The sequence below is a fragment of the Triticum aestivum genome, chromosome 6D (genome assembly GCF_018294505.1).
Source record: "Triticum aestivum cultivar Chinese Spring chromosome 6D, IWGSC CS RefSeq v2.1, whole genome shotgun sequence".
Classification (NCBI taxonomy): domain Eukaryota; kingdom Viridiplantae; phylum Streptophyta; class Magnoliopsida; order Poales; family Poaceae; genus Triticum; species Triticum aestivum.
Window position 1 is genome coordinate 150,357,469 of NC_057811.1, and position 72,089 is coordinate 150,429,557.

Consider the following 72,089-nt stretch of genomic DNA (forward strand, 5'->3'; position numbering starts at 1 on the left):
CACACCCCCTGTTATTCTGCGGCGACGGCAGCCTCACACCGCAGCCGAACCAGTGAACCCTCGTACTCCTCTCCGCGTGGGCATCCACTGCTGCGTCTTCTCCGGCTCTGCGTCGTCCCCTTCCTAGGCCTCACCGTCATCCACCGCCTTGGTGCTCTCGGCGCGGCGTGTTCAATGTGGTCAACGACCGACTTCCATCGGAAGAGTACTATACGTGGAGAGGCTGACAGCTGGGTCCACGGCCACAACCCAGTTTTTTTGTGATTTGCCAAGCAAGTCGCTTTGTCAGGACTGTTGGGCTGCAAATCTTTCAAGACGAGGAGAGCTTCATTCGGCTGGCCGAGAAAATGTCCTATCAGTAATGAGAAATGGGCTGTACATTTTTAAAACACATCAAACCGGCAATTAGTTTCAAATTTCTTTTTTTCATTTCGATATTTTAAATTGCATTGATTTTTATGCGTGGACAATTTGTTGGATTTTATATTCATATACATTTATTTTTAAATCAGTTTGAATGTGACTCAAAATTTTGGGATTAAAAATAGTTTGGACCGCACCGAAATATGCAAAATTTTGTATAATTTTTTAACCGTGTCCACAATATGGGCTGTAATGCTAACAAAAAGAATATGGGCTCCAAAAAAACCTTAAGAATTAGCAAATGGGCTGTAAATTATTAGAAATAATGGCAGATGGGTTGTATGCTATTTTCCACGGATTTGAGGCTTCCCTAAAAAAAAGGTTGACGCACAAGCAGTGACTGTTGGATGCCCATCCAACGGCTGTCGTGCTTCTTCAATCTCTGCTCTTCCTGCTCCAGCCGCTCAAACAAGCACCGGCGGGACTGCCTGTTCCCTCCTCCCCGCGGCCGGCTGTGCTGCCGCGCAGGCCTCACCGCCCCACCGTACTCCCATCGCTGGCCTAGTCATCCCTCTACTCACCCACACCTGCTGTTATTCTCCGGCGACGAAAAATGAACCAGTAAACCCTCGTACAGTCGTACTCCCCTCCACGTGGGAAACAACTGTCAAGTCTTCCCTGGCTCCGTGTCGCTCCCTTCCTAGGCCTCGCCTTCGTCCACCGCCCTGGTGCTCTCGGCGCGGCCTGGTCAACATGGTCAACGACCGACATGCATCTGAAGTGGACTGTACGTGGAGAGGCTGACAGCTGGGTCCACGGCCGCACGCAAGGAAATGCCTCCTTATTACGCGAAAAATAATGATTCCTCCACCTGACATCTGGGACCCACCGAAAGGGCCTCTGTATTTCGCGAAAAAAATGTTACCGCCGCTGACAGCTCAGACCCACCAGCTATATCTTCGCACGCAAGGAAGTGCCTCTTTATTACGTACAAAAAAATGAATACTCCCCCTACTAGCTGGGACCCAGTATAGTGGCAGGCTGACTTGTGGGCCTACTAAGTTGACGGGGACGGAGGGCTTTGTCAACTTAGTCAATATGCACGATTCTAGCTCTAGTGACCGTACAATGTCCATCCAACGGTCGTATTGTTTCTTCAACCTCTAGTCTTCTTGCTCCAGCTGGCCAAACCAGCACCGGTCGTGCCTCGTGCTCCTGCCTCCCATGGCCGGCTGCGATGCCGCGGAGGCCTCACCGCCCTCTACTACTCCCACCGCTGGCCAGGCCATCCCTCTACTCACCCACACCCCCTGTTATTCTGCGGCGAAGGCAGCCTCACACCGCAGTGAACCAGTGAACCCTCATACTCCTCTACGCGTGGGCATCCACTGCCGCGTCTTCCCCGGCTCCGCATCGTCCCCTTCCTAGGCCTCGCCATCATCCACCGCCCTGGTGCTCTCGGCGCGGCGTGGTCAATGTGGTCAAGGAATGACTTCCATCGAAAGAGTACTATACGTGGAGAGGCTGACAGCTGGGTCCACGGCGGCCGCAAGGAAGTGCCTCCTTATTATGCGCAAAATAATTATTCCTCCACCAGACAGCAGGGACCCACCGGACGGGCCACCGAATTTCGCAAAAAAAACGTTTCCCCCTGACTGCTGGGACCCACCAGCTACATCTTCGCACGCAAGGAAGTGCCTGACAGTCGGGACCCACCTGGTCGAAGCGTATGTAGCGTTGTCATTCTGGTCGCGAACGTGTACGTACATACTAGTCGATGTGCACGCACGTGTCGTAGTAGAGGCGCGCATGTAGCATGTACACGTATGTACAACGGCCAGTGTGCAAGAAAGAAAATACGGCCACGTACGTACATACAGGCGGGGTCTCGAACGCCTACTCGCGCATACGTACGGCCAAGGCTCGTGTACATGGCTGGGTCGGAACGGAGAAACTACGTCGTCATCGTGTTCATGGGGAGCCAACCGGCTAGGTCGGAATGAAATGCGTCGTCGTGTTCATCGGGAGGGCTTGGACGGAACAGCCGATGGAAACGAGGCCTGGCGTACCGCAGAACGGAGGAAACGGCCTTGAGTTTGACCTGACACGTTCTAAACGGGATCCTGTTCATCGGGAGGGGTCTGGCGTACCGCAAAGCGGAGGAAATGGACCTCCTACGGTTGAAACGGGGGTCCTGTTGATCGGGAGGGGTGTGGCATACCGCAAAACGGAGGAAACGGACTTGTGTTGGAGCGCTACGGTCGAAACGGGGGTCCTGTTCATCGGGAGGGGTGTGGCGTACCGCAAAACGGGACTCCACGGGATACTGTTCATCTCCACCGTCGACCCCCTCCAGCCTCCACGGGCTACTATTCATCCACCGTCGACCTCCTCCAGCCTCCACCTGCGACTGTTCATCCACGGGCTCCTGTTCATCCAGCCTCCACCGCGCGCTACTCCACCGGCTACTATTCAACCAGCCCTCTCCACGGGCTCCTGTTCAACCACCCCTCCACGGGATACTGTTCATCCAGCCCTCCACCGTCTACTGTTCATCCAGCCCTCCACGGGGTGGTCTTGATCATCCAACCCTCCACAGGGTCCTGTTCATCCAGCCCCAACTGGCTTGATCGATCGGGGTCCTGTTCACCCAGAGGCAACACCACGGGGTCCTGTTCATCCACCCCCACCGAGAACTGTTCATCCAAACCCCCCAGCAACGCTCACTGTTCATCCAGAGGCAGCATCGATCGACTTCAGTTAGCAGCAGTAGCGAAGGAATCGCTCGATCGGGTTCAGTTAACAGCCATCGATCGATCGCTCGGGTTCAGTAACGCGTAGCCTGCAGTGCAATCGCTCGGGTTCAGTTAGAGCCCAACGCCTCGCTCGAGTTCAGTTAGAGCCCAATGCCTCGCATCCACGTGCGTGCGTGTACGAGAGAAACGTGCATCGCTCGGCCCCGACCACCCACCGTAACCGGGAACACCCCGATATTTTCCTCGCCCTCGCTTCTACCATGGTTTTTCTGTCATGGACGGCCTAAAGAATGTCATGCAGCTGCGCCTCCGGCCCGCCTAGGACGAAAAGCCCATTTTCTGTCATGATTTTTTGTCATAGAAGTAGGAGCCCACCACATCTATGATGATACCGGGTTTTGTCACAATTATCGTCATAGAAGTGTCATAAGTATGACAGAAAAAAATTTCGTTCGGCCCAAAATGTCACGGATGTGCCTTTTTTGTAGTGATGTGAATGTAGAGCTTATCACATCCGATCATCACGTGGTGTCTCGGCACGACGAACTATAGCAACGGTGCATACTCAGGGAGAACACTTATACCTTGAAATTTAGTGAGAGATCATCTTATAATGCTACGGCCGTACTAAGCAAAATAAGATGCACAAAGGATAAACATCACATGCAATCAATATAAGTGATATGATATGGCCATCATCATCTTGTGCCTTTGATCTCCATCTCCAAAGCACTATCATGATCACCATCATCACCGACTTGACACCTTGATCTCCATCGTAGTATCGTTGTCGTCTCTCCAACTATTGCTTCTACGACTATCGCTACCACTTAGTGATAAAGTAAAGCAATTACATGGCGATTGCATTTCATACAATAAAGCGACAACCATATGGCTCCTGCCAGTTGCCGATAACTATTACAAAACATGATCATCTCATACAACAATTTATATATCATCACGTCTTGACCATATCACATTACAACAAGCCCTGCAAAAACAAGTTAGACGTCCTCTACTTTGTTGTTGCAAGTTTTACGTGGCTGCGGGCTTCTAGCAGGAACCGTTCTTACCTACGCATCAAAACCACAACGATTTTTCGTCAATTGTGTTATCTTAACCTTCAACAAGGATCGGGAATAGTCAAACTCGATTCAACTAAAGTTGGAGAAACACACACCCGCTAGCCACCTGTGTGCGAAGCATGTCGGTAGAACCAGTCTCATGAACGCGGTCATGTAATGTCGGTCCAGGCCGCTGTTGGGGATCGTAGCAGAAATTTAAAATTTTCTACGCATCACCAAGATCAATCTATGGAGTCATCTAGCAACAAGAGAGATGAGTGCATCTACATACCCTTGTAGATCGCGAGCGGAAGCGTTCAAGAGAACGGGGTTGATGGGGTCGTACTCGTCGTGATCCAAATCACCGATGACCGAGCGCCGAACGGACGGCACCTCCGCGTTCAACACACGTACGGTTGGGAAGGCGTCTCCTCCTTCTTGATCCAGCAAGGGCGAGGGAGAGGTTGATGGAGATCCAGCAACACGACGGCGTGGTGGTGGAAGTAGCGGGATCCCGGCAGGGCTTCGCCAAGCGCAAGCGGGGAGGAAGAGGTGTCACGAGAGGGAGGGAGGCGCCAGGGCTTGGGTGCGGCTGCCCTCCCTCCCCCCTTTATATAGGGTCCCTGGGGGGCGCCGGCCCTAGGAGATGCAATCTCCAAGGGGGGGCCAAGGGGGGTGGCTTGCCCCCCAAGCCAAGTGGGGCGCCCCCCCATCCCCAGGGTTTCCAACCCTAGGCGCAGGGGAGGCCAAACGGGGGCGCACCAGCCCCTTCCCTTCCCCACTTCAGCCCATGGGGCCCTCCGGGATAGGTGGCCCCACCCGGTGGACCCCCGGGACCCTTTCGGTGGTCCCGGTACAATACCGGTGACCCTCGAAACTTTCCCGATGGCCGAAACTGGACTTCCTATATATAATTCTTCACCTCCGAACCATTCCGGAACTCCTCGTGATGTCCGGGATCTCATCCGGGACTCCGAACAACTTTCGGGTTACCGCATACTAGTATCTCTACAACCCTAGTGTCACCGAACCTTAAGTGTGTAGACCCTACGGGTTCGGGAGACATGCAGACATGACCGAGACGATTCTCCGGTCAATAACCAACAGCGGGATCTGGATACCCATGTTGGCTCCCACATGTTCCACGATGATCTCATCGGATGAACCACGATGTCGAGGATTCAATCAATCCCGTATACAATTCCCTTTGTCAATCGGTACGTTACTTGCCCGAGATTCGATCGTTGGTATCCCAATACCTTGTTCAATCTCGTTACCGGCAAGTCACTTTACTCGTACCGTAATGCATGATCCCGTGACCAAACACTTGGTCACATTGAGCTCATTATGATGATGCATTACCGAGTGGGCCCAGAGATACCTCTCCGTCATACGGAGTGACAAATCCCAGTCTCGATTCGTGCCAACCCAACAGACACTTTCGGAGATACCCGTAGTGCACCTTTATAGCCACCCAGTTACGTTGTGACGTTTGGCACACCCAAAGCACTCCTATGGTATCCGGGAGTTGCACAATCTCATGGTCTAAGGAAATGATACTTGACATTTGGAAAAGCTCTAGCAAACGAACTACACGATCTTGTGCTATGCTTAGGATTGGGTCTTGTCCATCACATCATTCTCCTAATGATGTGATCCCGTTATCAATGACATCCAATGTCCATAGTCAGGAAACCATGACTATCTGTTGATCAACGAGCTAGTCAACTAGAGGCTCACTAGGGACATGGTGTGGTCTATGTATTCACACATGTATTACAATTTCCGGATAACACAATTACAGCATGAACAATAGACAATTATCATGAACAAGGAAATATAATAATACCATTTTATTATTGCCTCTAGGGCATATTTCCAATAGTCTCCCACTTGCACTAGAGTCAATAATCTAGTTACATTGTGATGAATCGAACACCCATAGAGTTCTGGTGTTGATCATGTTTTGCTCTAGGGAGAGGTTTAGTCAACGGATCTGCTACATTCAGGTCCGTATGTACTTTACAAATATCTATGTCTCCATTTTGAACATTTTCACGAATGGAGTTGAAGCGACGCTTGATATGCCTGGTCTTCCTGTGAAACCTGGGCTCCTTGGCAAGGGCAATAGCTCCAGTGTTGTCACAGAAGCGAGTCATCGGGCCCGACGCATTGGGAATAACTCCTAGGTCGGTAATGAACTCCTTCACCCAAATTGCTTCTTGTGCTGCCTCTGAGGCCGCCATGTATTCCGCTTCACATGTAGATCCCGCCACGACGCTTTGCTTGCAACTGCACCAGCTGATCGCCCCACCATTCAAAATATACACGTATCCGGTTTGTGTCTTAGAGTCATCCAGATCTGTGTCGAAACTAGCATCGACGTAACCCTTTACGACGAGCTCTTCGTCACCTCTATAAACGAGAAACATATCCTTAGTCCTCTTCGGGTACTTCAGGATATTCTTGACCGCTGTCCAGTGTTCCATGCCGGGATTACTTTGGTACCTTCCTACCAAACTTACGGCAAGGTTTACATCAGGTCTGGTACACAGCATGGCATACATAATAGACCCTATGGCCGAGGCATAGGGGACGACACTCATCTTTTCTCTATCTTCTGTCGTGGTCGGGCATTGAGCCGTGCTCAATTGCACACCTTGCAATACAGGCAAGAACCCCTTCTTGGACTGATCCATATTGAACTTCTTCAATATCTTGTCAAGGTACGTACTTTGTGAAAGACCAATGAGGCGTCTTGATCTATCTCTATAGATCTTGATGCCTAATATATAAGCAGCTTCTCCAAGGTCCTTCATTGAAAAACACTTATTCAAGTAGGCCTTTATACTTTCCAAGAATTCTATATCATTTCCCATCAATAGTATGTCATCCACATATAATATGAGAAATGCTACAGAGCTCCCACTCACTTTCTTGTAAACACAAGCTTCTCCATAAGTCTGTGTAAACCCAAACGCTTTGATCATCTCATCAAATCGAATGTTCCAACTCCGAGATGCTTGCACCAGCCCATAGATGGAGCGCTAGAGCTTGCATACCTTGTTAGCATTGTTAGGGTCGACAAAACCTTCCGGCTGCATCATATACAATTCTTCCTTAAGAAAGCCGTTAAGGAATGCCGTTTTGATGTCCATTTGCCATATCTCATAATCATAGAATGCGACAATTGCTAACATGATTCGGACGGACTTCAGCTTCCCTACGGGTGAGAAAGTCTCATCGTAGTCAACCCCTTGAACTTGTCGATAACCCTTAGCGACAAGTCGAGCCTTATAGATGGTCACATTACCATCCGCGTCTGTCTTCTTCTTAAAGATCCATTTATTTTCTATGGCTCGCTGATCATCGGGCAAGTCAGTCAAAGTCCATACTTCGTTTTGATACATGGATCCTATCTCGGATTTCATGGCTTCTAGCCATTTGTCAGAATCTGGGCCCGCCATTGCTTCTTCATAGTTCGAAGGTTCACCATTGTCTAACAACATGATTTCCAAGACAGGGTTGCCGTACCACTCTGGCGCGGAACGTGTCCTTGTGGACCTACGAAGTTCAGTAGGAGCTTGATCTGAAGCTTCATGATCATCATCATTAACTTCCTCCCCAGTCGGTGCAGGCACCACAGGAACATCTTCCCGCGCTGCGCTACTTTCCGGTTCGGAAGGGGTGACTATCACCTCATCAAGTTCCACTTTCCTCCCACTTACTTCTTTCGAGAGAAACTCTTTCTCCAGAAAGGACCCGTTCTTGGCAACAAAGATCTTGCCTTCGGATCTGAGGTAGAAGGTATACCCAATGGTTTCCTTAGGGTATCCTATGAAGACACATTTCTCCGACTTGGGTTCGAGCTTTTCAGGTTGAAGTTTCTTGACATAAGCATCGCATCCCCAAACTTTTAGAAATGACAGCTTAGGTTTCTTCCCAAACCATAATTCATACGGTGTCGTCTCAACGGATTTCGACGGAGCCCTATTTAAAGTGAATGCGGCAGTCTCTAAAGCATAGCCCCAAAATGAGAGCGGTAGATCGGTAAGAGACATCATAGATCGCACCATATCCAATAGAGTGCGATTACGACGTTCGGACACACCATTTCGCTGAGGTGTTCCAGGCGGCGTGAGTTGTGAAACTATTCCACATTTCCTTAAGTGTGTGCCAAATTCGTGACTCAAATATTCCCCTCCACGATCTGATCGTAAGAATTTTATTTTCCTGTCACGTTGATTCTCAACCTCACTCTGAAATTCCTTGAACTTTTCAAAGGTCTCAGACTTGTGTTTCATTAGGTAGACATACCCATATCTACTCAAGTCATCAGTGAGAGTGAGAACATAACGATAGCCACCGCGAGCCTCAACACTCATTGGACCGCACACATCAGTATGTATGATTTCCAATAAGTTGGTTGCTCGCTCCATTGTTCCGGAGAACGGAGTCTTGGTCATCTTACCCATGAGGCATGGTTCGCACGTGTCAAATGATTCGTAATCAAGAGACTCCAAAAGTCCATCTGCATGGAGCTTCTTCATGCGTTTGACACCAATGTGACCAAGACGGCAGTGCCACAAGTATGTGGGACTATCATTATCAACCTTACATCTTTTGGTATTCACACTATGAATATGTGTAACACTACGTTCGAGATTCATTAAGAATAAACCATTAACCAGCGGGGCATGACCATAAAACATATCTCTCATATAAATAGAACAACCATTATTCTCGGATTTAAATGAGTAGCCATCTCGAATTAAACGAGATCCTGATACAATGTTCATGCTCAAAGCTGGCACTAAATAACAATTATTGAGGTTTAAAACTAATCCCGTAGGTAAATGTAGAGGTAGCGTGCCGACGGCGATCACATCGACCTTGGAACCATTCCCGACGCGCATCGTCACCTCGTCCTTTGCCAGTCTCCGTTTATTCCGCAGCTCCTGCTTTGAGTTACAAATATGAGCAACCGCACCGGTATCAAATACCCAGGAGCTACTACGAGTGCTGGTAAGGTACACATCAATAACATGTATATCACATATACCTTTGGTGTTGCCGGCCTTCTTGTCCGCTAAGTACTTGGGGCAGTTCCGCTTCCAGTGACCACTTCCCTTGCAATAAAAGCACTCAGTCTCAGGCTTGGGTCCATTCTTTGGCTTCTTCCCGGCAACTGGCTTACCGGGCGCGGCAACTCCCTTGCCGTCCTTCTTGAAGTTCTTCTTACCCTTGCCTTTCTTGAACTTAGTGGTTTTATTCACCATCAACACTTGATGTTCCTTTTTGATCTCCACCTCCGCTGATTTCAGCATTGAATATACCTCAGGAATGGTCTTTTCCATCCCCTGCATATTGAAGTTCATCACAAAGCTCTTGTAGCTCGGTGGAAGCGACTGAAGGATTCTGTCAATGACCGCGTCATCCGGGAGATTAACTCCCAGCTGAGTCAAGCGGTTGTGTAACCCAGACATTTTGAGTATGTGCTCACTGACAGAACTATTTTCCTCCATCTTACAACTGAAGAACTTGTCGGAGACTTCATATCTCTCGACCCGGGCATGAGCTTGGAAAACCATTTTCAGCTCTTCGAACATCTCATATGCTCCGTGTTGCTCAAAACGCTTTTGGAGCCCCGGTTCTAAGCTGTAAAGCATGCCGCACTGAACGAGGGAGTAATCATCAGCACGCTGCTGCCAAGCGCAGAACGTCTTGGTTCTCTGGGATGGGTGCGTCACCTAGCGGTGCTTCTAGGACATAATCTTTCTTGGCAGCTATGAGGATGATCCTCAGGTTCCGGACCCAGTCCATATAGTTGCTGCCATCATCTTTCAGCTTGGTTTTCTCTAGGAACGCGTTGAAGTTGAGGGCAACATTAGCGTGGGCCATTTGATCTACAAGACATATTGTAAAGATTTTAGACTAAGTTCATGATAATTAAGTTCATCTAATCAAATTATTCAATGAACTCCCACTCAGATAGACATCCCTCTAGTCATCTCAGTGAAACATGATCCGAGTCAACTAGGCCGTGTCCGATCATCACGTGAGACGGACTAGTCAACATCGGTGAACATCTTCATGTTGATCGTATCTTCTATACGACTCATGCTCGACCTTTCGGTCTTCCGTGTTCCGAGGCCATGTCTGTACATGCTAGGCTTGTCAAGTCAACCTAAGTGTATTGCGTCTGTAAATCTGGCTTACACCCGTTGTATTCGAACGTTAGAATCTATCACACCCGATCATCACGTGGTGCTTCGAAACAATGAACCTTCGCAACGGTGCACAGTTAGGGGGAACACTTTCTTGAAATTATTGCGAGGGATCATCTTATTTAAGCTACCGTCGTTCTAAGCAAATAAGATGTAAAACATGATAAACATCACATGCAATCAAATAGTGACATGATATGGCCAATATCATTTTGCTCCTTTTGATCTCCATCTTCGGGGCGCCATGATCATCTTCGTCACCGGCATGACACCATGATCTCCATCATCGTGTCTTCATGAAGTTGTCACGCCAACGATTACTTCTACTTCTATGGCTAACATATTTAGCAATAAAGTAAAGTAATTTACATGGCGTTATTCAATGACACGCAGGTCATACAAAAAATAAAGACAACTCCTATGGCTCCTGCCGGTTGTCATACTCATCCACATGCAAGTCGTGATTCCTATTACAAGAACATGATCAATCTCATACATCACATACATTTCATTCATCACATCCTTTTGGCCATATCACATCACAAGGCATATGCTGCAAAAACAAGTTAGACATCCTCTAATTGTTGTTGCATGTTTTTATGTGGCTTCTATAGGTTTCTAGCAAGAACTTTTCTTACCTACGTAAAACCACAACGTGATATGCCAATTTCTATTTACCCTTCATAAGGACCCTTTTCATCGAATCCGATCCGACTAAAGTGGGAGAGACAGACACCCGCTCGCCACCTTATGCAACTAGTGCATGTCAGTCGATGGAACCTGTCTCACGTAAGCGTACGTGTAAGGTCGGTCCGGGCCGCTTCATCCCACGATGTCGCTGAAACAAGATAAGACTAGTAGTGGCAAGAAAATTGACAACATCTACGCCCACAACAAGTTTGTGTTCTACTCGTGCATAGAAACTACGCATAAACCTGGCTCTGATACCACTATTGGGGATCGTAGCAGAAATTTAAAATTTTCTACGCATCACCAAGATCAATCTATGGAGTCATCTAGCAACGAGAGAGATGAGTGCATCTACATACCCTTGTAGATCGCGAGCGGAAGCGTTCAAGAGAACGGGGTTGATGGAGTCGTACTCATCGTGATCCAAATCACCGATGACCGAGCGCCGAACGGACGGCACCTCCGCGTTCAACACACGTACGGTTGGGAAGACGTCTCCTCCTTCTTGATCCAGCAAGGGCGAGGGAGAGGTTGATGGAGATCCAGCAGCACGACGGCGTGGTGGTGGAAGTATTGGGATCCCGGCAGGGCTTCGCCAAGCGCAAGCGGGGAGGAAGAGGTGTCACGAGAGGGAGGGAGGCACCAGGGCTTGGGTGTGGCTGCCCTCCCTTCCCCCTTTATATAGGGTCCCTGGGGGGCGCCGGCCCTAGGAGATGCAATCTCCAAGGGGGGGGGGGCGGCCAAGGGGGGTGGCTTGCCCCCCAAGCCAAGTGGGGCGCCCCCCCATCCCCAGGGTTTCCAACCCTAGACGCAGGGAAGGCCCAAGGGGGGCGCAGCAGCCCACCAGGGGCTGGTTCCCTTCCCCACTTCAGCCCATGGGGCCCTCCGGGATAGGTGGCCCCACCCGGTGGACCCCCGAAACTTTCCCGGTGGCCGAAACTGGACTTCCTATATATAATTCTTCACCTCCGGACCATTCCGGAACTCCTCGTGACGTCCGGGATCTCATCCGGGACTCCGAACAACTTTCGGGTTACCGCATACTAGTATCTCTACAACCCTAGCGTCACCGAACCTTAAGTGTGTAGACCCTACGGGTTCGGGAGACATGCAGACATGACCGAGACGATTCTCCGGTCAATAACCAACAGCGGGATCTGGATACCCATGTTGGCTCCCACATGTTCCACGATGATCTCATCGGACGAACCACGATGTCGAGGATGCAATCAATCCCGTATACAATTCCCTTTGTCAATCGGTACGTTACTTGCCCGAGATTCGGTCGTCGGTATCCCAATACCTTGCTCAATCTCGTTACCGGCAAGTCACTTTACTCGTACCGTAATGCATGATCCCGTGACCAAACACTTGGTCACATTGAGCTCATTATGATGATGCATTACCGAGTGGGCCCAGAGATACCTCTCCGTCATACGGAGTGACAAATCCCAGTCTCGATTCGTGCCAACCCAACAGACACTTTCGGAGATACCCGTAGTGCACCTTTATAGCCACCCAGTTACGTTGTGACGTTTGGCACACCCAAAGCACTCCTATGGTATCCGGGAGTTGCACAATCTCATGGTCTAAGGAAATGATACTTGACATTTGGAAAAGCTCTAGCAAACAAACTACACGATCTTGTGCTATGCTTAGGATTGGGTCTTGTCCATCACATCATTCTCCTAATGATGTGATCCCGTTATCAATGACATCCAATGTCCATAGTCAGGAAACCATGACTATCTGTTGATCAACGAGCTAGTCAACTAGAGGCTCACTAGGGACATGGTGTGGTCTATGTATTCACACATGTATTACGATTTCCGGATAACACAATTACAGCATGAACAATAGACAATTATCATGAACAAGGAAATATAATAATAACCATTTTATTATTGCCTCTAGGGCATATTTTCAACAGCCGCTTCATCCAACAATACCGCCGAATTAAAGTAAGACGTTGCTGGTAAGCAGTATGACAATTATCGCCCACAACTCATTGTGTTCTACTCGTGCATATAACATCTACGCATAAACCTGGCTCAGATGCCACTGTTGGGGAACGCAGTATTTCAAAAATGTTGCCTACGATCACGCAAGATCTATCTAGGAGATGCATATAGCAACGAGCGGGGAGAGTGTGTCCATGTACCCTCGTAGACCAAAAGCGGAAGCGTTTAGTAACGCGGTTGATGTAGTTGAACGTCTTCGCGATCCAACCGATCCAAGTACCGAACGTAAGGCACCTCCGCGATCAGCACACGTTCAACTCGGTGACGTCCCTCGAACTCTTGAACCAGTTGAGGCCGAGGGAGAGTTCCGTCAGCATGACGGCGTGGTGACGGTATTGATGAAGTTATCGGCGCAGGGCTTCGCCTAAGCACTAAGACAATATGACCGAGGTGTGTAACTGTGGAGGGGGGCACCGCACACGACTAAGAGAATACTTGGTGTGCCTTTGGGGTGCCCCCCTCCCACGTATATAAAGGGGGGAGGAGGAGGAGGCCGGCCCTAGAGGGGGCGCGCCAAGGGGGAGTCCTACTTGGACTCCTAGTCCAAGTAGGATTCGCCCCCCCCCCCCTCCTTCCTTCCACCGGAGAGGCAAAAGGGGAAGGGGAGAGAGAGAGAAGGAAAGGGGGGCGCCCCCCTCCCTAGTCCAATTCGGACTCCCTATAGGGAGGGGCGCGGCTGCCCCTTGTGGGCTGCCTCCCCTCTTCCCTATGGCACATGTAGGCCCAATCTTCCCCCGGGGGGTTCCGATAACCTCCCGGTACTCCGAATAAATGCCCGAACCACTCGGAACCATTCCGATGTCCGAATGCAACCTTCCAATATATGAATATTTACTTCTCAACCATTTCGAGACTCCTCGTCATGTCCGTGATCTCATCCGGGACTCCGAACAAACTTCGGTTCATCAAAACACGAAACTCATAATACAAATCATCATCGAACGTTAAGTGTGCGGACCCTACGGGTTCGAGAACTATGTAGACATGACCGAGACACATCTCCGGTCAATAACCAATAGCGGAACCTGGATGCTCATATTGGTTCCTACATAATCTATGAATATCTTTATTGGTCAAACTGCACAACAACATACGTAGTTCCCTTTGTCATCGGTATGTTACTTGCCCGAGATTCGATCATCGGTATCCTCATACCTAGTTCAATCTCGTTACCGGCAAGTCTCTTTACTCATTCCGTAATGTATCATCCCGCAACTAACTCATTAGTCACATTGCTTGCAAGGCTTATAGTGATGATCATTACCGAGAGGGCCCAGAGATACCTCTCCGATACACGGAGTGACAAATCCTAATCTCGATCTATGCCAACTCAACAAACACCATCGGAGACACCTGTAGAGCATCTTTATAATCACCCAGTTATGTTTTGACGTTTGATAGCACACAAGGTGTTCCTCCGGTATTCGGGAGTTGCATAATCTCATAGTCTAAGGAACATGTATAAGTCGTGAAGAAAGCAATAGCAGAAAACTAAACGATCATTATGTCGTTCATCAAATGACAACACATGTCTATGGCTAGGAAACTTAACCATCTTTGATTAACGAGCTAGTCAAGTAGAGGCATACTAGGGACACTCTGTTTGTCTATGTATTCACACATGTACTAAGTTTCTGGTTAATACAATTCTAGCATGAATAATAAACATTTATCATGATATAAGGAAATATAAATAACAACTTTATTATTGCCTCTAGGGCATATTTCCTTCACTTTTTAAGATGGTGAAAGATCGAAATGGAGACACTAAGATGTGAGGGATTTTACATTCTTCTTCCGCTTGATAGTGCTTATTTTAATCTTTTCAAACTAAATAGTCATTTTTTAATGTTTCAGGAAGATTAGAAGCTGCACCTGAAGCTACTAAGTTATTTTGGCACTACTCCATATTTATAATATATGAAGTAGTTTTATAATTTTCTCCAATCGGTGTGTCTTGCACTCTTCAGTTATTTTATGTAACTATTATATGTGATATTCTACTTTGAGTGATGTATTCTTGTTGCAAGATAGTATGAAATTGGTTTACACTTAATTAACTCATACTGGACCCTCACACATAGTTATTGAGTGAACCCATTGGCCAAATTTTATGGCTCCGCCCCTGGCAGCAATGAAGATATTTCTCAGATCACGAACCCTATCCGCATTATTGCTACCATCAACTTTCAACTTAGTTTTCTCTTGGAACATATCAGAAAACAGGGAAGCTACATCGCGAGCTATTGAACTACAACATAATTTGCAAAGACATTTTGACTATGTTCATGATAAATCTTAGTTCAATTAATCAAATTACTAATGAACTCCCACTTAAATCAACATCCCTCAAGTTGTCTAAGTGATACATGATCCAAATCAACTAACCCATGTTCGATCATCACGTGAGATGGGTAGTCATCAATGGTGAACATCTTCATGTTGATCATATCTATATATGACTCATGTTCGACCTTTCGGTCTCCAGTGTTCCGAGACCATATCTGTACATGCTAGGCTCGTCAAGTTTAACCCAAGTATTCCACGTGTGTAAATCTGGCTTACACCCGTTGTATGTGAACATAGAGTCTATCACACCCGATCATCACGAGGTGCTTCGAAATGACGAATTTTAGCAACGGTGCATACTCGGGGAGAACACTTTTATCTTGAAATTTAGTGAAGGGATCATCTTATAATGCTACTGTCGTTCTAAGCAAAATAAGATGCATAAAGGATAAACATCACATGCAATCAACATATATGACATGATATGGCCATCATCATCTTGTGCTTTTGATCTCCATCTTCAAAGCATCGTCATGATCTCCATCGTCACCGGCTCGACACCTTGATCTCCATCGTTGCATCGGGGTTGTCTCGCCAACTATTGCTTCTACAACTATTGCTAACGCATAGCGATAAAGTAAGCAATTACATGGCGCTTGCATTTCATACAATAATTAAGAGACAACCCTAAGGCTCCTGTCGGTTGTCGATATTACAAAACATGATCATCTCATACAACAACGTATATCACATCACGTCTTGACCATATCACATTACAACATACCCTGCAAAAACAAGTTAGACGTCCTCTACTTTGTTGTTGCAAGTTTTACGTGGTTGCTACGGACAACTAGCAAGAACCGTTCTTACCTACGCAAAACCACAACGGTGGTTATCAAGTTTGCTATTTTAACCTTCTTCAAGGACCGGCCGTAGTCAAATTCGATTCAACTAAAGTAGGAGAAACAAACACCCGTCAGCCACCTTTATGCAAAACAAGTTGCATGTCAGTCGGTGGAACCGGTCTCATGTACGTGGACATGTAAGGTTGGTCCGGGCTGCTTCATCCCACAATGCCGCCGAATCAAAATAAGACGTTTGTGGTAAGCAGTATGACCATCACCACCCACAACTCATTTGTGTTCTACTCATGCATATCATCTACGCATAGACCTGGCTCATGATGCCACTGTTGGGGAACGTTGCATGGAAAGCAAAAAAAATTCTACGCACATGCAAGATCTATCCATGGAGATGCATTGCAACGAGAGGGGAGAGTGTGTCTACATACCCTCGTAGACCGTAAGCGGAAGCACTTAGTAATGTGGTTGATGTAGTCGAACTTCTTCATGATCCAACCGATCTAGTACTGAATGTATGGCACCTCCGCGTTTAGCACACGTTCAGCTCAGTGACGTCCTCGCCTTCTTGATCCACCAAGACGGGCGAAGTAGTAGATGAGTTCCGGCAGCACAACGGCATGGTGATGGTGGTGGTGATGCTATCTCCGAAGGGCTTCGCCTAAGCACTCCGAAAATATGACCGAGGGATGAAACTATGGAGAGGGGCACCGCACACGGCTAAGAGATTGTCGTGGTCTTGTGTGGCACCCCTCCCTCATATATATAGGTTGCGGCCTGGCGGGGGAGAGGGAGGCAGCCAGGAGGCGCCCCAAGGGAGGCTGAAGCCCCCTTGGGCTCCTGCCCTGGCCACGCCCCCTTACCATATTTGCCCAAGGGGGAAAGGAAGGGGGGGAGAGGAAGGCAGGGGGAGGTCGAATCCCCCTCCTTCCTTTTCTCCCCATGGCCGACTGCCATAGGAGGGGGGCGCCAGCCCCTTGTGGGATGGTGTGCTCCTCTTACTTGGCCCATATGGCCCATATACCTCCCGGGGGTTCCCGGAACCCCTTCCGGTGATTCGATGATTACCCGGTACCTCCCAAAACTCTTCCGGTGTCCAAACATCATTGTCCTATATATATCAATCTTTACCTCCGGACCATTCCGGAGCTCCTCATCATGTCCGTGATCTCATCCGGGACTCCGAACAACATTCGTTCACCAAATCACATAACTCATATAACACTATATCATCAACGAACGTTAAGCGTGCAGACCCTCCAGTGTCGTCCCTGCCCCATCAAATCCGGCTAGATCCGGCCACCACCGCACCACCTTGCAGCCCGGATTTGGCGGCTCCTTCTTCCAATCACCCGCACCACGCACCGCCATGCTATCGAATCACCCATTTCCATTTGGCAATCGCTGCCGCGCTGCCCCGCCAACTAAATCTATCCACCACCGCCGTTGCGACACGACGTACCATTGGATCTGCCGCGTTGTACCGATGATGACACCGAAACACGTGAGGAGCAAGGCCGACTACCGCGGCGTTCGGCCAAGGGAATCCTGCTGATTCAGCGTTGAGTTTTAGTGCGATAGCCGACGGTATTGGCTCTACATATTCGAGATGGCGGAGATCGCCGCGCACGCCTACGACATTGCCTGTTGGAGGCTCTGTCGGCCGCATCACAAGATCAACTTACCAAAGATCAAGTCCCAATCGGATGCATAGCTCATCGGTCCGCAGGTGAACATTGTGTTCCGCCCAACGAAGAGGAAAACCCACATTGTCCTTAAGGAGCGAGACACACAGGAGAGTGATCAGGCGTCATGGCGAGGCTCAGAGTAGAAAATCCACACCTCGTGCAGTATGAGGCGGAGTGGTTCTATAAGTGGCACCATGAGTGTGAGAAGGCGAATGTCAAGAAGGAGGAAGAGGCAGAGCAAGGAGGAAGAGGCAGTGCCTTCACGGGTGATAAAAAGTGGAGTCCGACGACGAGGGTTCCGACTTTGACTGGGAGGGCCTTGCACGTGAGAGTGATGAGGTGTAGTTGTCTAGTGTCTATAGTGTAAGTACTCTACTATGTTTAAGTTCAGATGTTTGCATTTTTAGATCGTTGGATGTTTAAAACCGTGAATATTGGAAGTTTATAGCGATGGAGTATGCAATGTGATCAAGTACTTTGGATGTTTGTTTTTTGTTTTGTTTTAGCATGCTTGAGTGCCCTAAAATAAGGCAACGGTGGGAGAGAACAATTTTAAGTGCCCTAAAAATGACCTTTTGGTGTGCTAAAATAAAGGAGCTGTTAGAGATGCTCTTAGGCCTTATACAATGCAAGGTGTTTACTGTTTAGTGAGGTGCTTGATAAAATAAATCGAGTTCTTCTTAAGCATTGGTGCTTATTTCTACATAAAAGATCTCTAATTAAGCACCCGCCATCTAAAAATAAGCATCGATCCTCATAGGAAAAACTATTTTATTTCTCTAAGCATCTCCCCTAAGCACTTTACATTGTACACTACCTTAAAAAGCCCAAATACGCGGGTCAGACACCGTCGTGGCCACCGATCCCTGTGGGTTGTGGTCTCCCTCCGTCTCCGATCGCTCGACCACCTCCACAGGACCTCCCATTGCGTGACCTACAGGGGGAATAGAGAGGAAACACAAGCCCTCCTTCCCGCACTAGCTTTGGGGCGGCCCAAATGCTCCGCGGTGCTCCATTGTTTTTATCTCCTTTTTTTGTTTCTCTAAAAAATGTCGGATTTGAAATAAAGTTTTGAATTAATAAATGTTCATGAATTTAAAAAATGTTCCTGAATTATAAAAAACATTCATGAATTTGATTTTTTTCCAATTACAAAAAATGTTCGTGAATTTGAAAAATGCTCCAATTTTTAAAGAAATTATTAATGAATTTGGAAAAAATGCTCACAAATTTTCGAAGATGTTCGAAATTCAAAAAATGTTCAGGAATTTTATTTTTCCCCAAATTAATTAAACTGTTCAGAAATTTTAAAAAGAAATCAGCTGATTGAATAAAATGTTCGAAAATTTAAAATAGAGATATGAAATTTAAAAAATGATAAGGAATTCAAAAAATAATTCACAAGTCCAAAATAAATGTTCTTGAATTCCAAAAAATATTCATGAATTTAAAAATGTTCTCAAAATTCAGGAATTCTTCATGAATTTCAAAATTTCTTCTTGAGTTTATTTATTACCGATTTTTTTAAAAGTCATAAGTTTAAAACAAGAAAAATAAAAAAGTAATGAAAATAAGAAAAGTAGAAAAGAAAAATATAAAAACGGAAAAAAGAAAGGGAAAAACCAAAGGGTGTGTCTAGGACACATTTAGATGTGACGTAGGTATGTCACAGCTAACCTGATGTCCACCATGTTTGTGGTTTATTTTTTTTGTCCCAGCTTTTTTTATTCCTTATTGCTGCGTTATCTATGAGAGCTTGGATGTGACATTCTTAGAAAACATCTAGATCTGAATTAGATAACTGAAAACGAAAACCGGTTCTGGTAAACCCTGAATGGGCTGGTCCATATAGCACAAGGGTATCTCTCTCCCCGGAATTCTCAAAGGAAAAAAAAATCTGTATCCCGGCGGTACGCGGGGAATAGGATCCGCCGCTCCTCCTCCACTCCTTCCTCTCCTGAGCCCGCGCACGGCCGGCGCCAGCCACCTCGAGGCTTCCCCTCCATCTCCATGGACGCGTCCTGCCTCCCAACGGAGGCGGCGACGGGTGCCGACCGCGATTCGGACCCTCCAAACTCGGGACAGGTACTTGTACTGGCCTTGCTTCTGTTTCGGTGACAGCCTAAACGAGTTTCCAGGCCGCAGTTAATCACGTGCTTTGTCTACGCCTAGGGTTCCAAACTCGTGCCCAGTTTTTTAGTCCAATGCAGCATGAATCTCAAGTGTCCGCAGCAGTTTTAGGTTGTGAACCGATGGTGTGGCTACACGTGTCACTAATATACTCCCTCGGTGCCAAAATAAGTGTCTCAACTTTGTACTAGTTCTAGTAAAATTTGTACTAAGTTCAAGACACTTATTTTGGGACGGAGGGAGTAGCAAATACGTCCAAGACGTCACAATTGGAATTCTGAACATGCTAATTTTGGCAACACTACGATTGGAATTTTAAACAATGCTGTTTCTGCAACATTGTAGGATGGAACGAAGAGGTCTCTACTCTAGCACTCTTTGTACTAGTTATTAAGCGGATTTAGTTGAATTTATATTCCGTAGGCTTTAATTCGCTAGCTTTGGCCTTTGTGATCTGACATGGGGCCTGGTAAATTCTGTACCGAGAACTCGCCAATTTGAAGGCACACCTTCAGTTATGTGCACAATGCAATTACCAGCGTGCTTTCTTCAAATTCTGTCACTTTTTTCTTTTATCAAACAATGCATTGGTGATGTCTGATCAATGTGAAATACTCCAGGTAAGAACAGAAGAGGAACTATACGTGGAATCCTTTCTAAAGGTTTCACTTCTGCTAGCCAACCAGGAGTTGATCAAGGTTCAACTTCATGGCTATAAGATGCTTCAGGTCCTTCCTGACACTTTACTTCATCATAGTGCTTCATGTACATACTCTCAGATGACTGGGTCCTTAATTCTTTTATTTCCTTTGCATTGGTCTTTTTTTTCTGCAGCATCTCCTGAAATACAGGAGTGAAAAACTTAGCAGCGCTAATCTTCTAAAGTTGATGTTACAGCTGGTTAAATCCGATCATGATTTAGTTTTAGAGAGTACTGACAGTAGAAGCAGCATGCCAGATAAAAGACCCCAGAATAGTGATTGGAGTGCGGCACCCACGGTATACCATTATGATTAGTTTTTTGTATGTCCCTTTATGATGTGTCCAGACATTTAAATGTGTGACAATTGTTTTTACCAGGTGGTACACATATTTTATTTCAAGAGAGATGCACTCTGACTATAATATACAACCTCTATAACTTAATGTAAGACATTATGTTAGAGGGAATACTTTTTTTCTGTTCTTGAATGTGCTTTGTTGATGGTACAGGGAATCAATGAAACAATTTCTTCTCACCAAGGAATGGACTGTCCTATCCTTGCAGAGCATAATTTATTATGCGAGGCATTTATTATTGCAACGTCTTGTCTAGGGTATGATTTGCTTCCACTAAATTGGATTGCCTGGTATCCAACTGTATGTAACGCCCCCTTCTCCATAAATAAATGACATTATAGAAGCCTGAGGTCCTTATTTTCAAAATGGATTTCCAATATGAACAATTTTTTTTCAATTGTCAACATGAGACATTGCTCAGTAGGCCAGGAGCGGTATATTCAATGTTAGAGATGTGCATAGTTGCCAGTTTGCCACATATTAGCTGTGTCATATGACCGCTGTATTGGGCGTTTTGTGCATATGTACCACGCATGCATGTGTATATATACTTGGTCTCATGGGAATACAGGTTGCTATTCTTCATAGCATTAAATACACCAAATTTCATAGTTGAGACTTAACTGGAGTATTGACAGAAGGATTCTATTAATTTAGTTATGAATTTATGATCATGTTATTACTACAGTTTATGAATTAATCTGTACCTTGCAAACCATGCAAGTAAAAAATATCACTTATTTAAGAGCAGAGGGAGCAGTTACAAAGCGACTACTTACCTTTGAACTATTTTACAGGATTCAGCAATACATGGGTATGCTTCTATGTCTACTTAATTCTCTCAACAGAATATGGATCCAGATGGAGTGGAATTGTAAATATGTGCGTACCATGTCTGGATTGAGCAATTTATTTTCTGATGGTCAATTTTTGAAGATGTCTTATCACGTTGTGAAATTCTGTGAGGAAAAGCTTATGAATGGAATAAACGAGTATGGTGCTTGTGATGTGTTCTCCACAGCTCTTTTGGAATTAATCATTCCTCTATTCTTGTGGGTAAATGTTCCTCTAAATTTGCAGTTGTGCCCGAACAATGATTGTAAATACACAGCAAATTTAGGTTGCATACAGCCGTGTGTTTACAATCTATTTCTTTCATATTTTTTCAGCTGCTCCGTTGTATACATGTACTTTGGACGGCGGAAATTGGTGTTGACTTGTTGCCTGCAGAAGTTGAAAAGGCTAAAACCTTGAGCTGTATGGAGCTTGATCATTTGCTTGAAATTTCTGATGGGCTGTATACTATTGACAGTGAGGAATCGTTCCGTGAGAATGAGACAAGGGCACTGTTAGAGGGAACTCGACAGAGGGTGTAAGTACATTGCTATAGCGGTTCAGATATACTGTTTTTTTTTTTGATCGATACTGGAGTACTTAGAAATGACCAAAGTCAAATGTTTGCAGTGAGAGTTTTCTTGAGTGGCATGAACTTAAATTCTACATCAAATGTTTATTATGATAATCATGTTGTTTACTGCTTATATCATTGCCATAGGTACAATTTTATAGGTCTGTGTACAACCATTAAGGGGGCATTCCCTAAGTTGTTGGAAAGTCTATCTGTTGGTAATGCGTTCACGGAAGCTTTAGGGTGTATGGAATTGAGACATTTAGGGAAGCTTATCCGTCTTGTAGTTATTCCTCTGGTCAAGCATTGTCCCCGTGAAATCTTGGAGGAGTGGACAGTCAACTTATTAGAGCCCATACTATTGGAGTGCGAGGATAGACTTCATGGTACTTGGTTTTATCTTCTTTATAAAAGACAAGCACACAACCTTTTTAACTATGGTAATCTTGTTGGAGAAGATGAACAAATAAATAAAATGGGATATAAGCTACTGCTAGAGTTTACTCGAAAGATGTCAGATTTGCTTGAGGCCTTAGCATTTATGGAAAAACTGTTGTGCCTCTACATGAAGATGTTAAACCTATCTGCAACAAGGACACTGTCTCTTCTCAAGATTTGGACTCTATGGCACCATCTTCTTTCTGCAGGTACAGTTTTAGTCAAATTCTGTTAAATAATACAATTCTATGTCTATTTATTAGAAGTCATAAATAGAACATGAAAGAAAAACATGTAAAAAGGTAGTCAGTTTAACAGGTTTCTTCTACATCATAATTTCTTTGAGAAGTTGAGGATGAGCTTCTTTGGATACTTTGTGGATGATAAAGCAGCAATCAAGGCTCTTCACTTTTGCCGTTATCTGATTCAGCTTGCAGTTTCCACAAATGATGTGCGGCTTGAGCGTTTGATTGTAGATGATCTGCTCCCGTGTTTGATATGGCGTCTAGACAATGAGCTCCAATGTGCAACCCAAAGTCTAAGACATGAATCAGGGTCAAGTACAGATGGTAGTGTGGACAAAGAGCTGCATGCTCTTTGTGAAGACTTGTATGTTTATCTGGTAAAGGTAAGCTATTAATGCAAGGGAGTCACTACGATGTATGATTTATGCACTTCAAATACACTTCATGTTTGCAATTTATAGAATGTAATGGGTACATGCTTTTTGCCGCTGATATGGAACAAAGCGAGCTGCAGCTTGTTTACCTCCATTATCTGCCGGCCCTTAAAAATTTGCTTGTATTGCTTCAGCCATGACAATGGGTTTTATTTTCTACTCCCTCGGTCCCGTAATATAAGATCTTATCACATCCAATACATGAGTACAATGGATGTAATAACATCTTATATTATGGGACGGAGGGATTATCAAACTGTGGGGACTCGAGCTTAGCATACTTGGGATTGTGAGGAAAGATCTTACAAGGTTAGGGTTGGAAGGGAAGGTGGTGGAGGATGGTAATTGGTGGTTGTGGACAGTATGGTTCTATGATGGAGGAATTGTGCAGGAAAGTGGAGATAACTGGATTGGTTTGGGAGGTGATGGGCGCAATATTGGGTAGATGGGTCTGCGACTTGGTGGCGGTTAGCGGAGATGTGTAGGATCGAAAGTAGGTCTAGAGGGGGGTGATTAGACTACTTGACCAAATAAAAATCTAGCCTTTTCCCAATTTTAAGTCTTGGTAGATTTTAACAACTTAGCACAAGTCAAGCAATCAACCTATACATGCAATTCTAAGAGTATAGCAGCGGAATGTAAATCATTGCGTATGAAGGTAAAGGGAGGGGTTTGGAGTGGCAAACGCAATATAGACACGGAGATTTTTGGCGTGGTTCCGATAGGTGGTGCTATCGTACATCCACGTTGGTGGAGACTTCAACCTACGAAGGGTAACGGTTGCGCGAGTCCACGGAGGGCTCCACCCACGAAGGGTCCACGAAGAAGCAACCTTGTCTATCCCACCATGGCCATCGCCCACGAATGACTTGCCTCACTTGGGTAGATCTTCACGAAGTAGGCGATCTCCTTGCCCTTACAAACTCCTTGGTTCAACTCCACAATCTTGACGGAGGCTCCCAAGTGACACCTAACCAATCTAGGAGACACCACTCTCCAAAAGGTAATAGATGGTGTGTTGATGATGAACTCCTTGCTCTTGTGCTTCAAATGATAGTCTCCCCAACACTCAACTCTCTCTCACAGATTTGGCTATGGTGGAAAGATGATTTGAGTGGAAAGCAACTTGGGGAAGGCTAGAGATCAAGATTCTTGTGGTTGGATTGGAATGTCTTGGTCTCAACACATGAGTAGGTGGTTCTCTCTCAGAAAATGAATGCTGGAAGTGTAGGCACGTTCTGATGGCTCTCTCACTAATGGAGAGGAGGGTGGAGGGGTATATATAGCCTCCACACAAAATCTAACCGTTACACACAAAAGAGCCAACTCGGTCAGACCGAATATGTGAACTCGGTGAGACCGATTCAGTTCAAAATGTGAACGTTAGAGTTTTCGGTGGGACTGACATGATCAACTCGGTGGGACCGATGAGCTAGGGTTAGGGCAAAACTTGATCTCGGTTTGACCGATTACTTCAACTCGGTGAGACCGATTTCAGTAACAAGCAAACAGAGAGTTGGTCAGGCAAACTCGGTGGGATCGATCGCTCCTTTCGGTGAGACCGAAACGTTACGAAAGGGAAACAGAGAGTTTGCATTGTGAACTCGGTGACGTTACGAAGGGAAACAGAGAGTTTACAATCCCATCTCGGTGAGACCGAGATCCCTATCGGTTAGACCGAATTAATTAGGGTTTGTGGCAGTGGCTATGTCAAGTGAACTCGGTGGCGCCGGATGCATCAAATCGGTGGGGCCGAGTTTGACTTTAGGTTTAGGACATATTTGGATATGAGAAAATGGTTGAGGGTTTTGGAGCATATCACTAAGCATTTTGAGCAAGTAGACCATTAAGCAACACCTCATCCTCTTTTAATAGTATTGGCTTTCCTATGGACTCAATGTGATCTTGGATCACTAAAATAGAAATGAAGAGTCTTGAGCTTTTGCTAATATTTGTCTTTAGCATTTTGAGGGGTCCACATCTCTTAGTCCATGCCATGCCAATCATTGAACTTTCTGAAATGATTATCTTGAAAGAATATTAGTTCAATGAGCTATATGTTGTTAAGTATTATCAAAACCACCCAGGGATTAGTTGCACTTTCAAGGTGGTGTGCTGGAGGCCAGGTGTTGGATAGTGGGCATAATTGATGCAATGGTGGAGTTATATATGGTTGGAGTTGACGGCCGAGGATGGGAGAGGCAAGTGGATATCTGGCGGGCTCCAGGGACGATGGTATGTGTGCTGGTGGTCACGCTCTCTAGAGTAGAGAGGCGGGTGCAGATGTCACGGAGTAGCTGCTGCACTGTTACCGTGTTCTTGACTTCCTGTTACCAATTTAACGTGGTCTTGTTGGCAGGAGGGCGGTGTATGTTGCAGCTCGGTATTAATAGTCACATGTCTATGATAAGGTTGATGCTGTGCCCAGAAGGTGTCTCCGGACGATGAATCATCAGCCAACTGGTGTTGCGATGCCGGTTTGGTGCTTTGGAGGGAAGGGTAACGGGGTAGGATAGAGAAGATGGATCATGGTTATGAATTGTTAATTGATAGCTCGCTCAACCAACTGTGGTGGCTTCATTTTGTAGAGGATGGTGGCAGCAATTACCTGAAAGACATGGTTGAAGGCCAATTAGGACTTCTTCCGTAGTGGCCATTTACTGCTGATGGGGTTTACTTCCAATTTCATATAGCCTTGGTTGACACATGCACCCGAAGGATTGACTTACGTATTCAAACCCAACTTAAACTCTGATTTCTTGTTGCTGCTCCTGCATTCATATGCTTTGTGCCTGCTGTGGGCTCCATGTTGCCTATATGGATTCCCCGCATAACATACTCGTTCATTCATGTATCTGTGATAGGATTCTGACGGAGAAGATAAAGAAAGCCGCCGCGCTGAAAACAATTATACATCCTGGTTGGAAAATGAAATGGAAAATCTTCGAGTAAAGGCGGGCTCTGCTGCTAAGGAACTTCTCGAGGGATCTGACTGGAATTGGGAAGTATGTTTCTTTTCTATTTTTATAGATTCTGAACATCTTTGAAGGTTCATTACTTCATTTTCTTTTGGTAGACATTTCTTGGTTACAACATCCTCTTTCATGTTACAACCAGTTTGAAGATGAATTTCAGAGATACCTTCCTGCTTATATGGAAATGTTGGAACAAGTGGATTCCATGGATGTCTCTGATGAGGTAATTTGTTTGTTGCACCTGGTATTGCTTTGGACAATATTATCTTATGATCAAATATAATGATTATCTTCTGATGGGGCTTCTGCAGTTTTTCGATAAAAAAACAGTTTCGTAGGCAGGTGGAAGTTGTGTTTCTGATCTTGTGCATTTTTATGTGTGCAAGGTGGACAACCTTGGCAGGGTCAGTGTTTTACCTAAAAATATAAACTAATATGGGCATCTGCTGCAATGCTTTGCACTATGGTTAACTATGGGAGGCTAAGACAACAACCGTAACAATTGCATAATTGTTGTTAATAAACGAGATCCCTGACCTTGCTTCAATAGATCTAGAAATTATTTGATAGTTGAAACTTGAAAGGAAATCAAACATGAGACAATAGGGTTTTTGTTAGAAATTATTTTTCATGTATTGCATAAAACAGGATTGTAGAGGAAAATGTTTTCTTCGTAACATGTTTATGTCTTTAAAAAAAATACAAGACATTACTTCTGGTTGATGGTACTCTGCAAGGCTTGTTGTCAATGCCTTCTCTGATATCAAGGGACCAATACAACTTCTCTGATTATAAACACCTGCAGCGTGATTATTTGAAAGAAGAAGCTCTCTTACAGAAATTGAGGCCAGAGTTCAGATCTAAGTATGGCATCAACAGCTGTGAGCACCCTTATATGTTGACCATCTCATCTTTGCGGCAAGTAAGCAGTTTGATATACTCTTCATTTTGATATAAGCATTTTACGATGAATTTCTCATGTATATATGTTTGCGAATATTTTGTCTAACAGATTTTTTTTTGTCTGCCCTTGTAGCAACAATTTTATTCAATGAATGGCCTTATATACCAAAGGGAAAAAACCAAATTTCTTAGCAAACTAATCATACTCAAGCCCTACATCAAGGTATTAATCCAATGCGCTGCATTTTGTGTTAGTATAGTTGAAGCACCACAGCTCACGTATTAATGGTTTGCAGGTCTCCGATTGTTCTTCTGATATTATTCGTCGTCTCCGCGATAAATCTGAGATACAATATGAGCTTCCTGAATGGGCTCTGTTACCATCCGTTGATGTGAGTATTTTGTTTGCCTGTAGAATTAGTAAATAAAAGTAGTCTATTTGACGATTGATCTGAGCATTTGTTTTTTATCTTTGTAGTTTCTGCACACTGTATTACTTCTTTGGGAACCTGTATATCATCCTCTGATACGCCAGGTGACTTGTGGAACTTTTAAAGCCTTGTACTTTCTTTGAGAGTATATTTTTACCTTTCCTTTTCTGAACTATTTATTCGGGTGCAACTAAACAAATTTTGTTGCTCTTTAGAGCCACATGGCCACACTTTTGTGGATAGTTGATCATTATAACAAGGGGAGTAATAGAGAATACGTGCAGGTATGTTCTTGCATCAATTTTCTGACTTCTTAGCACTTTGGCATGACTAGGAGTCCCTTTCATTTTGGTTTGTCTTTGCAGCAAGTAGTACCAGCTACACATGATTTTAAGTTGCATTTGCAGCCTTATGCATACGCATTTTTTGAGACTAAGCTTAAAGATAACAAGGTACATGACTGATACATGAGGTTATTGGCTTCATTGTTAACAGCCTCTTTTATTTCTGTTTCCTCTGTGATACCGACCTTCACAAAATGTCAAGTTGATAACTTGTCTATTGCATGTCTATACATGCTAATGAATCATTCTTGAATCTAATTATGAAAATGATACCTTATGGTGATATACGTTAAAGTGTATATGTGGATTGCCTAGCCCTTTCCATCAGTTCGGACTTTTGGTTGCGTTGGCTAGTTCATGAAGCTTAACATGGTATCAGAGCTAAGGTCTTGAGTTCAAAGTCCTGGCTTTCGCATTTTATCCAAAAAAATTGCTGCTACCCCCTCTATGTCCACATATAGGTCTCTCGAGCTATACCTCTGAGTCTATTCATGTGCTAACTTCTCGGGTCACACGTGAGAGGGGGGTGTTAAAGTGTATATGTGGATTGCCTAGCTCTTTCCATTAGTTCGGACTTTTGGTTGCATTGGCTAGTGCATGAAGCTTAGCAATATACATATTGAAGTTCTCAGTTGATCATTTTCAATCAAGTTCTTTTGGATACTTCACAAGGTGTACTCTGCTCTTTGCCTCCGACTCCACAATTTCTAATGTGTTACTTGGCCGGGTCTTCTCTTTTTGCTCGATTTTGTAAAGTTCACTCCAGTGTTACAAGAATAAGTTTGTTCAGAAGGCATCACATTTCCTTATTTGTGTACTCCCTCCATTCCTAAATATTTGTCTTTCTAGAGATTTTAACAAGTGACTACATATGGAGCAAAATGAGTGAATTTACACTCTAAAATATGTCTATATACATCCGTATGTGGTAGTCCATTTGAAATCTCTAAAAAGACAAATATTTAGGAACAGAGGGAGTATCTGTTATGTTTGTATTGCATGTAGATTAATGTGACCTATATGGAATAATACAGACCAAGGTTATAGAACTTGCTCAAATCCTGGACCTAGGCTGACAATAGGGGAAAAGTTGGGTAATGGAAACCATAAAACAATTAAGTAGTGTGGTCACTTGAAAAAATTGCAAATTTGGATCTAAGCTCTTCTTGGGTATGACAGACAACCAATGTTTTTTTCCGAGAAAACGCAAAAGGATCTTTGCTTTTCATTGCATTGAAAAGACGAGAGAGAGTACATGCCTCCTAGGAGGTTATAGTTACAGAATCCTAGCGCCTGATCAGTGGACGTCCCAGGAGGCGGGCAAGACAACCCTCAGCCCCTTTGCCCCAGCTTGTGCCCAACATTTGGCCTCGTCTTTAATCCTATCGACCAGCGCATCTATCGAGGGTCTTGCATTGTCGAAGACGCATTCGTTCCTTTGTTTCCAGATCATCCAGGGGACGAGCAGTGTGATTGGTTGTAGAGCTTTGCGTAGTGTAGGAGGGGTCTGTGCCTTCGCACGCAGCCGCCCGTCCAGCATGGTAGGTTCGTTGGCTGGTGGTTGGGCAGGTATACGCGCCCAGTCCAGGGTGATGCGCCAAGTCTGCTTAGTGAATGGACATGCCAGGAGCAGGTGTTGGATGGTCTCCGGGTCTTGGTCGCAAAGGAGACACCGGGGGTGGTGTTGCAGGCCACGGCGGGCCAGCCGCGACGCCGTCCAACAACGTCTTGGTTGGCAAGCCAGTGGAAGAATTTGACGCGGGGTGGCGCCCAACTCTTCCAGATCAGCTTCCAAGAATGACGGCGGGTAGATCCCTGGAATGTGGCGGCGTAGCAAGACTGGGCCGAGTATGTGGCGCTGGCCGTCCATCTCCAGAGCAGCCGGTCGGGTTCGTCTGAGAGGGGGCGATGTTGTAAAGCTTGCCAGAGCATCAAGTACTGGCCAATCTCGTGTATCCTGAGGGTCCCCTGGATGTCGCGGGCCCAAGTGTTTCCGCCCAGGCCTTCTGCCACTGTTCTCGTCTTGTGTCGCCGCTTGGGGATGCATTGGTATAGCATGGGGGCAATCTCACGGACGGATTGGCCGTTTATCCATCGGTCATCCCAGAAAAGTGTTGTCCGGCCATCTCCGAGCACCATAGTAGTAGATGCGAAGAACAACGCACGCTCCTCCTTGGAGAACTGGAGGTCAAGGCCCTTCCATGCGCGGTCTGTGTCCGTGCGGGCGAGCCACATCCATCGTAGCCGTAATGCGAGGCCAGCGCGCTCCAAGCAGCGGATCCCAAGCCCGCCATATTCCACAGGGCGGCAGGCGTGTCGCCAATTGACGTGACAGTGCCCTTCGTTGGCGACGGCGCGGCCGGCCCAAAGAAAGCCACGTTGGATTTTCTCCAGTTGTTTCAGGGTCTTCTTGGGTGGGGTGAACGCGAGTAGCTGGTGAACTGGGATGGCGCTCAACACCGACTTGACCAGTGCGAGCCTCCCGGCTTTGTTCATGAGCCAAGCTTTGCATGTCGGTAGTCGGGCGGCCACCGAGTCGACGAGGGGCTGTAGCTGTGCAGCAGAGGGTCGACGAAGCGTTAAAGGGATGCCAAGGTAGGTGATGGGGAGCTCAACCACCGGGCATCCCAGTTGGGTGATCATCTCGGCCGTCGCGGGTTTACCATGGAGGATGGTAGCTGAGCTCTTAGCATAATTCACCCGGAGCCCACTGGCTCTGCCAAACAGGGTTAAGATACCCTTGATGGCCGCCACGTCGTCCTGCGTGGCATGGCAGAATATCATCACATCGTCGGCGTAGTGAGATCGCCGGAATAGCTCGTCGGGGGTGTAGCGGCCGTAGTATGCTGAAGTCGTGGGCGCGTCTAATGAGGCGGCTGAGAGTGTCAACCGCGAGCACAAAAAGCTGCGGAGACACGGGATCTCCCTGGCGCAGACCGCATCGGAGCCAGATTGGTGGGCCGGGTTCGCTGTTGATCATGACACGGGTGTTGGCCGTTGTGAGGAGGATGGCCATCCACTCCCTGGATCGAGGCCAAAGCCGTTCTGACCAAGAACCTCGAAGAGGAACGGCCACGATATGGTGGCCACGATATGGAATCAAAGGCCCGCGTGAGGTCTAGTTTAAGCATGATCCGCAGGGCCTTGAGTTGATGCAACAGTTTCAGTGATTGCCTGACCAGAACAAAATTGTCGTGGAGACTCCTGGCAGGGATGAACGCATTGATTGCGACTGTCCAAGCCGCCAAGTCTGGGGCCTAGCCGGAGCGATAGCACCTTCGCGAATATTTTGGCCACGAGATGTATCAAACAAATCGGGCAATAGTCGCGCAGCCCGCTGGCGTCGGTACGCTTGGGAAGCAGGGTCAGAAGGGCTTGGTTGAGCTTGCTGAAACCTCGGCTCCGCAGCTCATATAACTGCTGGAAGACGTCCAGGAAATCTTGTCGAATAGTGCCCCAACAGGCTCTCACGAACTCTGCCGTAAACCCGTCTGGCCCGGGAGCCTTGCGGGCCTTCAAGAGTTTGATGGCGTTCCATATTTCCTCTGGGCTGAACGGCTCGTTAAGGCCTGCCAGGTCGCAAGGCTCAATGAGGTGATCAAGGTCCAGCGAGCAGTCGCGTGTGGCAGGACAGCCGAAGAGTTCGTCGATGTGGGTGAACGCTGCCCGCGCCATCTCCTCCTGCCAGTGGTTACGTGGCCGTTGGCGGTGAGGGCGTGGATGTGGTTCTTCTGCCGGCGATAGGAGCATTGCCTGTGGAAAAAGGCTGTGTTGGCATCGCCATCTTTGAGCGTGGTGATGCGGGCACGCTGCCTGGCTATGGTGCGCTCTAGGGAGGCCAATCCGAGGTATGCGATCTTGAGCTGCTTACGCAGCCAATCCTCCGGAGGCGATAGCACGCGATCTTCTTGAGCCTTGTTGAATCGTGAGATGAGCTCGTGAGAGATTGTCATCTTATCCCGTATGCAGCCAGTGGACTTAGCGCTCCAGCTAGTGAGCATGCGCGCAGTTGCCTGAAGGCGCATCATCAAGCGACGGAAAGGGTCCGGGTCATGCACCGAGCCCCATGCCGTGGCCACCGTGTCGTGAAACCCAGGTAAGCGCAACCAAAAGTCCTCAAAATGGAAGCGGCGCCGCGCCGTGCACGTTGGCGAACAGTCGAGCCATAGTGGACTGTGGTCTGACACGACGGATGCAAGGCAGCGCAGGTGGCAGTCTGTGTGGCGTCTTCCCAATCCGAGGTGCATAGCATGCGGTCCAGGTGTACCAGCGTGGGTGGCGATTGTTCATTCGACCACGTGAAGCGCCGTCCGTTGAGGTATATTTCCTTCAGCATGAGGTCTTTGATGAGGCGGTGGAATCGGCCCATCATGCGGCGATTCAAGTTGCCCCTGCTCTTGTCCTCGTCGCGGAGGATTAGATTGAAGTCGCCACACACCATCCATGGCCCTGGCCAGTCCGCGCGCACGTCTCTAAGCTCTTGCATGAATGCGATCTTGTCCGCATCCTCCTGGGGGCCATAGACAATCGACATCCACTAGGGCGTGCCCGTGGCCGCAGTCACCTTGGTCGTGAGGACGTTCATGGTGAACAAGGGGTCCGTGATAGTCACAACCCTGCTCTTCCACGCAAGCAGTATGCCGCCCCGCGTGCCTTGTGCCGGGAGGTACGTGTAGTCATCAAACTCAGAGCCCAAAGTGTCAAGAACAACAGAGGAGCAGATCAACTCCATTTTTGTTTCTTGAAGGCAAACAATGGAGGCAGAGGTGGTTCCAATCAGCGAGCGGATCTCCGTGCGTCGGGCGCACGCATTAAGGCCGCTCACATTCCATACAACAAGCCTAAGTTTGTGATCCATGCACACAAAGTCGATGGCTCATGGCACGCGTACCACAACGTTGCTTGTCGGGGCGGTTGTTGAGGTAGCCATGCGCGCAAGGATCTCGCGATCAACCAGTGCGGCGATGGTCGTGAGCACTGAGAGAGGGATGGGTGCTGCAAATAGGCCATCGTACGCCTTCATCTCGGCTGAGGTGATCCTCTAGCTTGTCCCAACGATCCCAAGGGTGCGCATGATCTGAACTTGCGATCTTCGTTCGGCGGTGGGCGGTGCCGCCGGTGGGGAGGCCGCTGTCGAGGCTGAGCGGCCGCGTCGCGGGGTGAAGTTGAGCGGGCGCCGCGGTCTTCTCCCAAGGGTAGGCAGGGCTGCGGTGATGTGCTTCGTGGCGGCAGCTAGGAACTCACCCAGAGTCCAAGTGCGTGGCGGTGCAGCGCGGCCGCGGGATCGGCATAGCGTGATCGGCGGGGAGGCGAACCGCCCTGAAGCAGAATTGCACGGGCCGTGCTGCATGCCAGTCAGCGTTGGCAAATCCTTTGGGGGCCCGGTCGTCGTGGGCTGATTGATCGTGGGCTGGGCCGGTGGCCTTTGTAGTATTCTCATCGGGGTGTGGGGCTCGACCTGTCTGGTGGCGGGGTTGGCGCCACAGGTGGGTTGCACTTCCACGCCACAAGTGGGTTGCACATCCCCGCCCTCCTCGGCACACGCGTGGGACCTAGGGGGCTGGTCGGGTGCGTCTGTCCCCGCAGTAGGTGTTGGCATCAGCGAGACATCGCTTTGTCCCGACAGGATAGCTGGTCCATCTGGTTGGGCGTCTGGCACCTCGCTCAGAACAGCTAGGCCCCTATAGCTCATCGGATCGGACGAGCCAGGCGTGGGGCTCGCACGATCTGCCTCGGTTACGGCAGTCTCGGCCTGATTTGAATCCGGGGATGCTTCCGGAGTGGTTGCAACCAATGACGAGTCGCCAGTTGGCGCTGGCACCAAAGCTCCCACTGTCAAGGATGGGCCACCCGCTGCTCCAGATGTTTCCACCCTGTGGGTCTCTGCGGTGTCTGCATCTCTGCGCGCTTGGTCCATTGGCAAAGCCCTTTTTTGCTTTCCTCTGCCCCTTCCTTTTCTGTCAGCATGACGAGGGTTGATGGGCCCCTGCTGACCCGGCCACGGGGCCATGCTGCGATGCGCGTGCTGTACGGGCGGCGGTGCATCCACACCGGCAGGAGTAGGCCAAGATGGAGCCACGGACACCCCATCCGCGCGGACAAAGCGGTTGCCGGCGCGCCAGAGGGAGGAATCCATGGCCATGCCATCCGCGCGGCGCCTCTGTGCGGCGGCGCTTGCGGCCATGATGACGCGCCCCGGCCGAGGCCAGGAGCGCCGTCACGGCAACCATCATCCCTCGAGCCAGCTCCTCCCTGCCCGGCACCAGGCTGGGCGCCGAGAGACGGTGCTCCGCTCGGCTCGACGTGCGCCAGCGCGATGGCGATAGGGTATGTGAGCGTCCTAATGATCGGAGCATCGGAGCTCAAGCGAGCGGGGATCTGCTCAACAATTTCCAGGATGGCAGTGCGGCGAATGCTGTCTGGGCAGTGTGTGCGCCCTGCCAGCCGGAACGTGGCCAAGTCTGCTCTGGAGCGGGTGTTCGGGTGGAGGCGCTCGATCCAGCAGCTCCCCCCCAGGATGTGCTCGGCGGTGGGGAGGTGCGAAGCCTGGGTGGGTATTCCACGGAGCTCCAGCTCGACGCGAAATTCGAACTCGTCGGAGCTGGCGTGGGTGAGCTTGCTCTAGGGCCGGAGGGAGAGAGAAAAGCGTGGCGAGTTGATGAAGTGGTCTCCGTCCAGCCGACGCTTGATGGAATGGGAGCTGATTAGGATTAGGAAGTCCTCTGGGTGGTGGACATGGACGGTGAAGTCGCCGTCGGCGAGGTCGAAGGTGTTGAGCAGTACATCGGAGACCTCGGCGACAGCCACGCGTGGCCTGTTCCCGGTGATGGAGGCAACCATAGCGCGGCCCAAGACCTCCTCGGCCTCCTCCATCTCAACCGAATGCGCCATGATCACCCGAACTGGCTCCTGCACGCACGTTGCCGGCACGGCGGCTAGCTGGGCTATAGGCAGCAAGGGAGGCGGAGGCGGAGGGGTGGCTGTCGGATGTGGGGTTCCAGCAAACCCTTAAGGTTCGAACACTGGGGTGCGCGCGAAGTCTTTCCCTCCTACCGATCTACGCCTTAGCTCGCTAAGATCTCGCGGACGAACTCAACGAACTCACAACACAAAGAGACACGAGATTTATACTGGTTCGGGCCACCGTTGTGGTGTAATACCCTACTCTAGTGTGATGGTGGTGGATTGCCTCTTGGGCTGATGATGAACAGTACAGAGGGAAGAACAGCCTCCTGAGGTTGAGGTGTTCTTGTGCTTGGTGACTTAGCGGGTGAGAGCTGGGTGAATTGCTCGATGCCCCTATTGTGGTGGCTAGCTCTACTTATATAGGCCCTTGTCCTCTTCCCAAATATTGAGCGGGAAGGGAGCCAACAACGGCGGGCAAATTTAAAGGGGGACAGCTAGTACAAGCTATCCTGACAAAAGTGGTCTTCGCCTGCGAAAAGCTCTGGTGGTGACGCCGTCTTGGGCTCCACGATGACCTCCGTCTTGCCGTCCTTCTGGTCTTGGTCTCGTTGCACCGATATAGCAACCTTTGCCTGATGCCTCGGTACTCCTCGCCTGCGCCTGCTTCCTTAGCACCAAAGAGGAAACAAGGACGCTGCGCGCGCTGGCGCCCGCCTGGCGCCGATCGTCACGGCTCACGTCACGAGAGCCTCGTGAGGTTTGCCCCGCCTTGATATCTCCGCTCCTCGTGAGCCTGCCTGACTAGGCCACTCCTGAGGAGGTCTTGCGTCGTCCGCCTCGCGAGGCTTGGCCCCTCGCGAGTCTTGGATGCCTTGTTGATGAAGATGGGCCGTACGGCCCGCTGGCTTAGCCACGCCGTGGGCCGCAGGCAGGCAAGTCTGGGGACCCCCGTTCCCAGGACGCCGACAGTGGCCTGGGCTGGGGCGCGCTCCCGAGCGGCCAGACCGGCGGGCCAGCTAGGACTGCGGCTGGCTTTCCGGCGTCAGCTCGTCTGTAAGCGGCCCGTTTCGACCTTCGGTCCTCCCCTCGTCGTCTAGTTGCTACCTTCGTCGAAGGTTCGGCCCTCCCCCGACAATGGTCCATCGCTCGTCTCGCGCCCGGCAGCAGGACCGACCTCTTCTCGCGCCCGGCAGCAGGACCGGCCTCGTCTCGCGCCCGGCAGCAGGACTATGCTTGTCTTGCGCCCGGCAGCAGGACCGAGCTCGTCTCGCGCCCGGTGCCCCGGACGGGTCGATGAAGGCCAGTTTTGGCCGACCTATTGGGTTTCGGCGTTGGGGGCAGCTTAGGGGTGCGAAAGGTGGCCCTTTCCGCCCGTATCTTTGGTTGGGGTTGCGGTGGGTCTCGAGCGAGGGGGTGTCAAGGTCTGGGATGCCGGGGTGGCGGCCCTGGTGGTGGTTCCGCGGTGCTCATGGGCATAGCCCGTGGTTAGGTGCTGCCCGGTGGCCATGGTTGTGTGGGCGGCGTGGTCGCTGGGGTGTGGCATCCGGTGGTGGTGAGTGTTGGCCAGGGTGAAAACCTTATCTATCCGCGGATGGACCGGTGGTGGCGAAGCTCGTTCCCTTCTTGAAGGCGTCGTCGCGGCTCTCATTGCCCGTCGTGTTGCTCCAGGGGAAACTCTGATCCTCGGGTCGGGCGGTGGCGGCGCTCTGGTGTCGTAACCTTCCTGAAGGCGCCGCGTTGGAGCACACGGTTCGTCATAGGCGGCTTCATCTTTTCGCGGTGGCATGCTCACAGTTGAGGACTCCGGTTGCTCTTGTAGTACTAGGGGTAGTGTTGCTGCGCTCAGCGCCTTTGTATCCTGCCTTGGGTGCGTGCGTGTGTTGTGCTGGCGTGTGTTTGTATCTGAGTTGTGATCGGTCGGTGCTTTATATATAAAGCGGGGCGAAAGCCTTTTTCGGTAAAATAGGTCCATGGTAAGGCGAGGAACATGAGAAACATCCGGAACATAAAAAGAAGAAGTGGAAAGAGTGCCTCGACTCGCAACAGGAAGAGGAGTACCATCAACAACAAACAACAACAACAACAACAACAACAACAACAACAACAAAGCCTTTAGTCCCAAAAAAGTTAAGGTAGGCTAGAGGTGAAACCCATAAGATCTCGTGACCAACTCATGGCGCTGGCACATGGATAGCAAGCTTCCACGCCCTCCTGTCCATAGCTAGTTCTTTGGTGATACTCCAATCCTTCAGGTCTCTCTTAGCGGACTCCTCCCATGTCAAATTTGGTCTACCCCGACCTCTCTTGACATGCTCCGCACGCTTTACCCTATGCATTGGAGCTTCTAGATGCCTGCGCTGGATATGCCCAAACCATCTCAGACGATGTTGGACAAGCTTCTCTTCAGTTGGTGCTACCCCAACTCTATCTCGTATATCATCATTTCGGACTCGATCCTTCCTCGTGTGGCCACACATCCATCTCAACATACGCATCTCCGCCACGCCTGACTGTTGAACATGTCGCCTTTTAGTCGGCCAACACTCAGCGCCATACAACATTGCGGGTCGAACCGTCGTCCTGTAGAACTTGCCTTTTAGCTTTTGTGTCACTCTCTTGTCACAGAGAATGCCAGAAGCTTGGTGCCACTTCATCCATCCGGCTTTGATTCGATGGTTCACATCTTCATCAATACCCCCATCCTCCTGGAGCATTGACCCCAAATATCGAAAGGTGTCCTTCTGAGGTACTACCTGCCATCAAGGCTAACCTCCTCCTCCTCACACCTAGTAGTACTGAAACCGCACATCATGTACTCGGTTTTAGTTCTACTAAGCCTAAACCCTTTCGATTCCAAGGTTTGTCTCCGTAACTCTAACTTCCTATTTACCCCTGTCCGACTATCGTCAACTAGCACCACATCATCTGCAAAGAGCATACACCATGGGATATCTCCTTATATATCCCTTGTGACCTCATCCATCACCAAGGCAAAAAGATAAGGGCTCAAAGCTGACCCCTGATGCAGTCCTATCTTAATCGGGAAGCCATCAGTGTTGACATCACTTGTTCAAACACTCGTCACAACATTATCGTACATGTCCTTGATGAGGGTAATGTACTTTGTTGGGACTTTGTGTTTCTCCAAGGCCCACCACATGACATTCCGCGATATCTTATCATAGGCCTTTTCCAAGTCAATAAAAACCATATGCAAGTCCTTGTGCTCCCTGTATCTGTCCATAAGTTGTCGTACCAAGAAAATGGCTTCCATGGTCGACCTCCCAGGCATGAAACCAAACTGATTTTTGGTTACGCTTGTCATTCTTCTTAAGCGATGCTCAATGACTCTCTCCCATAGCTTCATTGTATGGCTCATCAGCTTAATTCCATGGTAATTAGTACAACTCTGGACACCCCCCTTGTTCTTGAAGATTGGTACTAATATACTCTGTCTCCATTCTTCTGGCATCTTGTTTGCACGAAAAATGAGGTTGAAAAGCTTGGTTAGTCATACTATCGCTATGTCCCCGAGGCCTCTCCACACCTCAATGGGGATACAATCATGGCCCATCGCCTTGCCTCCTTTCATCCTTTTTAAAGCCTCCTTGACCTCAGACTTCTGGATTCGCCGCACAAAACGCATGCTGGTCTCATCAAAGGAGTCGTCCAGTTCAATGGTAGAACTCTCATTCTCCCAATTGAACAGCTTGTCGAAGTACTCCCGCGATCTATGCTTAATCTCCTCGTCCTTCACCAAGAGTTAGTCTGCTCCGTCGTTGATGGATTTACTTGGCCAATATCCCTCGTCTTCCTCTCTCGGATCTTGGCCATCTTATAGATGTCCCTTTCGCCTTCCTTCGTGCCTAACCGTTGGTAGAGGTCCTCATATGCCCGACCCCTTGCTTCACTTACAGCTCGCTTTGTGGCCTTCTTCGCCATCTTGTACTTCTCTATGTTGTCTGCACTCCTATCTAGGTATAGGCGTCTGAAGCAATCTTTCTTCTCTTTAATCGCCTTCTGGACATCATCATTCCACCACCAGGTATCCTTATCTTCGCCTCCTTCGAGGCCACCTTACGAATGCAAGTCGCCATCTTCATCCACACATTGTCCGCATCCCCTCCTTCCTCCCAAGGGCCCTCCTTAATGACCCTCTCCTTGAACGCCTGAGCTACCGCCCCCTTGAGCTTCCACCACTTCGTTCTAGCGACTTTGGCATGCTTATCCCGCTGGACACGAATCTGAAAGCGAGAGATCTACGAGAGACAAGAGAGAAGAATCGGAAGACATACGAAATGAAGCTCCAGAATCCAGAACCCATGGGGATGTACCTGACTGTGTAGATGGTGGTCACTCGACACTAGAAGTACCAGTCATAGAGCCCGTAGTACCTGTTGAAAAACCTGAAGCAACAAGTAGACGCTTAAGCTTCACAATATCCTGCTCAGTCAAGGAGACAATAGACGACGTTGAGGAAGAAGCACGAGTCCTAGAAGAAGAATTGCGCTCCCTATTACGCGTATCACGCTTCTTGAAGCACTCAGACTCGGGGTGACCATCCCTGGTGCAGTAGCCGCAATGAGTAAGAGAACGAGAGCGGCCCTCACTACCATAAGAAGTGGGCAGTAGCGGCGGAGCAATGGAGCGAGAGAACATTGGTGGAGCAGCAGCTCGAGCAGTGAGCATAGAGGGAACCTGAAGCAAACCAGCACCACAGAGGCGCGTCTCAGCACGAAGCTCAGAAAGCACCTCAGAAATAGGAACACGACCACGAGCAAACAACTGAGCACGTCGAGGTTCAAACTCCCCACGGGGCCGCGACAAGAACTCGTAGACGCGCTGAAACTCTAGTCTGACCTCACAGTCTAGCAACACGGGCAAGTGCCACAAACAATAGTGCGAAGGGAGTCAAGCTGGTGCCAGATAGCAGGACTTTGAGTGTAGAACTCATCAATAGTGGAGTCAAACTGCTGAAGAGCATGCTCCTGACAGACCACACACAAGTAGAGAGCATCACCAGAGGGTTGATAGCACTAGCGAAGATGAGTCCACATCTCAAAGATAGTGCCGAGGCCCATAAACTCAGAAGCAAACTGAGGTAGAACACATCATCACACCACTGAGTGTAAGCAGCCAGATCATCATGATAAACGGAAAGAGCATTCGAATAATCCAAGACCTACTGGTCATAAGCAGCAGTCGCATCATCAACAACGACGGGGTAGGAGCCATAGGAGGAACTGGGCGCGGAGGACAGGGGACCTTGCCGGAAGGAACACCCCAGAGACGAATGCCATGCATGTGAATACACATGAAGGCAACGAACTCAACATATTTAGTCCCATCAAATATCACCTGGCAGCGCGGGATGGCGACATGGCCCGATGACATCAAAGACATGGTGTTCCTTTATTGTCTCCCTTTCTCTTTTTTGACTCTTTTTTAGTATCCAATCTGCAAAGGGCACCGAAGAGGTCCAATACACTCAATTGAACACCCGATGGGTCCTGGACAAGAGCGGTCAGGAGCAGTCGAACGAGAGGCAGACCAAATCTATCCAGGCGGAAGGCCAGCCGAATCGAGGGCCAAATCGATCCAAAGGGGCGGACCTGATGCCTCTTGATCTGATCAGCGATCGGGAAGGAGCTATTGCAGACGTTCAGCGGGAGTAACAGAATCCAGCGACCGGCGGCGGGAATTGGCGGCTGGAGTTGGTCCAGCGGCTAGTGGTGGTTGGACGGGCAGCTGATCGATTTGAAGCTCGGGACGGACGGGTGCTATTCAAGGAATTATCCAAAGATTGGTCATGGAGATGTCATGATACAAGGTTAATCAAGACTAAGTCAAAGAGCGAGTCAAGGTGATCAACACACAAAGCGTAGAAGATGTACCGAGAAGCATCATGTGATCCCATGGTATGGTAAGCATTGTCCATTACACTTTGTGCACTAACCCATGGTCTACGTGAGTTCTTTGTGGGGTTAGGTTGCGGTGTGCAAGTTTAAGTGGGTCATCACGAAGAGATCACATGCTTGAAGCTTGCCGTCCATTTTGGTGACAATGGACTTGTGAAGATGCGCTAAAGAGTGGCTCACCTATAGTGGAGTATGGGGTAGCAATCTACTAGTCTTCATCAAGACAACGCAATCAAGAATGGTGGTCCAACTTGAGGAGGACAAGATTGTCATCATCTAGCTCAAGTGGATTATGTGCATGGCAAATGTTTGACCTAGATAGGTTTTCTATTTTACCAGTCTCATGGTGCTAGTTGGGAGATCGGGCTATAGGATCGATTGCCGTACTATCAAGGGGGGCTCTCAAGTGAGTAGCTTGATCGTATCATTCGTAGAGAGCTCAAACCATTGCATCCTTGCATCATCTTTCTTGGTTCTTGTTTAGTGTTTCTCTTTGTGAGTTTTAGAGCTTATGGTCATCTTCATGACAAGCTCGAGTTCATCGAAAACGGAGTTCATATGCATCTTCTATGATGTTTTCGATGTTGTAGTTTTTGCTGGTTATTCATTCATAGAGGTTTCACATCTCTATATCATTGGCATTTTCTATTGCCTCTTCTTACTGAAAACCAATCGGTGTTTGGATAGTACTTGTAGTCATCTATCCAACAAGCTTGAGTTTGCTGTATTCGGAGCTCATTTGTAGAAGTTATGGCAGTTCAGGTTTTATTGCATCCATCTGTTTTGCTTGGGCTTCTTTGTAGCACTCCCGCAGTAGTGCCGCTTATAAGTGGTACTTCCGCTGTCCAGTACCGCGACTACTACCGCTGCTTCTGGGGACTTGACTTTTCGTGTCGGGTTGCGCGAAGTAGAATGGTAGTGCGAGCAGTAGTACCGCCCGCCCACTACAGCTCTACTTCCGCTTATCCAGTTGCTTCTGGATCTATCGCGCTCAACGGTAGTAGGGCGGAACTGGGTGTGCGGTACTACAGTTTATAAGCGGTAGTACCGCTCACACTGGGCGGTGGTACCGCTGTTGCCGTACTGCCGCACTCCACTTGCTTGCCCTATCTCCATAGGCCCCTGAGCTGCAAACCCAGCGGTAGTACCGCTAGGGCGAGCAGTAGTATCGGTCCGGCGGCCCTACCGCCTCGTGGCTCCTCGCCATTGCACTGCTCTGTGGGTACTACCGTCCGAGCAGTAGTACTGCTCTCCGGAGCGGTAGTACCGCTTATGTGCGGGCTGTGGGCATAACGGTTGGATTTGGGAGGGCCTATTTATGGGGGTCTTCTTCCCCAATGGTTCTTATCCTTTAAGCTCGTGTTTGCCCCCCATTGTTGACCTTCTTCGAGCTTGCTATCTCTCAATCGCTCCAATGATTCTTGCTAGTTCTTGAGGGACAAGAGAGAGGAGATCTAGATCCACATTTTCACCAATCACTTTCTCCTCTATGTGAGGGAAACCCCTTGGATCTAGATCTTGGAGTTCTTTGTGTTCTCTTTCTTGTTCTTCCTCTCATATTCCTCCATAGCTTTCATTGCTTTGGTGGGACTTGAGAGTGAGGGACTTGGACACTCCGTGTGCCCTTGCCATTGCATTTGGTGCATCGGTTGAGTTCTCCACGGTGATACGTGGAAGTGAAAAGTTGAGAAGCTTATTACTCTCGGGTGCTTGGTACCCTAGAGCTTGTCCTCTTGGGTGCTTGGGCGCCCTAGACGGTTCGTGGTGTCTCGGAGCTCAATCATTGTGGTGTAAAGCTCTGGGCAAGCGTCGGAGTCTCCAATTAGGTTGTGGAGATTGCCCCGAGCAATTTCTACGGGTTCCGGTGACCGCCCCAAGGGTTGCCAAAGTGTACGGGTTCGGTGACCGCCCTCAAGGGTCCCTTAGTGGAATCACGGCATCTTGCATTGTGCGAGGGCGTGAGGAGATTACGGTGGCCCTACTGGCTTCTCGGGGAGCATTGTGCCTCCACACCGCTCCAAACGAAGATTAGCATCCGCAAGGGTGTGAACTTCGGGATACATCGTCGTCTCCGCGTGCCTCGGTTATCTCTTACCCGAGCCCTTTACTTATGCACTTTACTTTGTGATAGCCTTAGTGTTTCATGATATATATCTTGCTATCACCTAGTTGTTTATCTTGCTTAGCATAAGTTGTCGGTGCACATAGGTGAGCCTAGTTGTTTTAGGTTTTGTGCTTGACAAATTAAACACTAGTTTTACTCTGCATTTGTTCAAGCCTAAACCGTAATTATTTTAAAGCGCCTATTCACCCCCCTCCCCCTCTAGGCGACATCCACGATCTTTCACCTGGTAACCGGGGCCGGTGGAGATAGACTAGCCGCCGGGAAGGAGGAATAGCAGCGTCGGCAACCAAGAGAGAATCGGCGGTGGCGCGATAGACAGGATTCAAGCACGAGTTGCGCATGCTAAAAAAGACCTAGCTCTATACCATGTTATGATGCCACTTAGTATTACTGGAGGCCACAGCCAACATATATACATGTACAAGTGGGATGCCAAAAGGCTAGAATGTAGAAGGCCAAAAGCAATCATCAATATAACTCTTAACAAATCCTATGGTGCTGTAAAGGTTGTAACTCAACCAAAATTTTACCAACGGCAATGTGTTTGATAAGTCTTAGCATATACTAGAAGTCAAGAGGCATCGTACCGAAATGAATAAGCTACTGATGATGCCACTAAAAGATAGTCGGAGTTAGCAAAACACATCATCTGACCTTAATCCTTGATAATGTATTAAAATAATAGAATGAACAAATATAATTATTTTAAGTTACCTTTTAATATTGCACACTTGAAGGGGAGCCTTGGCGCAGTGGTAAAGCTGCTGCCTTGTGACCATGAGGTCACGGGTTCAAGTCCTGGAAACAGCCTCTTGCAGAAATGTAGGGAAAGGCTGCGTACAATAGACCCAAAGTGGTCGGACCCTTCCCCAGACCCTGCGCAAGCGGGAGCTACATGCACTGGGGCTGCCCTGCCCTTTTTTAATATTGCACACTTATTTTCATGAATCGTTCTTGACTTTCTTTATTTCTTCTTTTTTCACACAGCAAATAACATTCTTCAAAAAACTGTCATCATTGCGGTGATTATGCAAATAGCTTTCCAGAATAAATAAAAAACCACGGCATGCCAGCTAGATAGGAAAGATAGTTAAAAAGTTCAGAATAACTCATGTTGTTTAGACGAATAAATTTTGAGCTGACTGGAAATTGAGACTTAGGGTGCACTAGCCGCGGCTAGGATCGAGAACAGTGGATAATTGGCTGCCGCCTGGCAGTGGAACGTTTGTAGCGTGGGCTACTCAAATAAGGCGGATGTTTGGTGTTTAGAGCACACATGCATCGGCCGTCCTCCGTCCGCGTCTGCAGTCGACTCGGTCGCCCCGTGGCCTCATGAACTCGTGGGGGGAGAGGAGAAGTCAAGGTGAACGAACAGGGTGTGCATGGATCGATCAATCACTATATGTATGTTTGCTCCTGTGCCTGATCTCTAATAGCCTCCAACTAGTGCCTAATGGGCCTACCCTGCCTGTAAAGGGCCTACGCAACAGGCTTGGCTGTGAAATTTTTTCAAGCCTGATGCACTGCTATTAGTTTAGCATGATGCACATGCTGACGTAGGTGCTAATTACTGCTAAAAATCATTCTGACCCTGGTGCTCGTGCATCCGGGATGCTGCATGTAGTTCCACCACTGGGCATAAATACATCTTATTTTTTTAGATGAAACAAATAATTTATTTTCTTGAGAAGTCAATTTTACTAGTGGTGATGAAAGTATTCAAACAAAAAAATCAGTGGATAATGATATGCACTCGGAGGAAACAATTATATTACTTCAGAAAAAATGTACTTTACAACTGAGTTGTACACCTGTATAATTTTTATTACAGATTTTCTAGGAGAAAACCTAGAAAGTTGTTTCTCTTAAGGGAACTGTAATAAAACTGATACTGCCTTCATTCCTATGTAAAGGGAACTGAAAGAACAACACAAATATTGCCAGTCTACCACGCGTCAAGTGCCTGCGGTACAATTTAAATGATAGTTAAACTGATAGGATCAGGGAGCAGTAGACAACTGACGAAACAGAGTCACAGTAAGTTGGTTCTTCCTGGCCGCAATACGTTAGAATTTGGAGAGGAAAATCACAAAGCTTGTTCTCCAAAGTTGCTGCTGGTCGCCGTCTCAGTCCCCGTCGACGGCTCTGTCTGGCCTTGCCTCCTTGGAGGGAGGGAGGGGGAGGGAGGGAGGAGCCGTTGCCATGGGTGGAAAAGGGTTTCACAAGGGTGTGGAGAGCCAGCATCTAGAGCGAATATGCTGAAAATGTGGTTGCCTCTATCCTTGTCATCCTTCCATCCAAGCAGCTGGTATATGTCAAAAATGGGCCTATACCTATCCCAATATCCTATCACATAGGTTCCTCCCACCTATACTGATACCATATAATGAGTTCTCATTTGCCTGGAGACTTTACGTGGATCATTATGTTGCTAATAATTTGTAAGCTGCATCATACTGAGATTTCAGAGCTAGAAAAAATCTGCGCATTTCCTTAGCAAGATAAATCAGCAAAGATATCTTGGCTACCAAGTACCGACTTTGTGTGAGCTAGCTTAGGTTTTTGTGCAGGATAAGAATCTATATCATCTCACATCTTTAGTGCTGCAGTTTTTACATGTAGAAAACACGCATAGTTACAGTTAATGTATCTTTCTCACAAATCTACTTAATACAACTGTGCCAACGACCAAGTACAATTTGTACAATGTTTACTCTGCTTTTGATTATATTTATGTCTACTGAGTTTTGAATGTATATTAAAAATTTCAGCAAAAAGGTCATCTCAAAGTGTTGATTACTGAGCTCGAAACAGAAGGTTTTTTCGACACTGATAATGCTTCTATCGATTGGGTACTTCTGATAACCATGATTTCTCTATTACCATTTGTGAGTTGGCATGCACTAATAGTTTATTTGCTGTAGGAGAAGGAGCGCTTTTCAGAACTTGGGAATCAATTCTGTGGCAAAGTTTTTGCTGGGCATTCTCTTCCGAAACATTTTGTGATCAGAGGAATCATGGTATAACCTTGTATGACCATTATCCTCTCACATTTCAGGTTATTAATCCTAAATTCTACTTGCAACTGATGTCAGGATTATCGGTCAATCTTGTCGTTGAAGGATAGATCTCAGCCAGATGCTTTCAGATTCGTAAGATATTTCGTGTTTCACGATTCAATAAAGTAGTGTATATCTTTTAGTGAATAGTATAACTTATTGTGTACTTCCATTAGGTTGTTGGTCGAGTATGTGACCGGTGGATTGAACGCTGTGAAGCGGTATTGACTTCTATACATCTACAACTATACCGATGTCTCAACTCGCATAAGATGAGTGGTGGAAAGTGGAAAAGCATTGTGAAGTGCATTATTAAAAAACATTCGTGTCATTATCTCTTTATTTATTTAGTATTTGTCTTGTATGTTTCTCCAGTTTTGGACGGAGACACGATACCATGAGCACGCCTGCTATAACATTGCCAGACGACCCCTGGAACAGGTTAGTGTCCTTTGTATTTATGAATATCCTTTTTTTTTTGCTGCAGCACTTACACTGCCAAGATATGATAGTGGTTCCTCCTAGTTGAAATTAGTAATATGGCAACTATTTTGATCCATAGACTACCTGTTGATTCTCCGGGAGGAACTCACCTCAGACTGCTCACCCTCCTGTGTCTTGTCCCTCGCGTTAGTGTGTGGCGGCTCACTGGAACGAGAGAGCTGGGGCTCCTCTTCTAGGTCAGCCCCATATGGGCCTGGGCCACTTGGGCCTGACATTCAACACTCCCCCTCAAGAGGGGTGATAGATATCTATCATTCCCATCTTGTCACATGCTAGATTGCATTCTTTAGTTCCCAATCCTTTAGCCAAACAGTCTGCAATCTGTTGCCCAGAACTCACATGCTCAATCTTGATGATCCCAGCGTCAAGCTTTTCTTTGATGAAGAATCTGTCTATTTCCACATGCTTGGTTCTATCATGCTGCACTGGATTGTGTGCTATGTTGATTGCTGATTTGTTATCACACCACACATTCATACAACTTGTCTTCAATATCTTCAATTGTGCCAATAGATTTCTGGTCCACAACATCTCACTCAGTCCCTTGGACATGGCTCTGTATTCAGCCTCTGCAGTTGATTTGGAAACAACAGGTTGTTTCTTGCTTCTCCAAGATACTAGATTTCCTGCCACAAAGACACAATAGCCTGAAGTTGATCTCCTGTCATCCAGACAGCTAGCCCAATCAGCATCACAATAACCATCTACAACAAGGTGCCCAGCTCTGATACCATGTTGATTCTCAGGGAGGAACTCACCTCAGACTGCTCAACCTCCTGTGTCTTGTCCCTCGCGTTAGTGTGTGGCGGCTCACTGGAACGAGAGAGCTGGGGCTCCTCTTCTAGGTCAGCGCCATATGGGCCTGGGCCACTTGGGCCTGACATTCAACACTACCGATATTGAATAATAAAATTTACTGTCGGGGCTTGCCCTGCAGTTTTCAGTTCAACAAGAAAATGGACTACCTCTATTGCCTTGTGAGACATTCCGTGACAACCCCAAAAATGTCTACCCCGCTACAAATCTGATGTCAGATTTTCTAACATGGCAAATCGAACGTTTTTTATGGAAAATTACGTGTCGCAAGCCTGGCAATTCCCTTAAGCAAGCATGGCAAACCCTGGCATGTTCAGTTTTCTTTTGCCAGGATTTGCATGCTTGCGACACGTAATTTGCCATAAAAATCGTTCGATTTGCCATGCTTAAAAATTTGACGTAGATTTTTAGCATTTCTGAAATGTCTTAGTGTGCTAATTTTGTAATTTCTGTCCTGATAACATTTTTACAAGATAGCAATGGTGTGGAACTAGACACTAATATGGCAATGTCTAGCTGAAATACGGATAGCTATGTTATCCACGCTGAATAGTAAGTCCCAATGACTTTTTTTTCGGGGCAAAAGAAACCACATTGAGAAGTTCCTTCCCCACAAATCTTTTAGGGGCAGTTGTCAAAAAGACACTTATCATCGTTGAAGCTGAGAAGGGGAGCCTTGGCACAGCGGTGTAGTTGTTGCTTGGAAACAGCCTCTTGCAGAAATGTAGGGAAAGGCTGTGTACTGAAGAGTGAAGACCCAAAGTGGCCAGACCCATCCCCGGACCCTGCACAAGCGGGAGCTACGTTCACCGGGCTGTCCTTTTTATCATCGTTGAAGCTGAATGAGCTAGCTCAAATTAATAAGCTCCTTGAAGAAAAAGGCTAGATAATTTGTCTTTAGTTTTTCAATTTTCACACCTCCAACAGGTCATAGATATTTTCTTCCTTCAAGTTAAGGAGGGAACTCCTGGGATTCACATTCTGATGTTATCTTTTGCCATTCTGCCCCTTCCTTATTTTGCATATCTAGAAAGTAATCCCAGCAGACGCCTTTTGAGTTCATACAGCTTTGACTAGGCTAAAAGAGAGATTCCCATTATTCTGGAGTATATGAAGATAAGGGTGCAAAATTTGGATTCAGGCATGATAATTGTCTTTCTCGACCTAATTCTGTTATTCAGTTCTCCATCCATTGAGTAGGACGGGAAAAAAATGCTGTTTTAACCTTTACATGGTCTGTCTCAGACCCAACTGTAAATAGGGGATGACGGGGCACCACCAGCATGAGTTAGTGTGAGCCCAAACACTTAGGCCAACTATCTCCCATATATCTCCCTCTTCTTTTCCACTTCCTATTTTTTACTTGAAACAAGTTCTGTCTGAATTTGGACTCTATACTGATCAATATGTGCGCACATTCATTTTGCTGTTCTGACTACTGTACTCAAATCTCTGGGATACGGACATGTGTGTGTGCGTGCGCGCGCGCGTGCGTGCCTTGCCCTTTGGCCTTGGCAGTGTAGTAATATACCAGTTGTGCATCTTATACGAGAGTGACTTGGTTCTCTAGCTAGCTGTATGTACTTAGTGCTAGGCATAGTACTATGTTTTATGCATACATGAAATGTTTATTTCTAGCTTGAAGACTATTTGCTTCTTTTCCTAGCGTACCTTAAGAGGACACTTGATTTGAGCAAGTGAACAAAAGCACAAAAAAGAACAGATAAGTAGAGGTGCATCTCCTTGTAAACTAACATCCAAAGCTAACCTTCTATCATGTGTTAATGTTATCATCTAAGAGACATTTGTGTGTAACAAAATAATGGTTAGCTAGTTGATTGCACTGAACAAGTTACCCGCTACGCAATTTCCCTGTTTCAGATGTACTTCAGTATATCCTGTTTTTGTGAAAGCCGAGCCTTGGTTGTTGATCATGAAGCTGTCCCATGCATCTTATTGCAGGAAATTTGATTAGTAGCTGTGAATTCCAGAACCGTGGGGCCAGATATTGTGTAGATATAGCACATAGCTTTCGCTGTCCATTGGTATTACAAGAAAAGAATAGAAGCATGATTCTCCATCGCAGAAACATAAAATCAACCACTTAGACAAACAAATGATTATGGGGACTGAGTGCAGAAGTATAGCATTGCTGAGGGTTGTCAATGTTACAACTAGATGGAACCCTGCACATTGGTGCAAAAATTGTAGTCGCTATCTGTTGTACACCTCTGAAAATGGGTGCATAAAAGAGAGACAAACATAATGAAAATATGTGCTAGTTATGTATGTAACACGTAAGTTAGTTATTTTTCTAATGAATACAAAGAATTGGCTACAAAAAAACTTGTCAGTAAGTAAGGGGAGAGGAATAGAAGCAGTACAACAGGATCTGATCGTGAGGATGTACATGCGGCGTCTAATCAGGGTTGTCAATGATGTGGCTGAATGAGATTGTAGGAAAAAATAGGTCGGGAGGTAGCTATTAGTTATAGAGGGTAGAAGTGTATAGATGTTATAATTAACTTTCTGGTGTTCCAGCCTTTCTATCCTCTGGAATCTTTTATCTTTTATATCTAATTACCTAGCCCCCACTACCTATTTCTCTCAACATGCAAGCATGCCACCTCATCATTCAACATGCATGGAAGAAAGACTCACCTCAACATGCAACCATGCATAAGAAAAACCACCTCAACAAGTAAACATGCATGAAGATTTCCGTTCTTTTATAATATTTATATTTAAATAAATATTTTGCAATCATGCCTAATCATTGTGTTAGGAAAATGAGGCAAGTTAATCTAGGGTATTTGTTTGGTTGAACTATTTGTTCTGTTGATGTCTATAGGTATTGTAGCTCATATGCAAATAAACTATCCGACTGCAGTATCGCGTTTGAAATTAAGTTGCATGGTTTGGCACTGACATTGCACCTTTTGCTGGCTGTTTATTCATCTCATATCTGTGCAGGTCTTTGGAATTGGAAGAAAGTCAGAGCCCTTAGAAGATACTGTGGTGATCTAATCCCTTGTTGACAGCTACATCGTTCATGTTGGCTGAACTTTAGGGCAATAAATTGGTTAGGTACTCTCCAACATTGACCTTTACTCTTTTTTCGTCATTCTCTGCCTTGGATTTGTATGTGCCACAAAATATAGAAGATAGAGTTTGCAGTATACCATTGGTGTCAATTTGACTCCTGCCTTGTCTTTTTATTGCAATTTTGAGAAGCTTATCAACAACAGCCAATAATTTAGAATAATTTCCTTGTTTTCAGTGACCTACAATTAATGGTGTTCATAAAAGCGCTATTATTAGCAGATAATAACGACTTTTAAATACTTGTATGCTAAAACACAATGCATTATTGACGGTGCAACAAAATTTTGAGAATATCCTTGCACTAAATTTGTATATGTTGGTGCAGTCAAAAGATGATTTCAGATCTGCAAGTCAAGCTTCAGGAAAATGTGAAGCTGTAGCTGGTCTCAAGAAATTTATTAATGCAAGGCACTCATGGATGAACAAGATACCATGGTGGATTATTGAGACAAGTGGCTACCAATCAAAGCCCAAAGATACAGGTCGAAGTTTCGTGGATTGTTTGCGAGATAGAGTTGAGCACGAGCTCTCTTTTATTCATAAACAGGTGTATATTCTCGATTGAATACTACTCCCTCCGATCCAAAATAAGTGTCGCAGTTTTGAACTAAGGTTGAACTAACCTTGGTTCAAAGCCGCGATACTTAATTTGGATTGGAGGGAGTAACTTCTAAATACAATTTGTGTAATTGTGCTTAACTCTCTGCTATTGTAGGATCAGCAGAAGTCTATAGGATTTAGTCAAAAATATGTTGTAGGATCAGCAGATCTGACGTTAAGTGATGTAGCTTGCACTTGTTCAGTTCTGCTCACTCAAATCCTGCTGTCTTGATCTGTATATGGCTTAATGTAAAACAGTCTGCTGTATTTTCTTAGCATTCCTTTTTTTTTTCTGCTTATGCATCACATGTGATGGCAAACGACCTCTTCATCTTTGTTCTTGACACGATTGTTGCTGATATGTTTATCTTGCTGCTCCAACTGTGTTCTGCCATTTTGATGTTCACATAGTTTCAGAGCATTCTAAAAGAAAATTTGTTTTTCATTAACGTTAGAGAATTTGAAACCTATGCCTTGTTTTTGTGCCTTATCACCCTTACTCTCTCCGTGGAAAATACACCGGAGCTCCTGAGTGCTCCAAACAGTTTTTTCTTCTATACATTGGAATTTTTTGTCTTTTTACCGAGAATACAGCTGATGTCATCTTTTTCACGAAACTTCACACAGGAGTAGATTGGACACCTAAGTTTGATATTCCCAAATCCCAGTTTTTTTAATTTAATGTTCATATTCCCTCCCTCCATTCACTATTATAAGATGTTCTAACTTTTTTCTGAATCGGATGTATATAGACGCATTTTATCGAAAAAGGTTTTCGCCCCGCTTTATATATAAAGTAGTGATCAACCACAGCGCAAGTATAAACGCATCCCATCACAACACATGCACACACCCAAGGTGGGATACATAGGCACGCATCCCATCACAACACATGCACACACCCAAGGTGGGATACATAGGCGCTAAGCGCAGCAACACCACCTCTAGCACTAGAAGAGCAATCGGGGTCCTCCACCGTGAACACGCCACCGCGAAGAGATGAAGCTGCATATGACGAACCGTGTGCTCCAAGGCGGCGCCTTCAAGAAGGTTACGACACCAACGCGCCGCCACCGCCTGACCCGATGATCAGAGTTTCCCTTGGAGCGACACGATGGCTGATGAGAGCCGCGACGAAGCCTTGAAGAAGGGAACGGGCTAGGCTACAGCTGGTCTGTCCGAGGATAGAGTAGGTTTTCACCTCGGCCAACACTCACCGCCACCGAACGTCTCACCCCTAGTGACCATGCCACTCACATGGCCATGGCCATCGGGCAGCACCGAGCCATGGGTTTTGCCCATGAGCACCGCGGAGCCACCACCAAGGCCGCCGCCCCGGCCTCCAAGACCTTGGTACCACCTCACCCGAGACCCGTCGCTACCCCAACCAACGAAACGACCCGGAAGGACCCGCCTTTCGCACCCCTGGGCGCCCCCAGCGACGAGACCCAATAGGCCGGCCAAAAGTGGCCACCAACGACCCGTCCAACGGCACCGAGCGCGAGACGAGGTTGGTCCTGCTGCTGGGCGCGAGACAGGGTCGGTCCTGCTGTCGAGCGCGAGACGAGCGATGGATCACAGCTGGGGGAGGGCCTGCCCTTCGACGAAGGCAATGACCGGACGACGAGGAAGAGGGATCGAAGGTCAAAACAGACCGCCTACAAATGAGCCGACGCCGAAAAACCAGCTGCAGCCAACCCGCCGAGCTGACGTGATACCGGTGCGGTGAATGGAGGCCGCCATATCCAGAGGGCCGAGCCACCTTGTCGCCACCATCCACAGCCGGAGCAGCAGCCACGCCGGGTCGGTGCCCAACCCACGCTGCCCGCCGGAAACAAAGCGCCAGATCCGGCCGGCTCGCTCCACCACCACTGCCATCAAGTCGCCGGCGTCGAGCACCCACCACAGGCGCCGGCGGACCCTGGTTAGCCCCCGTAGCGGCCGGCCACACCACCCAGCCCCGCCTGCACCGCAGCCGCCGAGCGAGAGGACAGAGCCACGCCGCCCACAACCCCGCACCGTGAGAGATGACGCCCGCGAGATCTGGCCGAAGACTAGCAGCTGCCACATTCGCGCGCACCACCCACCATCGCGGCGCCCACCACGGTGGCAGCGCGCCGCCGCGCCCGTCAGCCGCACCGCGCCCAAGCCAGAGGAAGCCGCCCCGCGCCGGCCCTGTCTTGCGAGAGATTGAGGTTTCCCTGCCGCCATCGGCTCTGGGCGGGTTTTGCTCGGCCGAGTCCAGGGCGACGACGAGGGAGGAGGGGGAGGAGGGCTGGGGTTCCTGGCGGCGGCGGGCTAGGTTTTCCTCCCGGCCGCCGTGCGGGGGGCGATGGATCGCAGCTGGGGGAGGGCCTTTCCATCGACGAAGGCAACGACTTGACGACGAGGAAGAGGGTTCGAAGGTCGAAACAGACCGCCTACAAACGAGCCGATGCCGGAAAACCAGCCGCAGCCAGCCCACCGAGCTGCCGTGATGCCGGCGTGGCGAATTGAGGCCGCCATATCCAGAGGGCCGAGCCACCTCGCCGCCGTCACCCACAGCCGGAGCAGCAGCCACGTCGGGTCGGTGCCCCAACCCGTGCCCTCCGCCGGAAACAAAGCGTCGGATCCGCCCGGCACGCTCCACCACCACTTCCACCAAGTCGCCGACGTTGAGCGCCCACCACAGGCGCGGGCGGATCCTGGCAAGCCCCTGCAGCGGCCGGCCGCACCACTTAGCCCCGTGTGCACCGCAGCCGCCGGGTGAGAGGACGGAGCCACGCCGCCCACGGGCCGCACCGCGAGAGATGACGCCCGCGAGATCTGGACGAAGACTAGCCACCGCCACCTTCGCGCGCACCACCCGCCACTGCGGCGCCCACCACGGCGGCAGCACGCCGCCGCGCCGCGGTGACCGCCGCCCGCACCGCGCCCAAGCCAGAGGAAGCCGCCCCGCGCCGGCCCTGTCCTGCGAGAGATCAAGGTTGCCCCGCCGCCACCGGCTCCAGGCGGGTTTTTCCCGGCCGAGTCCAGGGCGACGACGAGGGAGGAGGGGAAGGATGGATGGGGTTCCTGGCGGTGGCGGGCTAGGGTTTCCTCCTGGCTGCCGCGCGGGGCGACACGGGAGGAGGAGGGGGGACAATCTAAATTTGATCGGGTTTGTTTGGCACATGCTATAGACGCATTTTAGTGTGTTTGTTATTCATTTTAGTCCGTATGTAGTTCATATTGAAATATCAAAACATATAATGATAATAAATGGAGGGAGTACTAAATACGAAGGTGGCGATGCACTCTTTTACTATTGTCTTGAATTGTTTTTTCTTTTGCCTTGTTAACCTCTCTATATGTAAAGGCTTATATTCTGGTTGGTTCTTAGAAAGCTCTTGAGGATAACCACCCTAATTGGTCACGGTGCTAGAGAGCCGAAGTGGCTCTCCAATACCGTCATGATTTATCCAAGCACTAGATGACCCGTTGTACCAAATGGCGCAGAGTCTCATTTGAAACCATGAGTGTGTTGAAATTATTTGTATTTTTTTTAGCAATTTAGGTGTGAGGAAACACTTAGGTACCAACGCAAACCCTTTTAATCAAAAAATGAGAAGGATTTCTCTTTACAAATATATACTTTAGCGTGCAGTAAAATCTTATTTTAGTAACTCAGGTGTGAGCAAACGTTTAGGGTACTAACCATTTTGAAAATCTCATAGTATTCAGTAACAAAAAATCAGCATGTACATAATATATTCTCCATGGAAGAAAAAGGTACATGTCAATGACGGTACATAAGACTAAAAATGAGAGTACTTGTTGCTAGCGAGTAAAAGGACTATGCAGAGAACATTTCTCTCTGTCAAACTACTTCAATGAATCATAGCAAATTTAATACATTTTTGGAAGAAAATTTTGATCTAAGTCCATGGGGGCACTGGGGAATGGGGAATGAAATCGTTGGGGCACTGGAAAAAACATTGATTTTAGCAAAAAAAAACATTATCCAAGTGAGAAACATTCAGTCCAAAATTACATCAAGATTGAACCTCATACGATTTTCAGGACATGTCATTCATGCTTCTCTTATATGACTTTATAATTTCTTTGCTTTGAAAGTAAACTTATACTGAATGAATTATACCCAAAAAGGCCTTCGCTCCGCTTTATATATAAAGTAACGACCATCAACAACCAGATACAAACACACGCATCTACTACTATTACTCCACCCCTCGGCTGCTATCTAGCATGCATCTTAAGGTATTAAGTTCATATCAAACAGAGTAATGCTTGGAGCATGATGACATAATGTAGACAACGTAAGATCAAATAATATGTTCGAACCTCGTCGTTTTATCCTTAGTAGAAACAATACAAAATGTGTGCCTTGCTACTCCTGTTGTCACAGAGTGAGGACACCACAGAACTGAACCTACTACCATGCACCTCCCCACTAAAGATAAATCAATCTAGTTGGCCAAACTAAACGAATAGATCAAAGATAAATATAAAGCTATAGAAATAACACATAAAAAGTTTAGAAAAGACTCAGTTACTTTCAATGAATAATCTGATCATACACCCACAATTCATCGGATCCCAACAAACGCACTGCAAAAAGATTACATCGAATCGATCTCCGAAGAGAACATTGTATTGAAGATCAAAAGGAGAGACAATGTTGTAGGGTGGAGACCCTAAGTGGAGATCTTTCACCAATTGGAGGGAAATCCACGAAGAACGCGAAGAACACGAAGAACAAGAGGGTAAATCACAAGAGGAACACTCAAGAACAAGTCCAATCACACATCCACTAGACTCACAAACACATGAGATTCACAAGGTACAAAAACAATCAAAGGGAAACAAGATACATGGTAAAATTCATCCCAAATCCTATGAAGGAGATGAGGTCTTGATGATCTAGATAGATCCTTCCCACAAGGGGGTCTTGAATCCCTAAGGATCTTCTCCAATGGAGGCCTTGAACTCCAATGGAGTCTTCTCCCTCAAGAGGAATCCCACAAGGGGAGGTACATGAGCTAAGCTCCAATGTGTAGTTCTAATCTTAGCTACCCCTAAAATGGAGGAGAAGGAGGGATATATATTGGTCCAAGGCAAGGAAGGGGTAAGTGAGGGCGAAAGGGTAAAGTTACATGGGCCTTGCTCAAATTCGGCCCGCAGATGCACTACCGGATAGTCCGGTACGGGGGCCCGGACAGTCCGGTGGAAACAGAAACTTTTGGGCGTCCAGGTATTGTACTACCGGACTTTCTGCTTGGGGGACCGGACTGTCCGGTAGTGCAATTTCTGCACAGACCAAAACTACTCTCTTGATGGACCAGACAGTTCGGTTGGGCGACCGGACAGTCCGGTAGTGCAAATTTTGCACCATCTTCTTCCGTCGTCGCTTCCAAGCTTCCCTCGCGGACGGTGTAGGCGTACGCTTGCGCTTGCACTCCTCTTCGTCATCCGTGGTTCTCCGATAATACCTATGAATGCACACGAGAGGAGTGTCAAGTAGTATACCATCCTCGATGGGGTCAAGTGAATACGTGTAAAGGAGATGATTCACCTTTGTGTATGTGAAGGGATGTCACATGTGTCACTCGCCAAACAGACTCTTGACATGGTGATGTCTGTAGGATGCTCCGCATCAGACAACCATCTAGCTACTGCTATGAACCAGTAGGGCCTATGAGAACTACTCATGCATCATAATGGAGGCAGCAAGGTTGATGTAAAAGCCCTCCATGATCGATTCCCCCTCCAGATGAGTACCCGCGGAGGCCTCTAGATGAGATCGCAAAAGAACAGAGGCTTGCGGCGGCGGAATTATTGTCTCAGGTCTCGCTCTGGTGGTTTCTAGATTTTAGGGAATTTATTGGCTTGCAATTAGGTCAAATGGAGCTACGAGGGGCCCACAAGCTCAGGTGGGGCGCCCCCTGGGGGCGTGCCGTGTGAGCGTGTGGCTCTCTCGTATATCTTCTTACCTCCCCCAGAAGCTTCTAAGGTCTCCTGGTCCAGAAAAATAACCATAAAGTTTCATCATGTTTGGACTTCATTTGGTATGGTTTTTCTGCGAAACAAGAAAATAGGCAAAAATAAGAACTGGCACTGGGCACTGTGATAGGTTAGTTCCCCAAAAAGATATAAAATTGCATATAAAGCATACAAGATTGATAATAAAATAGCATGAAACAATCCAAAATTATAGATATATTGGAGATGTATGATACCCCCACACATTACCATCTCAATATTGATACGTCTCCGACGTATCTATATTTTTTTATTGTTCCATGCTATTATATTATCTGTTTTAGATGTTTAATGGGCTTTACTATACACTTTTATATTATTTTTGGGACTAACCTACTAACCCAAGGCCCAGTGCAAATTGCTGTTTTTTTTTGCCTATTTCAGTGTTTCACAGAAAAGGAATATCAAACGGAGTCCAAACAAAATGAAACCTTCGGGAGAGTTATTTTTGGAACAAACGTGATCCAGAGGACTTGAAGTGGACGTCAAGAAATCAACAAGGAGGCCACGAGGCAGGGAGGCGCGCCTGCCCCCCTTGGCACGCCCCCACCCTCGTGGGCCCCTCGCAGCTCCATCGACCTACTTCTTCCTCCTATATATATCCATATACCTCAAACCAATCAGGAGCACCACGAAACCCTATTTCCACTGCCGCAACCTTCTGTACCCGTGAGATCCCATCTGGGGCCTTTTCCGGTGCTCCGCCGGAGGGGGAATCGATCACGGAGGGCTTCTACATCAACACCATACACTACAAAAAAAGACACATCCGTGACATTTTGGGCTGAACGAAATTTTTTCTGTCATACTTATGACACTTCTATGATGATAATTGTGACAAAACCCGGTATCATCATAGATGTGGTGGGCTCCTACTTCCATGACAAAAAATCATGACAGAAAATGGGCTTTTCATCCTGGGCGGGCCGGAGACGGAGCTGCATGACATTCTTTGAGCCGTCCATGACGGAAAAAACCGTGGTAGAAGCGAGGGCGAGGAAAATATCGGGGTGTTCCCGGTTAGGGTGGGTGGTCGGGGCCGAGCGATGCGCGTTTCTCTCGTACACGCACGCGCGTGGGTGTGAGGCGTTGGGCTCTAACTGAACCCGAGCGAGGCGTTGGGCTCTAACTGAACCCGAGCGATTGCACTGCAGGCTATGCGTTACTGAACCCGAGCGATCGATCGATGGCTGTTAACTGAACCCGATCGAGCGATTCCTTCGCTACTGCTGCTAACTGAAGCCGATCGATGCTACCTCTGGATGAACAGTGAGTGTTGCTGGGGGGGGTTTGGATGAACAGTTCCCGATGGGGGTGGATGAACATGACCCCGTGGTGTTGCCTCTGGATGAACAGGACCCCGATCGATCGAGCCGGTTGGGGCTGGATGAAAAGGACCCCGTGGAGGGCTGAATGAACAGGACCACCCCGTGGAGGGCAGGATGAACAGTAGCCCGTGGAGGGGTGGATGAACAGTAGCCCGTGGAGGGGTAGTTGAACAGGAGCCCGTGGAGAGGGCTGGTTGAACAGTAGCCGGTGGAGTAGCGCGCGGTGGAGGCTGGATGAACAGGAGCCCGTGGATGAACAGTCACATGTGGAGGCTGGAGGAGGTCGACGGTGGATGAACAGTAGCCCATGGAGGCTGGAGGGGGTCGACGGTGGAGATGAATGGTATCCCGTGGAGTCCCGTTTTGCGGTACGCCACACCCCTCGCGATGAACAGAACCCCCGTTTCGACCGTAGCGCTCCAACACAAGTCCGTTTCCTCCGTTTTGCAGTACGCCACACCCCTCCCGATCAATAGGACCCCCGTTTCGACTGTAGGAGGTCCGTTTCCTCCGTTTTGCGGTACGCCAGACCCCTCCCGATGAACAGGATCCCGTTTCGATCGTGGCCGGTCGAACACAAGGCTGTTTCCTCCGTTCTGCGGTACGCCAGGCCTCGTTTCCATCGGCTGTTCCGTCCAAGCCGGTTGGCCCCCACGCGTTCCGTTGCCTCCCGATGAACACGACGCATTCTGTTGCCTCCCCATGAACACGACGACGACGCAGTTTCTCCGTTCCGACCCAGCCATGTACACGAGCCCCGGCCGTACGTATGCGCGAGTAGGCGTTCAAGACCCTGCCCGTATATACGTACGTGGCCGTATTTTCTTTCTTGCACACTGGCCGCTATATGTACGTGTACATGCTACGTGCGCGCCCCTACTACGACACGTGTGCGCCTCTACATCGACCAGTATGTACATACACGTTTGCGACTAGAATAACAATGCTACGTACGCTTCGACCAGGTGGGTCCCGACTGTCAGGCACTTCCTTGCGTGCGAAGATGTAGCTAGTGGGTCCCAGCAATCAGGGGGGCGAATCATTTTTTTTGCTCGGACGCACTTCCTTGCGTGCGAAGATGTAGCTGGTGGGTCCCAGCAGTCAGGGGAAAACGTTTTTTTCATGAAATACGGTGGCCCGTCCGGTGGGTCCCCGCTGTCAGGTGGAGGAATAATTATTTTGCGCGTAATAAGGAGGCACTTCCTTGCTGCGGCCGTGGACCCAGCTGTCAGCCTCTCCACGTACAGTACTCTTCCGATGGAAGTCGTTCCTTGACCACGCTGCGCCGAGAGCACCAGGGCAGTGGACGACGGTGAGGCCTAGGAAGGGGACGACGCGGAGCCGGGGAAGACGCGGCAGTGGAAGCCCGCACAGAGGGGAGTACGAGGGTTCACTGGTTCGGCTGCGATGTGAGCCTGCCGTCGCCGCAGGGCCTGGCCAGCGGTGGGAATAGTAGGGGCGGTGAGGCCTCCGCGGCAGCATAGCCGGCCATGGGAGGCAGGAGCATGCGGCACGACCGGCGCTGCTTTGGGCAGCTGGAGCAAGAAGACCAGAGGTTGAAGAAGCACTATGGCTGTTGGATGGACATCGTACGATCACTGGAGCTAGAATCGTTCATATTGACTAAGTTGACAAAGCACTCCGTCCTCGTCAACTTAGTAGGCCCACAAATCAGCCACCACCATGGTGGGTCCCAGCTAGCAGGGGGAGTATTCATTTTTTTGTGCGTAATAAGGCGGCACTTCCGGTGGGTCCGAGCTGACAGCGGGGGGATCGTTTTTTTCGCGAAATACGGTGGCCCGTCCGGTGGGTCCCAGCAGTTAGGGGGGAAACGTTTTTTTCGCCAAATACGGTGGCCCGTCCGGTGGGTCCCTACTGTCAGGTGGAGGAATAACTATTTTCCGCGTAATAAGGAGGCACTTCCTTGCGGCTGCCGTGGACCCAGCTGTCAGCCTCTCTACGTACAGTACTCTTTCGATGGAAGTCGTTCCTTAACCACGTTGACCATGCCGCGCCGAGAGCACCAGGGCGGTGGACGACGGTGAGGCCTAGGAAGGGGACGACGCGGAGCCGGGGAAGACGCGGCAGTGGATGCCCACGCATAGAGGAGTATGAGGGTTCACTGGTTCGCTGCGGTGTGAGGTTGCCGTCGCCGTAAAATAACAGGGGGTGTGGGTGTGTAGAGGGATGGCCTGGCCAGCGGTGGGAGTAGTAGGGGGCGATGAGGCCTCCGCCGCATCGCAGCCGGCCACGGGAGGCAAGAGCACGAGGCACGACCAACGCTGGTTTGGCGGCTGGAGCAGGAAGACCAGAGGTTGAAGAAGCACTACGTACGGTCGTTGGATGGACATCATACGGTCACTGGAGCTAGAATTATGCATATTGACTAAGTTGACAAAGCCCTCCGTCCCCGTCAACTTAGTAGGCCCACAAGTCAGCCTGCCACTATACTGGGTCCCAGCTAGCAGGGGGAGTATTCATTTTTTTGTGCGTAATAAGGACACACTTCCTTGTGTGCGAAGACATAGCTGGTGGGTCCGAGCTGTCAGCGGCGGTAATGTTTTTTCGCGAAATACAGAGGCCCTTTCGGTGGGTCCCAGATGTCAGGTGGAGGAATCATTATTTTGCGCGTAATAAGGAGGCATTTCCTTGCGTGCGGCTGTGGACCCAGCTGTCAGCCTCTCCACGTACAATCCACTTCAGATGCATGTCGGTCGTTGACCACGTTGACCAGGCCGCGCCGAGAGCACCAGGGCGATGGACGATGGCGAGGCCTAGGAAGGGAACGACACGGAGGCAGGGAAGACTCGGTAGTTGTTTCCCACGCGGAGGGGAGTACGATTGTACGAGGGTTTACTGGTTCCTCTGCCGTCGCCGGAGAATAACAGCAGGTGTGGGTGAGTAGAGGGATGGCTAGGCCAGCGATGGGAGTACGGTGGGGCGGTGAGGCCTGCGCGGCAGCACAGCTGGCCGCGGGAAGGAGGGAGCAGGCAGTCCCGCCGGTGCTTGTTTGAGCGGCTGGAGCAGGAAGAGCAGAGATTGAAGAAGCACGATGGCCGTTGGATGGACATCCAACAGTCACTGCTTGTGCTTCAACCTTTTTTTTCCAGGATAAGCCTCAAATCTGTGGAAAACAGCATACAGCCCATCTGCCATTATTTCTAATAATTTACAGCCCATTTGCTAATTCTTAAGGTTTTTTTTGGAGCCCATATTCTTTTTGTTAGCATTACAACCCATATTGTGGCCATGGTTAAAAAATTATACGAAATTTTGCATATTTCGGTACGGTCCGAACTGTTTTTAATCCCCAAATTTCGAATCACATTCAAACTGATTTTAAAAATAAATGTATATCAATATAAAATCCAATAAATTGTCCACGCATAAAAATTAATGCAATTTAAAATCTCAAAATGAAAAAAAAGAAATTTGAAACTAATTGCCGGTTTGATGTGTTTTAAAAATGTACAACCCATTTCCCATTACTGATAGGCCATTTTCTCGTCCAGTCGAATGAAGCTCTCCTCGTCTTGAAAGATTTGCAGCCCAACAGGCCTGACAAAGCGACTTACTTGGCAAATCACAAAAAAACTGGGCTAGCCATTTTCAGAAAAAAAAACTACTGGGCTGGTCTGTGGTAAACATAAAAGAGAAGGCTGTCTAGACAGGTCAGAGTGCCCTGCACAGCACAGTTGACACCCTGCTTCCGTCTCAAAAACAAATTAGATAAATGCCACTCCAATTATGGCGATTCATAAAATGCCACTGCAATTTCCAAACTTTGAAAAATGCCACTGCAATTTTTGCAAACTTTGGAAAACGCCACTGCAATTTGCAAACTTTGAAAAACGCCACTCCAGACTTCGAAAAATGCCACTGAAAATGGCATTTTTCAATGTTTGGAAATTGCAGTGGCATTTCTCAGAAACACCAGATTTGGAGTGCCATTTATCAAATTAACCCAAAACAAAAATAACTGGGCGAGCTGCTGGGTCCCTGGTGTCAGCCGCTCGTTGTGCAATTCTCTCGTTTATTGACTACGTTGACAATGGCATGGGACCCAGATGTCAGAAATCCATTAGGAGGAGCCATTTTTTTATTGGCTTGAAATAAGGAGGCACTTGCTTGCGTACTGCCATGACCTTGGCGGCTCCCTGCTGTCATCCTCTCCACGTACAATCATCTCCTGATTGTGTACGCGTCAACTTGGTACGCCCACAAGTCAGCCTCTAAACCCATGGAGGACAAATACAACCCATTTAAAAAAATAACAGCCCATTCCATACGTTCAAACGGAAAGTTCAACATTCAGAGCAAAGTAACAGGTCTGATCCACATATAGAGTACTGAACTTCCACGTTGACAACCATCATAACCAAGTTAACTATCTACTCCCACTAATACTCTAGTAGCGTACAAGTACTAACTTACTGTTAGCTGACTAGACGATGCCGGCCGCCATCTGCGGTACACGCTAAACGCCGGCACCGGCGTCCTCCGCCTCGTCTCGGACTTGCCAGAGGTGCGATAGGGCGTGTTGCTCGCGCGCGTTGGCCCTTTCCAGGTCCACCGAAGCTTCGGCTTCTAAGCGGGAAACCCACTTGACGAGCTGGTTGTAAAAATCGGCGTCGCGAACGCGTGCGAGCCCGACAGCCTCCAGGGCTATTTGCCGGGCGCCGGCCTCCACGTAGTCGGCCCAGTAGCGGGCGCTCTGCTCGTGACTCAGAGCGCCGGTGCGCTGCTGCTCCATGTCCCGCTGGCAGCGCAAATCAGCGATACGCTGCTCCTCCGCCAAGCGATCGCACTCCAACAACTCCTGCTCCTCCGCCAGGCGGTCGCGCTCCAACAAGTCTTCGATCTTCGCATTGCCATCTAAAGACCGATAGAATGCCTCCTCCCTCCGTCTGCCTTCCGCTGAAAAACCGAACACTAGTTCCGGTGGTGACCGCCTCCGGCCTCGCCTATCGCGGACGGGCGGGGGCATGGCGGACGTGGCGAGAGCGAGGATAAGTTGCGAGCGACGTCGGGCCGATGGGGGCTTATGAGGATAGGGCGAGTTGGGTCACGGTGCCACCATAGAAGGCCGGGAAACAGTACTTATAGGCGGAAGGTAGCGCGAAGGTCATCGGAATTCAATGCATAATTAAGCAGGCATGGCTTAGCGCACCAGCTTGCCATGGAAAACTAGAGAAACTGAAATTCTGACTGTGCCGTCCCGTCCGTGCTGGGTCGCACGCCGGCATGACGGTCAAACGAGTGCACTCGAATCATCTCCCTCCTTGTCAATAATGATTCCACGGATTTAAAAGGCCCGCAACAATTAAAGCACATCTTTTTTCGCATCAGTTAGCTGCCTTAATTACGGCCGGCTGCATGCAGGCACTCAAAATCAGTCGCAGCCAGTACGCGGAGCATCATGCAACGAGTCGCAGCCGAGGGCATTAGTTGATGAACTTTAGCTGGGAGATAAGGCATTTGCGAATGTTTTTGCTGGCAGTTTCTTCAGATTCGCATGGCATTTTCTTCAGAGCAGCTTGTCAGTTTCTTCAGAGGTAGGCATTTTTATTCAAAAAAACCGCCACTTCAGATCTTGCGTCGCAACTAAAACTGCTAGGAGTGCATTAGTAGGCTAGCTAGTGATCGATCAGTAACTTGTAAACACTGAGCGAACAGATATAAGGAACTGTTAATGCATCTCAATGATTCACAGATCGTATACAAATATGTAGCTCCAAAAGCAAAGATCAGCCACAACTAAAACCAACTAGTACGATTCTCATACATAAGATCAACATGTTAATGCATCTCGATGATTCACAGATCATATACAAATATGTAGCTCCAAAAGCAAAGATCTAGAAAAAACATATGTTCTTCCTACTAACATGGATGCTTCTCTTGGCCAACATTCAGTACAGACTGAAAGACAAATTTGTTTGTGAAGTCTACAATTTCTCTTGCAAACGTAAGTGGTCTCACCAACAGATGGAACCATGAGAATGAACCACACATGATGGAGGAACATCCACTGCAATATGATTTGGTCTTCTCTCGATCACACGGCGAGACTATTTTCGGAATACAAACTTTAACTTAGGCAAAATGATGCCCATTGTATAATCAGACCAAAGCAATGAAGCACCTAGTGAAGGAAATATGCCCTAGAGGCAATAATAAAGTTATTATTTATTTCCTTATTACATGATAAATGTTTATTATTCATGCTAGAATTGTATTAACCGAAAACTTGATACATGTGTGAATACATAGACAAACAGAATGTCACTAGTATGCCTGTACTTGACTAGCTCGTTAATCAAAGATGGTTAAGTTTCCTAACCATTGACATGAGTTGTCATTTGATTAACGGGATCACATCATTAGGAGAATGATGTGATTGACTTGACCCATTCCGTTTGCTTAGCACTTGATTGTTTAGTATGTTGCTATTGCTTTCTTCATGACTTATACATGTTCCTATGACTATGAGATTATGCAACTCCCGTTTACCGGAGGAACACTTTGTGTGCTACCAAACGCCACAACGTAACTGGGTGATTATAAAGGTGCTCTACAGGTGTCTCCGAAGGTACTTGTTGAGTTGGCGTATTTCGAGATTAGGATTTGTCACTCCGACTGTCAGAGAGGTATCTCTGGGCCCACTCAGTAATACACATCACTATAAGCCTTGCAAGCATTGTAACTAATGAGTTAGTTGCGGGATGATGTATTACAGAACGAGTAAAGAGACTTGCCGGTAACGAGATTGAACTAGGTATTGAGATACCAACGATCGAATCTCGGGCAAGTAACATACCGATGACAAAGGGAACAACATATGTTGTTATGCGGTTTGACCGATAAAGATCTTCGTAGAATATGTGGGAGCCAATATGAGCATCCAGGTTCCTCTATTGGTTATTGACCAGCGACGTGTCTCGGTCATGTCTACATAGTTCTCGAACCCGTAGGGTCTGCACGCTTAAAGTTCGGTGACGATTTATATTATGAGTTTATGTGTTTTGATGTACCGAAGGTAGTTCGGAGTCCCGGATGAGATCGGGGACATGATGAGGAGTCTCGAAATGATCGAGACGTAAAGATCGATATATTGGACGACTATATTCGGACATCGGAAAGGTTCCGAGTGATTCGGGTATTTTTCGGAGTACCGGGGAGTTACGGGAATACGGGGGAAGAAGTATATGGGCCTTATTGGGCTTTAGGGGAGAGAGAGAGGCAGGCCGCCCCCCCAATGACTAGTCCGAATTGGACTAGGGGGAGGGGCGGCGCCCCCTCCTTCCTTCTCTTCCCTCTTCCCCTTCCTTGTCTCCTACTCCTACTACTTGGAAGGGGAGGAATCCTACTCCCGGTGGGAGTAGGACTCCTCCAGGGCGCGCCATAGAGGCCGGCCCTCTCCCCCTCCTCTACTCCTTTATATACGTGGCCAAGGGCACCCCAGAGACACAACAATTGACCTCTTGATCTCTTAGCCGTGTGCGGTGCCCCCCTCCACCATATTCCACCTCGATCATATCGTAGTGGTGCTTAGGCGAAGCCCTGCGTCGGTAGCAACATCATCACCGTCACCACGCCGTCCTGCTGACGGAACTCTCCCGTGAAGCTCTGCTGGATCGGAGTTCGCGGGACGTCATCGAGCTGAATGTGTGCTGAACTCGGAGGTGCCGTACGTTCGGTACTTGGATCGGTCGGATCGTGAAGACGTACGACTACATCAACCGCGTTGTACTAACGCTTCCGCTTTCGGTCTACAAGGTTACGTGGACACACTGTCACCTCTCGTTGCTATGCATCACCATGATCCTGTGTGTGCGTAGGGAAATTTTGAAATTACTACGTTCCCCAACAGTGGCATCCGAGCCAGGTTTTATGCATAGATGTTATATGCACGAGTAGAACACAAGTGAGTTGTGGGCGATACAAGTCATACTGCTTACCAGCATGTCATACTTTGGTTCGACGGTATTGTTGGATGAAGCGGCCCGGACCGACATTACGCGTACGCTTACACGAGACTAGTTCTACCGACGTGCTTTGCACACAGGTGTCTGGCGGGTGTTAGTTTCTCCAACTTTAGTTGAACCGAGTATGGCTACGCCCGGTCCTTGAGAAGGTTAAAACAACACTAACTTGACAAACTATCGTTGTGGTTTTGATGCGTAGGTAAGAACGGTTCCTGCTCAGCCCGTAGCAGCCACGTAAAACTTGCAACAACAAAGTAGAGGACGTCTAACTTGTTTTTGCAGGGCATGTTGTGATGTGATATGGTCAAGGCATGATGCTATATTTTATTGTATGAGATGATCATGTTTTGTAACCGAGTTATCGGCAACTGGCAGGAGGCATATGGTTGTTGCTTTATTGTATGCAATGCAATCGCCCTGTAATGCTTTACTTTATCACTAAGCGGTAGCGATAGTCGTAGAAGCAACAGTTGGCGAGACGACAACGATGCTACGATGGAGATCAAGGTGTCGCGCTGGTGACGATGGTGATCATGACGGTCCTTCAGAGATGGAGATCACAAGCACAAGATGATGATGGCCATATCATATCACTTATATTGATTGCATGTGATGTTTATCCTTTATGCATCTTATTTTGCTTTGATTGACGGTAGCATTATAAGATGATCTCTCACTAAATTTCAAGATAAAAGTGTTCTCCCTGAGTATGCACCGTTGCCAAAGTTCATCGTGCTGAGACACCACATGATGATCAGGTGTGATAAGCTCTACGTTCATCTACAACGGGTGCAAGCCAGTTTTGCACACGCAGAATACTCGGGTTAAACTTGACGAGCCTAGCATATGCAGATATGGCCTCGGAACACTAGAGACCGAAAGGTCGAGCGTGAATCATATAGAAGATATGATCAACATAGTGATGTTCACCATTGAAAAGTACTCCATCTCACGTGATGATCGGACATGGTTTAGTTGATATGGATCACGTGATCACTTAGATGATTAGAGGGATGTCTATCTAAGTGGGAGTTCTTAAGTAATATGATTAATTGAACTTTAATTTATCATGAACTTAGTCCTGGTAGTATTAGCATATCTATGTTGTAGATCAATAGGTCGCGTGTAGCTCCCCTGTTTTATTTTTGATATGTTCCTAGAGAAAACTAAGTTGAAAGATGTTAGTAGCAATGATGCGGATTGGATCCGTGATCTGAGGATTATCCTCATTGCTGCACAGAAGAATTATGTCCTTGATGCACCGCTACGTGACAGACCGATTGCAGGAGCAGATGCAGACGTTATGAACGTTTGGCAAAGCTCGGTATGATGACTACTTGATAGTTTAGTGCACCATGCTTTACGGCTTAGAACCGGGACTTCAAAAATGTTTTGAACGCCATGGAGCATATAAGATGTTCCAAGAGTTGAAATTGGTATTTCATACTCATGCCCGTGTCGAGAGGTATGAGACCTCTGACAGTACTTTGCCTACAAGATGGAGGAGAATTGCTCAGCTAGTGAGCATGTGCTCAGAATGTCTAAGTACTGCAATCACTTGAATCAAGTGGGAGTTAATCTTCCAGATAAGATAGTGATTGACAGAGTTCTCTAGTCACTATCACCAAGTTGCTAGAACTTCGTGATGAACTATAATATGCAAGGGATAATGGAAACGATTCCCAAGCTCTTCGTGATGTTGAAATCGACAAAGGTGGAAATCAAGAAAAGCATCAAGTGTTGATGGTTAACAAGACCACTAGTTTCAAGAAAAGGGCAAAGGGAAGAAGGGGAACTTTAAGAAAAACAGCAAGCAAGTTGCTGCTCAAGTAAAGAAGCCCAAGTCTGGACCTAAGCCTGAGACTAAGTGCTTCTACTGCAAAGGGACTAGTCACTGGAAGCGGAACTGCCCCAAGTATTTGGCGGATAAGAAGGATGGCAAAGTGAACAAAGGTATATTTGATATACATGTTATTGATGTGTACTTTACTAGTGTTTATAGCAACCCCGCGGTATTTGATACTAGTTCAGTTGCTAAGAGTAGTAACTTGAAACGGGAGTTGCAAAATAAACAGAGACTAGTTATGGGCGAGGTGACGACGTGTGTTGGAAGTGGTTCCAAGATTGATATGATCATCATCGCACACTCCCTATACTTTCGGGATTAGTGTTGAACCTAAATAAGTGTTATTTGGTGTTTGCGTTGAGCATGAATATGATTTGATCATGTTTATTGCAATACGGTTATTCATTTAAGTTAGAGAATAGTTGTTGTTCTGTTTACATGAATAAAACCTTCTATGGTCATACACCCAACGAAAATGGTTTGTTGGATCTCGATCGTAGTGATACACATATTCATAATATTGAAGCCAAAAGATGCAAAGTTAATCATGATAGTGCAACTTATTTGTGGCACTGCCGTTTAGGTCATATTGGTGTAAAGCGCATGAAGAAACTCCATGTTGATGGGCTTTTGGAATCACTTGATGCTTGCGAACCATGCCTCACGAGCAAGATGACTAAGACTCCGTTCTCCGGAACAATGGAGCGAGCAACTGACTTATTGGAAATAATACATACTGATGTATACGATCCGATGAGTGTTGAGGCTCGCGGCGGGTATCGTTATTTTCTGACCTTCACAGATGATTTGAGCAGATATGGGTATATCTACTTGATGAAACATAAGTCTGAAACATTTGAAAAGTTCAAAGAATTTCAGAGTGAAGTAGAGAATCATCGTAACAAGAAAATAAAGTTTCTACGATCTGATCGTAGAGACAAATATTTGAGTTACGAGTTTGGCCTTCAGTTAAAACAATGTGAAATAGTTTCACTACTCACGCCACCTGGAACACCAAGTGTAATGGTGTGTCCGAACGTCGTAACCGTACTTTATTAGATATGGTGCGATCTATGATTTCTCTTATCGATCTACCACTATCGTTTTGGGGTTATGCATTAGAGACAGCTACATACACGTTAAATAGGGCACCATCTAAATCCGTTGAGACGACACCGTATGAACTATGGTTTGGCAAGAAACCTAAGCTGTCGTTTCTTAAAGTTTGAGGTTGCAATGCTTATGTGAAAAAGTTTCAACCTGATAAGCTCAAACCCAAATCAGAGAAGTGCGTCTTCATAGGATACCCAAAAGAAAATGTTGAGTACACCTTCTATCACAGATTCGAAGGCAAGATATTCGTTGCTGAGAATGGATCCTTTCTAGAGAAGGAGTTTCTCTCAAAAGAAGTGAGTGGGAGGAAAGTAGAACTTGATGAGGTAACTATACCTGCTCCCTTATTGGAAAGTAGTTCATCACAGAAACCGGTTCCTGTGACACCTACACCAATTAGTGAGGAAGCTAATGATGATGATCATGTAACTTCAGATCAAGTTACTACCGAACCTCGTAGGTCAACCAGAGTGAGATCCGCACCAGAGTGATACGGTAATCCTGTTCTGGAGGTCATGTTACTTGTCCATGACGAACCTACGAACTATGAGGAAGCGATGATGAGCCCAGGTTCCGCAAAATGGCTTGAGGCCATGAAATCTGAGATGGGGTCCATGTATGAGAACAAAGTGTGGACTTTGGTTGACTTGCCCGATGATCGGCAAGCCATAGAAAATAAATGGATCTTCAAGAGGAAGATGGATGCTGATAGTAGTGTTACTATCTACAAAGCTAGACTTGACGAAAAAGGTTTTGACAAAGTTCAAAGTGTTGACTATGATGAGATTTTTTCACTCGTAGTGATGCTTAAGTCTGTCCGAATCATGTTAGCAAATTGCCACATTTTATGAAATCTGGCAAATGGATGTCAAAACTACATTCCTTAATGGATTTCTTAAAGAAGAGTTGTATATGATGCAACCAGAAGGTTTTGTCGATCCTAAAGGTGCTAACAAAATGTGCAAGCTCCGGCGATCCATCTATGGACTGGTGCAAGTATCTCAGAGTTGGAATATACGCTTTGATGAGTTGATCAAAGCATATAGTTTTATACAGACTTGCGGTGAAGCCTGTATTTACAAGAAAGTGAGTGGGAGCACTACGACATTTCTGATAAGTATATGTGAATGACATATTGTTGATCGGAAATAATGTAGAATTTTCTGGAAAGCATAAAGGAGTATTTGAAAGGAGTTTTTTCAAAGAAAGACCTCGGTGAAGCTGCTTACATATTGAGCATCAAGATCTATAGAGATAGATCAAGACGGTTGATAAGATTTTTCAATGAGTACATACCTTGACAAGATTTTGAAGTAGTTCAAAATGGAGCAGTCAAAGAAAGGGTTTTTGCCTGTGTTACAAGGTGTGAAATTGAGTAAGACTCAAAGCCCGACCACGGCAGAAGATAGAGACAGAATGAAAGTCATCCCCTATGCCTCAGCCATAGGTTCTATAAAGTATGTCATGCTGTGTACCAAATCTATTGTATACCCTACACTGAGTTTGGCAATGGAGTACAATAGTGATCTAGGAGTAGATCACTGGACACCGGTCAAAATTATCCTTAGTGGAATAAGGATATGTTTCTCAATTATGGAGGTGACAAAAGGTTCGTCGTAAAGGGTTACGTCGATGCAAATTTTGACACTGATCCAGATGACTCTAAGTCTCAATCTAGATGCATATTGAAAGTGGGAGCAATTAGCTAGAGTAGCTCCGTGCAGAGCATTGTTGACATAGATATTTGCAAAATACATACGGATCTGAATGTGGCAGATCCGTTGACTAAAATTTTCTCACAAGCAAAACATGATCACACCTTGGTACTCTTTGGGTGTTAATCACATAGCGATGTGAACTAGATTATTGACTCTAGTAAACCCTTTTGGTGTTGGTCACATGACAATGTGAACTAGGGGTGTTAATCACATGGTGATGTGAACTATTGGTGTTAAATCACATGGCGGTGTGAACTAGATTATTGACTCTAGTGCAAGTGGGAGATTGAAGGAAATATGCCCTATAGGCAATAATAAAGTTATTATTTATTTCCTTATTACATGATAAATGTTTATTATTCATGCTAGAATTGTATTAACCGGAAACTTGATACATGTGTGAATACATAGACAAACAGAATGTCACTAGTATGCATGTACTTGACTAGCTCATTAATCAAAGATGGTTAAGTTTCCTAACCATTGACATGAGTTGTCATTTGATTAACGGGATCACATCATTAGGAGAATGATGTGATTGACTTGACCCATTCCGTTTTCTTAGCACTTGATTGTTTAGTATGTTGGTATTGCTTTCTTCATGACTTATACATGTTCCTATGACTATGAGATTATGCAACTCCCGTTTACCGGAGGAACACTTTGTGTGCTACCAAACGTCACAATGTAACTGGGTGATTATAAAGGTGCTCTACA

At 47.5% G+C, this 72,089-nt stretch overlaps 1 protein-coding gene across 12 annotated transcripts; it reads left to right on the forward strand.

Moving 5' to 3' along the window:
- The first annotated feature begins 19,760 nt into the window (after nucleotides 1-19,760).
- On the forward strand, nucleotides 19,761-51,759 carry LOC123144215 (protein HASTY 1). 12 transcript variants are annotated; one of them, XM_044563277.1, is made up of 21 exons: nucleotides 20,923-21,087; nucleotides 21,169-21,235; nucleotides 21,945-22,199; nucleotides 22,317-22,519; nucleotides 23,127-23,202; nucleotides 23,312-23,621; nucleotides 26,537-26,677; nucleotides 26,790-26,870; nucleotides 27,453-27,569; nucleotides 27,684-27,773; nucleotides 27,847-27,942; nucleotides 28,029-28,085; nucleotides 28,197-28,265; nucleotides 28,347-28,433; nucleotides 46,046-46,126; nucleotides 46,199-46,294; nucleotides 46,370-46,426; nucleotides 46,510-46,774; nucleotides 50,627-50,740; nucleotides 51,084-51,305; nucleotides 51,474-51,759. In XM_044563277.1, the coding sequence occupies exons 5-18, from the start codon at nucleotides 23,180-23,182 to the stop codon at nucleotides 46,732-46,734; spliced, it is 1,530 nt and encodes a 509-aa protein (XP_044419212.1). In that variant the 5' UTR covers nucleotides 20,923-21,087; nucleotides 21,169-21,235; nucleotides 21,945-22,199; nucleotides 22,317-22,519; nucleotides 23,127-23,179; the 3' UTR covers nucleotides 46,735-46,774; nucleotides 50,627-50,740; nucleotides 51,084-51,305; nucleotides 51,474-51,759. The 12 variants fall into 12 exon arrangements, with proteins under 12 accessions (XP_044419217.1, XP_044419215.1, XP_044419219.1 ...); XM_044563279.1 differs by having other exon boundaries at nucleotides 46,510-46,554; nucleotides 46,709-46,774; nucleotides 51,084-51,753; XM_044563274.1 differs by lacking the exon at nucleotides 21,169-21,235 and adding an exon at nucleotides 20,706-20,816 and having other exon boundaries at nucleotides 51,084-51,759.
- Nucleotides 51,760-72,089: the final 20,330 nt, after the last annotated feature.

Excerpts from the sequence above, each read along its gene's own strand:
- LOC123144215 (XM_044563274.1), top strand. The coding sequence starts at position 23,180 with ATGGCACCATCTTCTTTCTGCAG. Across the intron at positions 26,678-26,789 it reads GATCTGACTGGAATTGGGAA|TTTGAAGATGAATTTCAGAG; the intron begins GTATGTTTCTTT and ends TGTTACAACCAG. Across the intron at positions 27,943-28,028 it reads CTCTGTTACCATCCGTTGAT|TTTCTGCACACTGTATTACT; the intron begins GTGAGTATTTTG and ends TTATCTTTGTAG.